The sequence below is a fragment of the Bactrocera dorsalis genome, chromosome 4 (genome assembly GCF_023373825.1).
Source record: "Bactrocera dorsalis isolate Fly_Bdor chromosome 4, ASM2337382v1, whole genome shotgun sequence".
Lineage (NCBI taxonomy): Eukaryota > Metazoa > Arthropoda > Insecta > Diptera > Tephritidae > Bactrocera > Bactrocera dorsalis.
In genome coordinates this window covers 11,255,027-11,308,239 of record NC_064306.1, presented here as the reverse complement: position 1 = coordinate 11,308,239, position 53,213 = coordinate 11,255,027, and the positions used below count along the sequence as shown (strand labels likewise).

General features: G+C 34.2%; 2 protein-coding genes and 1 long non-coding RNA gene across 3 annotated transcripts; 2 read left to right on the top strand and 1 right to left on the bottom strand.

Moving 5' to 3' along the window:
• Nucleotides 1–1,645: 1,645 nt before the first annotated feature.
• On the bottom strand, nucleotides 1,646–13,726 carry LOC105223567 (probable multidrug resistance-associated protein lethal(2)03659). Its single transcript, XM_011201314.4, has 7 exons — nucleotides 13,423–13,726; nucleotides 6,103–6,333; nucleotides 4,129–6,030; nucleotides 3,413–3,728; nucleotides 3,203–3,353; nucleotides 2,193–3,144; nucleotides 1,646–2,125 (listed from the first exon to the last, which is right to left on the bottom strand). Exons 1-7 carry the CDS (start codon nucleotides 13,500–13,502, stop codon nucleotides 1,852–1,854), a joined length of 3,906 nt encoding a protein of 1,301 aa, XP_011199616.3. The 5' UTR covers nucleotides 13,503–13,726; the 3' UTR covers nucleotides 1,646–1,851.
• A 7,472-nt stretch (nucleotides 13,727–21,198) lies between these two features.
• Nucleotides 21,199–23,015, top strand: LOC115065942 (uncharacterized). The gene is made up of 4 exons (XM_029549188.2): nucleotides 21,199–22,504; nucleotides 22,562–22,642; nucleotides 22,703–22,802; nucleotides 22,896–23,015. The coding sequence occupies exons 1-4, from the start codon at nucleotides 22,445–22,447 to the stop codon at nucleotides 22,958–22,960; spliced, it is 306 nt and encodes a 101-aa protein (XP_029405048.2). The 5' UTR covers nucleotides 21,199–22,444; the 3' UTR covers nucleotides 22,961–23,015.
• An 8,120-nt stretch (nucleotides 23,016–31,135) lies between these two features.
• On the top strand, nucleotides 31,136–31,623 carry LOC125778262 (uncharacterized). The gene is made up of 2 exons (XR_007422590.1): nucleotides 31,136–31,240; nucleotides 31,336–31,623. It is a non-coding gene; the product is annotated as an uncharacterized LOC125778262 (long non-coding RNA).
• Nucleotides 31,624–53,213: the final 21,590 nt, after the last annotated feature.

The window sequence follows — 53,213 nt, the reverse complement described above, 5'->3', positions numbered from 1 at the left end:
TGTACCCGAACTTAGTCTTTCTTACTTGTTTTTTTATCGCTAAATCTTTGGTTATATTATATATCTAGTTGGTTTTGTCTTTGGAACAAAATTTCTCAAGTTGAAAACTGCCTAAAGCTGATTTATGGGATAGTTTGGACTATTTGGTGTACATTATCCTGCCTACATTGAGGGACAGTAGCACTGTTGAAAGCGTTATGACTCTTTGTGGTTGTGCGGCTAAGATCTGATTAGTTGCTTGCCCTGTTCTTAAATTATAAATATATTTGAAATCTCTTAAAAGCAGATTTGTATTTTAGTGTCTGAGTTTGCATACCAATATACCTAACATATATGTGTACATATTTCTAAGAAAGCTAAGATTTTCAGAGATTTCAATGGAAACCCGCAGCTAAGCTCACGTGTAACTATTTGTTTACCTTTAAAAATGCTTTATTTTCTTTATTCATAGTAAAAAATAAATCATAGAAAAATTAATTTGCAATTTCGTCACAATTTTAAATTTAAAACTGAGAGAACCCACTCGCGTGTACGTCAATTATTTAATAATACGAGTAGAAGCCATTTTGACAATTGTTTTGGTGCTCAATTTGTGAATGCAGATTTATCGAGAAACTCGCTTACTCGTTGCTGGATTTTGTAGTGCTTTCGCTTTGCTGAGTAAGAGTTTATAAAAGGTGCTCCATTTCGAGATTTACTACTTTCTTAAAGAAAAAAACACAGAAACATCAAATTTAATGGGGAATGTTTATTATCATTCGAAAAAGCATGCTTTGTCATTTATTTATTTTTAGGATTATCCCTTTCAAATGTTGATCGCGGCTACGTCTCAGATGGTTCATCCGTCCAATTTTCGATGACTCATTCGAACGTTTCTACTCGTAACTGACACGCGAGATGTTTTGCTCCAAAACCTGAATCGAAGCGGGCTTGTCCGCATAGGCTTTAGATTTTACATATCCTCATAGGAAAATGTCTTTCGTTGTGATATCACGCGATCTTGATGGCCAATCAACCAGGTCAAAATGTGAAATTATCTGCTCACCGAAGTGTTCTCTCAATAAATCCGTTGATTGATGTGAAGTGTGTGGTGTCGTCTTGTTGAAACCAAATGTCGCCGAGATCACGAGCTTCAATTTCAGGCATCAAATAGTCGATTATCATGGCTACGGTCGCTAATGATGGTTTCGTTCACACCGGTATCATTTTTACAGAAATATTGACCGTTGATTCCACCAGCCTACAAAGCATACCAAATCCCTGTTTTTCGGGATAAAATCCCTTGAATCCCTTCAGGTTGCCCTTTGTTCCAAATGTAGCAATTCTGCTTATTTACATACCTATTTTGCTCGAAAACATCAAATCTTCTTTGAATTTTTCAAGAGCCCATAGAGCGAAGCAATGTGGCTTGGGAAGGTCGAGCAGCATCAGTACTTGCATAAGCTATATTATGTACGCTTTCAATTTAAGATCCCGAAGCAAAATGCTCTAAGTCGTTCCATACGTCACTACGAATTTCTGCGACCGCGCCGAATCGACTCTCTACGCTTTTCTTTTTCGCGTACACTCTCAGCTATGGCCGTTTATATGAACAGTCCACCCTTCAACTTCACTACACCTCATCCATCAATCAAACAACTAAAACTACTCGAAAGTCGTATTTTATTTTTTTCTTTGTAGAAATTCAATTACAAAAATTCGCAATTCTTAAATCTAAGTTTTTCCGCTTACTACCAAATATGAATATTATTGCATAAATAATTAAAAGTTAAAATAAATTCAAAGCTTCGTAAGCTCTTTACCGTCGCAAAGCTTAGACGCTTCAAACACCCCCTATCACTCTGGTTACGTTTACTCGCTTTTACCCACGCGCTTTATATAGCTTTTCTCTGCCACACGATGCAGAATTTCCGCCGAGAGTCTACCGGTATTCTGCACCAGTTTGTAGAGAAAACCATTTGTATCACGTAATAAATCGTATGGATGACCGAATTCGACCAAGTGACCGGCATCAATGACCATCACTTTATCATTATCCATAACGGTATTAAGACGATGAGCTATAGTTAGGACCGTACAGTGTTCGAAATTTGTGTGAATCGTCTCCTGTATGAGCATATCAGTTCTGTGAAAGAGATTAAGAAAGTGTATTAGTAAGACTGCTAAGAGCTTCTTTAAGCTCGCGAACTTACTCTGGATCCACATTGGCTGTCGCTTCGTCCATGATCAGTAATTTGTTATGCCTCAGTATGGCTCTCGCCATGCAGACCAGCTGCCTTTGACCCATACTAAAGTTCGAACCACCATCATGCAGCCGACAATTTAAGCCACCCTCCAAAGTTGACACATAATCCTTCAGTTTGACGTCTTCCAAGGCGCGCCATAACTCTGCGTCCGCCTTCTCCTCCAGCGGATCGAGATTGTAACGCAGTGTGCCGGAGAAAAGTACCGGATCTTGCGGTATAATCGACACACGACTGCGCAAATCGTGCAAACCCAAGACGCCGATGTCAACACCATCAATAGTTATGGCGCCTTCATTCAGCGCTAAGCGAAAGATGGCTTGTATAATGGAGGATTTACCAGCGCCGGTGCGACCCACAATGCCGATCTTTTCCATTGAATTGATGGAAAAGTTCAGTCCCTTAAGTACTGGCTCGCTTTGTTCCGTGTAGCGCAAGTAAAGATCTTTAAATTGTATTGCACCACTGCTCGGCCATGTTTCAGGCAAGGCTATGACTTTCGTATCGGTCTTTAAAGCGGGCTCAGGCGGTAGCTCAGCATACTCGATCACACGCTCTACGCTCGTCATATTATTCTCCATTTCGGCTGTTTGACGCATACCCCACTGACACATGATTATCAGTGTCATGGACTGGGTAATCGCGAGACCGACGTCACCGCTGTAGAAGTCGCTATTGATTACCAAAAAGCTGAAAGTAACCGCGAGTATATAAAGCACGCAAATGAGATCGGTCCAAAAGGCGAAAGCGCGATTAACGCTGACATAGAGAAATAATGCTGAAGTGTTGGTGTTCTGATGATTGTGGTACTCCTGATCCAAATTGTTGGTGCCATTGAGTGCGCGTATTGTAGTGAGACCCTGGAAGGTCTGGTTTGTGTGCGAATATACGGGACTGCGCGCTGTAAAGTAGAAAAAATGTGAGATCTTAAGCAAACCCAAGACTTTATTTGAACTTACTCAAGCTCTCAATGCGTTTGAGACTGCGACTTGCGTTGATGTAGAGTGCTCGACAGAGAAACAGCAACGCGATCATTACGAACGCTGGTACAAGCAGCCAATAATTGGCGAAGGCCACGATCGCCAAAACCGCAATCGTGTTTATATAAAACTGTAAGAATTTATTAAAGATAACGAACTTATTTACAAACTAAGCTGAGTTGTGCTCACCGAGTACGAGTCCAGCATGGCCTGCGGCAGTGCTATATCAATGTTACTAATATCACTCGAGAAGCGATTGAGTATGCGACCCGAGGCATTTGTGTTGAAGAAACGCATGCGCGCTCGTATAATACCGTTGAAGAGATAATCGTGCAGGCGTAATGATATTGCCAGACAAATGTAGAAGAAACCGAAGGTGCGTACAACGTATAGCAGAAGTGTTGCCAACATGAGTATCGAATAGATGATTACGATTTCCATGCGCTTCGAAGTGAACTCATCATTTGTTTCGTGAAGCTGTGGTTGAGATTCCTCCCAGGTGGCCCTGAAGAATGAAGAGAGTTAAATTATTGTTTGGATAAAATTATTGAGTTCTTAAAGGACTAATTGTGTATAAGTATGAGGCATGAAAGCTGGCTTCTTGAGTCACCGTCAACTAAACTGCTAACTAAGTGATGGAAGGAAGACTGTTTTCTTGAGATCCTGTCGCATAAAAATAATCTTGTCTTGTGTTCTTCAAGTTTTGCCACTTAATTTTCAATTTATCGGGCGCAATAAAGTCCTTGTGAGATGATATTGAGCTCAATTCAATACATCCCAAATTTAGAGTTCCCGTGACTAAAAAAGGAGAGTCAATATCAGGTTTAAAGGTTTCAGTGTAAGAGTCCTTACCATCGTGGGTTAAAATGTACATGAAATCTTATCAGAATTATCACTTTACTCACCATCTCGCTATGAACACATCCATGCCGGCTTGACAAGCCCGCGCTGAGATGAACAACATAAATATCACAACTATTAGCCAAGGCATGCGGAGTGCATAGAAGTACGCCACATATGTGTGAAATCGCACCGAACCTTTCATTTGTTGTTCCTTGCGTTCCGAACCTGTGTCGCTAGGCAATTGGACGCTCTCCTGTTTTTCCTCCGTCGGCTTCACCAACATGCTCTCGGCATGCAACAACTTCGGACGGTTATCCACTTGTTCTTGCGTTAAGCTTAAGCGCTTGCTGATTTTCTGCTCAAGCACTTCATAGGTACCTTGCACTTCGATAACACCCGCTTCCATTAGTATAACCCAATCGGCCTCCTTGAGGTTATGCACACGATGTGTAACCATTAGACGTATTTTGGTACTCAGGTATTGTTGGAAGCAATTGCGTAGTAGACGTTTAGCTACCTGTGCATCGACCGCGGAGAGCGGATCGTCGAATACGTAGATATCGGCTTGGCGGTAGACAGCGCGGGCCAAGCTAATACGAGCCTTCTGACCGCCACTCAGACTGATACCACGTTCGCCGACTATCGTGGAATCGCCGTACGGTAGCAGCTGCAGGTCGCGCTCGAGTTCGCAGGCATGTATGACATCCTTGTAACGCTGTGCGTCGTAAGGTTCCACAAAACAGATGTTATCGCGTATGCTAGCTTCGAAGATCCACGCCGCTTGTGGCGCGTAACTGACGCGTCCATTTATTTCGACATTGCCTTTGATGATCTCCAGCTCACCGATTATGGCATTCAGCAGTGTGGTCTTACCTGCGCCAACATTGCCAACAATACCGACGAATTGCCCGGGACGTATGTTGAAACTGATGTCGGAAATGTGATGTTTACGCTTCTCAAGTTTCGGCGAGTCCCAACTGACGGTTAGATTGTGCGCCAATACACATTTTTCAATTGCGCGTGGGTTATGTATACGTCCCGAGAAGTTGCCTTTTTCTTCCTTATCCACATCGGCGCCAAAGTTTTCAACGCCACCATCCGCAGGATTTTCATTTTGCATTAAGAATTTGACTATGCGACGCGCACACACAAAGGTCTCCGCCCAGGTGGTGACAGACAGTGGCCAGAAGTGCAGCAGCGAGTCGTTGAGTGCATCGTAATACGAAGAAATTATGAAAACCTTACGCGCCGAGATGAAATCGCCGGTGTATACGTAAGCCACGAGACTGACAAAGAGCGCAAACTTCGAGATCATGTTCGTGCATTGCATGCCCGCATAAATATTCATCGAACCCTTTATGGCACGTATTTCCTTTTTGCGCGTGTTTGCTATCAGCTTTGCGAAGGACTTCTCCCATGCATACATCTTGATCACCTGGATCGCCGTGATTATCTCGTTCATCAATTTCACGCGATCATCACCGAACTCAGCGAAACGATGCCGATACTTGGCGGCCGCCTTTGCTGCCCAGGCTTGTAACGGTATGAATATCGCAATCGCCGCAATACCCACAATAGCCGGCCAGCCGATCTCCCTGTACATTATATAACCGAAAACAATCGCTTCGAACGGTCCCTTCCATAGATCGTGAAAGAAGTAGAAAGTCGTATCAAACTGCGGCAGATCTGTGGAGAGCACTGATATCGCAAAACCGCTCATACCGCCATTGTCCGCCGTCAACGAAGAACGCAGGCATTTACGATAAATAAGACCACCACAAGCAACTCGTATGGCTGTGCCGGTTTTGAAGAGATAGAACATAAACGGATGAAAGCATAATGAGGCGATGAGTGCGCATAGCACAATACCGGTGGCGGAAAGATAAGCTTGCTTCTTGGTAATGTCAGTTTGACCGTCAGCGAAGTAGGCAACGAGCTCGCCAAGAAAGAGTGGCTGGAAGGTGCTGTGGATTGCAAGGAAGCACAGTTAAATATTGATAGTTTAAGTAGTTTATTATGTCTATATTTTTACTCACTGCAATGTGATTTCCAATAACGAATACACGATGCACATCGGCACGAAACGCCAGCCGTATGCTCTGAAGATCATATGTAAGAGACTGGGCTTCTTTCGACGCACCTCCTCTTCCCAGTATTTGACAAGTGAGCTTGTTAACAGTTTGCTATCTAAATAAGGCACATGGTCGTAGATATCATCTTGTCCCAACTTTTCCTGGTAGCCTTTCTTGAAGACACCGCGTGTCCAACTGCAAAGAGAATGAGAGAGAAATAAAAAATTGGTAGAAAGCTATATGTTGGCTATATCAAAAACCTGCTTTGTGTGTGGTCAATTGAGAATCACAAACCAGTGTTCTCGAAGAAAGGGTTTGAAGAATGGATACTAATTTTGGGTGTTTAAGGGTTCCAATATAGGTAATGTACACAAGTTTAGATACAAAGGCTGGGTTTAATATTGATTCTTCTTCTTCTTTATTGTAGACACCACTTAGGCGGTTATAGTTATATTTCTCACAGGTCTTATAAAATTTTTTGTTAAATTTGCGATATTGTCTGAATCCAATATTGGTGAGCTTGGAACCAAAATTTGTAAGTATAGCTTACTGTTAACTCCCGAAAATTACCATTAAACTCAAGTTTGTGTCAGAAAGTTAAAAACACCATTTTCGGTCAACTCGTGTTGGTGTCAGGAAGATAGGAACACCATTTTTGCTACGAAACTGAGTTGTACTACCTTCATACACTCGAAATAAATAGGGTTTAGGGTGAGCTTATTTTTTGTACTGTTGACTCAATAGTTATGAGTAGTGTTTATTGTTAAACACCGAAAATTATCTTTAAACTCGAGTTTATGGAATGTAGCAATAGTGCGACTATATCAGTTATGATTCAATTAGGTTGGTCGAGAAGGGGGGCGTTGTGTACTCATAACACGTGAATAACATAAAAGTTGAAGCGCTTTGGGCCACCCTGTATATCTAAGTAGATTAAAACTCGCGTCTTCTTAAGTGTTCTTTAGCTTATGAGAAATATTTTTAAATCACACAACACATTTAAGTGCCTCTTATATTATATAAATAGAACAAGACGCATATACTATATATTACATATACTTGTATATAAGTATATATACATACTATATATGTTTAACCTCTTAGTGCTTGATTTTGAAAAATGCTTAGCGCAGTCAATTTTTAAGCACTTATACTCCAACTAAATACTTAAATATAGCATGGATATTATTCTTCAGCACAAATAATCTTAATTGCTGTTTAAACAGCTATAAAAGCTCATTTGATTTTGTATTGAAAGCTCGATTAAATATACTTAATTCACAATAATCAGTAATAACTATAATAATTATTTATTATCTATTAATATTTTTTTATATTTTCAATTTTATCAGTAAAAAAAAGTGTTATATATAATCACCCAAACAAATACAAAAAGCTCTAACACTTTACTATGTAAATAACTATAGACTATAGGTAAATTAATATACTTGTATACGTATAGAAGCCAAGATAAATATGCGTTAATATATCAGTCCACAAAAATACGAGCACCACGCATAGTTGTGAGCATTAGGGTGGTACTAAAAAGAGGGATAAAACTTCAAGAACAATTTCTGACATTACTAAAATGTGTAATAAAGCTTCTATAACAAATTCTGACCACAAAAATACGATAACACGCACAACCGTGAGTATTAGGATGGTACTTAAATGTGAAAAAAGTTGCTATAACAAATTTTGACCACAAAAATCGAGTACCACGCATAATTGTGCGCATGAGGATGGTACTTAAATGTGAAAAAAGTTGCTATAACAAATATTTTAGCTACTAGCGTTTATTTTAATGCTAGTAGAGACCTAGATATTATATACAAATGGTGAAAATCATTTGAATGGTTGTTTAAGACTTGTCTTAATCTATTAAATTTAAACTTTCTTGTACTAAAAATTTCATTGACATAAAATGCTGTTGCTCAAAAATCGTCGAAGTTGCGAAAAAAATAAAATTAAAGAAATTCTAGCCTCAATAAGGTCATCGGAATATAAACCTCTTATGATATACACCCTAATACTCACCAATTGACAACAAAATGTATAAATATGTACACACATAAATGTTAATTTCGACCATTATTTTACTGCAGTGCGGCGAAAAATTTAAGATATTTTTTTATTAAATGTTTTGAAGACCACCCTAATACGTTTTCTATTTTTTGGAGTGTTTTTGAAAAATAAAGTCAAAAATTACTTTTTCGAACACTTTAATTACTAGCCTAATATCCAAATAAATTTTTTGAAGACCACCCTAATAAATTTTTTTATTTTGGAGTGATTTTGAAAAATAAAGTTAAAAATTACTTTTTCGAACACTTTAATTATCAGCCTAATATCTAAATAATTTTTTTGTAAACCACGCTAATACGCTTTACATTTTTCGGAGTGATTTTTAAAAATAAAGTTAAAAATTACTTTTTCGAACACTTTAATTATCAGCCTAATATCTAAATAAATGTTTTGAAGACCACCCTAATACGTTTTCTATTTTTTGGAGTGTTTTTGAAAAATAAAGTTAAATTTTTTTTTTAATTTTAAATACCACCCTAATATATTTTTTGCAGTAATTTTAAAAAATAATGTTGAGAATTAGCTTCTCGAAAATATCTAAATAAATTTTTGAAGACTACCCTAATACGTTTTTTTGAATTAGGGTGATAATTAAAATTCACGAAAAACTAATTTTCAACTTTATTTTCAAAATGAAATTTTCTGAAGAACACGCTAATATGCTTTATATATATTTTTTTGTGGGAGAATCATTTTGAAAAAAAAATAAAAAAAAATATGGAAATTTTTTTAAATTTTTAAGTACCACCCCAATATACTACTAGTATAAACATTTTATTTAGAATAACTGAGAGTCAACTGAGCAAAACGTCATCAATTGACAACATTTTTTTTATATTTGTGATATCTTCGATCATTATATTACGGTAACGTAGTTCTTAGAAGAAGCCTAATGCACATATTACTTTGTAAAAAAATCAATGAGTACTTCCCGAAGTAACCTATCATAAATAAAAAGTTTATTTTAAACTACTATAGTATATTACTGCCGATAGACATTTAAAATTCCCTTCAAAAATGTTCAATCCCTTCAAATAAATTGAGTTGTGACAGCTGACAGTTTGAGACAATAAGCCAACTGTCGAATAAATTCTATGACATAGCAGAGTTGTTATCACTTTGTCACTACAAACTTGGTAATAACCAGTTAATTTGTTTACAGTATTTAATATGATGAAATTATAGGGAAGCACATGAAAGGAATTTTGTTAAAAATTTTGGTATTTCAATATCGGTTTCAAACTCAAGAATTTAAAGATAACTAGATGTTTGAGCTTACACCTCTAGAATTAGTCTGAGAGAGCTAACCATACTAATTTAATATTACTCGTAAATACTCGCTCATAATTGAGAGTTCCAGACTGCCTTTCAATGGCTCATGATCAACAAACTGGACAAGATTTCACGGCTTTTCATCTAGCAGCTCGCACAATTCACTGCTAGTGGTATTATTTAGATGACTAGCAAAAAATTGCGGTAAATACCTCAAAAGGAGTAAATTTTCTTAAAAAAAAAAAATAAAAAAGAAAAAAGGAAATGCAGTTCAAACTTGGAAAATAGGATACACAGCTCTTTCTAAAGTGAAATAATCCCTGACCCTAAGTATGGCTAAGTGTGCGAAGCTTATCTTAAGATCTGAGTATGACAGGAGGGAAGGAAATAGAAGTTTTCAATAATTAATCACCGATATAAACATATTCTCAGTAACCGGTGTCTAGTAACCGTCTTCTTCATGCTTCATACTCCTTATTCTCATAAACTTCCGTTCCTACGGCCTTCGATTTTACATAAATGAAAAGTACTCAAATTCTTTACCGACTAAGAACTTTCAACAATTTAATATAAGTTCATTTATGGAGTATTTTATGCCGCCCCATAAAAAAATCTCATAAATTCATATATTGAGTATTTCTGAACCTACAAAATATACGATATAAATCCATAATCTTCATTAACGACCGAAAGTACCAAAGAACTGATCAGTCTGCTATAAAAGATCACAAGGAAAGAAGAATACTCAGAAGGAGCGAATATTAATCCTAGCCTGCTGTTGTAGTAACATAAAACATTTCTCAATTTTTTTTTGGAACTTCGTTGAGATAAAGGTCTCTCAGGTCTTGAAAGGATGGGACTGCTTCGGCAATATATTTCTGCCTACGACACCGTTCATATCAACCAAACTTAGGTAGGAATTCAAACGCTCTGATTTGAACCGTATGTGAGCAAGTTCGTTCCCTTAGAACATCCAGAATGTCCGATCGGCCACTACAGTAGGTAACTAGTTGAAATTCTATGAATTTGGCTTCACAAGGTAACTGCTGTTGAGAAGATTGTGCAAAACCAAGACAATTTGTAAAGTTTTTAAAGGTGCCTACAAAGAAGAAAGAAGCATGAAGTTTGAGGGCGATTATGAGCCAGCTATCGAAAAGTTAAAGAGGTACATGCGTTATATCTGAAGCCGCTTGGTATTGAATAAGACTACTTAACAGACGCTTATATTTCAAGTGATAACAGTTAGTCTCTTCAGAAAATCTTTAAATTTTACAATTCCTCTAAAATTATCGTAAACTTAAACTCAAGATTCATGCACAAGTGGCTACTTATGTTTAAGTCGTCTCTGGTTTAAAGCCAATGTTTACATACGCACTCAGAGCATTCGATAGTGGCACTTACCGGTGTCTATAAGCTAATTATGCAATAAAAGAGAGCGGTAAATATAGATAATGCAGTGTAACTTTGTATTAAACTAAAGTGCGTGCTTTGTTTACCATTTCTGATTCATGCCACTTGAGGCTTCTATAGAATTTTTATTACCTACGAGTAAGTATAAAATAGCTCACTGCACCACAAAAATTTGGTCAATAAAGTTTGTGACGTATTACTCGTATCAAGGCGTAATTTTCCTTATCGGCATTCTTCAATCTCATTACTGATTTCGCAAGTATAGTATGTCTACGTGAAGGTTATTATCGCTGCTGTTGAGTCTTTGTGACTTAGTTCTTTAACAAATTCGCGCATGTATCACGTATATTTACCTAAGAATTTCCAACTTCGACATTAGAAGCTTATTGCATTCTTTCGGGATGTTTTGTGGCAATGAAAAATGCAATTTTGATTTATTTTGTTTTAAAGCGACACTTTTAGATAAAGAATGTGATAAATTCGATTGGGGTTATAAATTTTAAACAATCTTTATTGAGTCCACAGGTGGATATAAGTGTAGAAATCGAAGAAGCATTTGCTGGTCTAAAGCGTTTGGGGTAAGAGCTTTGCAGTTTAAGTAAACCATTAAATTAGTTCGATTTTGCGAAAAACTACGCCAAATATGTTTGTGGTTTGGATCTACTAACTACTTTCGGTTCAAATAAGTACTTCAAAGCGCAAAATAATAAAAAAAATTTTCGAAATGTCGGAAATCTGTAAAAACTATATGTATCTGGCTTCTTAGAGACGTCTAAAGAGGACCTACAAAGCTCTAAGCGAGTTGCCCAGCTATATATCTGATATCCTTCATATTGGGCGAGCGGAAAGAAGCTCTTGATGCAGCACCTGATTCCAGTCACATGAAGCAAACTAACCGCCAAAGCTTTTGCCGCTGTAATTTTCAAAACATTGAAACAACTGGAACATTGGGTGGACGGGGCTAAGATAATGTGAGTAATACGAGCGGTAAATATGAAGAAGCAGTTATTTTTCTCTATGGTGGTCACACGCTTAAGTTGGCTAGAGTCGACTCTAATACCGGGTGGCCTGCCAGAATCGATGCCGTCAAGCTATTTGCGAAAAATCTTCCCGAGAAATGAAGTTAGAAAATCCAACCTTACGACAGAAACTCGTCGGGACTTTGATGGAATATTGAAACATATGAGCAACTTTGAGTCCATTTTGAGCCCCAGATGAATATTGCAGTAAGGATGAAATTTAATTCATAAGAAATACTTTCTACCTCATACTTGACAGATTTATCAATGGAATGCAGAGAAGATTCACTGCAGTGAGTGATATAAAGGTATCGTTTTCATTTCTATGACAAGCGAACCCAACGCAGCTGCAAAAAACTTTACAAGAAAGTGTTCCGTTGATGTTTCTGATAAGTTTTTCAATGAAGCTTTCCATCTCCATCTCACCCGTTTACGATTCAAATTTTGAAACCAGTCTTACTTCATACAACATATTGAATGCCATCAAGCTCGAAACCTAGCAAAACTTTTTCCAAATATTTGCATCGCTTTAAGAATATTTTGCACTTTACCCGTTTCTGTCTCAGAACGTTCGTTTCAGTGCTTCAACAAGTATCAAAATTTCGTATCGTTTATGCTTGCCACAGTGCAGGAGAGCTCGACATCTCTCGCATGTCCGTTCGCATGATTTTGGTGGATGTTTTAGGTATAAAACGCCTTTCGACTCGTCCCGATAAAGCTGATTTTTTTTTTAAAGAGCTTGCTTTGATCATGCGAATTCCTATCCCACATTCATGGAGAGCGTTATAACAGACAAGTCAACAGTACTCAGAATGAAGGGAAGAAACGAGCCGAAACCAAAAAAAGCCACGGCAAAGCCACTCAAAAAGCAAGGACATGGCCATTGTTTTTTCGTTATTCTTGGTTTGGTGCATCATGAATTCGTCCGGAGAGACAAACGGTCTATAAAGAGTTCTTTTTGCCGTTATTGAGGCGTTTTCGTGAGAACATCCCAAAAAGTGCTCATGAAAAGTGTTTCGAAGACTTGAAAAATCGTTGTCATAAGTATATTACAACTGGTGGGTATTACTTTGAAGGCGACAAAGAAAATATTGTTGAATAATTCAATATTTTGCGTTTTATTTGCAATTTCCGGGCTTCCTTATTTGTCACAATGTACTAGATGTATTACCATAGACATACTTCTAGCAACGCGTGGCCGGAACTACTAGCATTTATATATATATATGTATGTATATGTAAAAACCAGAGCAGCAAATCAAATTGATAATTTCATTAATATTATATGTATATGTACCGTTATAATGCATAATTGTTATAACAGTATTGACCGAACGCTTTTAGTTCATTATTGGTGACCGTGCGCCTACTAGGGTGATATTTATTGTTGCTTCTGCTAGTATATATAGTAATATATATATTTTTTTTACATATTCACTGCATGTATTATTGCAATTTGTAATTATTTGTATCACACTTTTTTCATAAAAATACTCACATAAAAAACCATTTCGTTAGAAAATTCGATGAAAGTATAGGATTCGGTTTGCGTTTCACACTCTCTTTGGATGAATTCATGGTACAAATCGTCAGCACATGCGCATGCTATATTTAAGGCGATGCCAATTTTTTATATATATTTTTTTGATTTTACAAAAATACTGTCTTTTTGCTTCGGTTTGATTTTTTTGTTTTAATTATTTGTAGTGTTTTGAATTATCACCAATCTTTTACAAATAATAATCGAAATTTGTTTCGAGAATTGTGTTGAATTGTTCAGAAAATATTATTTTATATATTATATATTATATTTTTTTAATTTTTAATTTGTTTGAATATTTAAAAAAATTTTTTTTTTGAATTTTTTTTTTATTTTTTTTTTTGAAATTTTTTCAATTTTTTTTTTTTGGAATTTTTTTAAAAATTTTTTTAGAATCAATTTTTGCGATTTTTAGAATATTCTAAATTTTCAAAATTTTTTCTTGTATATCCTTGCAATATATTTTTTGTAATTGCACATAACACTGTTAATTTTTCGAGTAAACTGCGCACGTTGACCACTTTAGCCGAATCGTACTGCCCGTTATGACTAGCGCCCACTAAATGTTCTTTTATACATTTTCAATACGCGTCTTAAATTGAACTGAATGGGTTTTTACATGCTATCGAATTTATAGTACTAGACAAAAACTTCATATGAAGTACCGTTATAAGTATATACATACAAGTGCATACCCGATATTCCTCTTGATATGATACCATGGCACTCGTATAACATATTTTATCTAAATCCTTGTTGACAGCTACGCGTCAAGCGGTTAGACAAGCAAGCGAGTGCTAAAATATAACAAAATAGAAAATTTATCAAAAATAAATAAACGACGTGTACAAAATGCTAATAATATTAATAAATAAACAAATAATTATCTTAATATATTTATTTCTTGAACTTTCATTGTATAATTTCACCATTTTCATACACAAATGCGCTCAGCATCGTCTACTTGCTCCCACTATCTCTCTCACTCTCTGGCTCATTGTGGCTCACATAATTCAACACTGTTTTTGTAATTCACAGTTATTAAAAAAAAATTTAAATTTAAAAAATTACTTGATTTATCCTTTGCCATGTATGTATTAGCGCGCTCTTAACCGCCATTCCTCACCGGTCAAATTCGCTTCTTTGCCAGAACTGTTCGGGCCATGCGCAAAATATAGTAAGCATTTACGTGTTGATGAATTTGTTTAGTAGCAGTTGATAGCGCGCTGATAGGAGTATCTTATCGCAGGCTCTCTATGATTATAATTAAAATAATTCGAACGAGTTTGTTTTACACGCATTACCTGGTCGCTTACTATGGTAGCGTATACTTATAGTATATACTTATATATGTATACATATATTATCAGGAGAAATTGTCAATAGAAACCTATCTACTTACCATTTATACATAATATATGTCAATATGTAAGTGATTCTTTCAAATTGCCGTTCAATATTAATACAAAAACATATTATGAATGAACTCGCGGTTGAAGAAATGCCCAGTAGGAAAATCGTCAGGTAATAAACAAAACGTTTACTGGCGTATTGCTCTACTTACAGCAGACATTGCCTGTTTGAACAATCTATTGTGGCAGAAATATTTAATTATTCATTAATATTAGGAAGCAAAGTTGTAGACCTAATATTTATTTTATCGCCTTCAAAGTAATTCTCACCAGTAGTAATATATTTATCGCAATGATTTTTCCTGGTAAAATTTTTCATGAACGCTTTTTGAGACGACCATCAGCTTCTTCAGCGAATTTTGTTTTATCTCTTCGATCGACTGAAATCGGGTTCCATGGAGCGGCAATTTCAGTTTGGGGAACAAGAAAGAAGCACTCGGCGCCAAACCCGGTGGTTGAGCAATGGTATTCATTGCGTTTTTGGCTTTACCTTCGGTCACAATCGTTGCTCGATGCGATCTATAATTGCATTATCATCGTGTAAAATCCATAAATTGTTCTTCCACAATTCCGGTTGTTCCCGACGGATGTTCTCACGCAAATACTTCAATATGGCCAAATAGCAATCCCTATTGACCGTCTGTATCTCCTTAACAAACTCATGATGCACCAATCACGATTATCAAATAAAACAATGAGCATTATCTTGATTTTCGAACGGCTTTGAGGTGTTTTTAGGTTTCGGCTAGTTTTTTCCTCCATTCCGTTGATCGGATTCATAAACCCATGTCTTATTCGCAGTTATGATGCTCTCCATGAATGTGGGATCGGAATTCACAAGATCAGGTATGTCGAAAGAGACCTTTTTAGGTACTCTCTTTGAAAAAAAGTCGTCTTGTTCGGAACAAGTCGAACAAGTACGCGTTTCATACCCAAAATATCTACCAACATCATTCGAACGGACTCGCGAGAGGTGTCCAGCTCACTGTATTAGTATGACGATTTTCAAATACCATATCCTTCACTTTTTTAACATTTTCATTAGTTAAACAGGTCGGACGTCGTCGATACATATTTCAACAACGTCTTCAGCGATCTCTCGACCGTCTTTGAAGGCTTTGTACCCCTCTAATGCTTGTGTTTTTGATAAAACTGAATCGCCGGAGGCCTTTCTCAACATTCGTAAAGATTCTGCACATTAAATTTTATTAGAAATACAAAATTTCAGACAAATTCTTTGGTGAGGTGTACCGATAATGGTATAGACTAGAGCAGGAACCTCTGAAAATAGCAAAAAGTGGAAGAAAGTCATAATAGGTTAAAACATATGAGACAAAAGAAGATAAGCTTACACCAAATTTCGTGAGAAATGTGTAAAAAATTTTGTACAAGATAAAAATAAAAACTCCATTTGAGTCGAAAAGATGTTGACACAAAATTGTAGTTCTTTTAATTACCTACAACTTTGCAATATAACTTTTTCCTATGGAGTTGCGAGAATGGAGGAGTCTCTTTGCCGGAAATTGATTTAAACCGCCTTTAAGCCTTAAAAATTCATTTCATCTTCGTTATTTTATCTTTCGTTTCCAAAGGGTGTCATCCTAATATGTTTTTTGTTTTGCTTTTAAAAATATTCTAATAATGTATGAACCGAAAAAATCGGCAGACAACGTCACCCTACGTGAGACTTCGGCCTTTCAAGTCGAAAATTTTGAGAGAAATTCGTTAAATTATGCATGAAATATATAGAACTTAGCTAAATCTCTCTTTTCTTGGAAAAAATTGAAGTAGTGATATTAATAAATACCATCTCTAATATCGGTACTTTCCGAATTAAGCAGGACATGGTATATTCTCCGGAAGAACTCGTCTTCCTCTCTTTCTCAATATACTCGTATAATACCTCCCGTTAATATAATATTTAAGCACAGTAGAGCAATAATTCTCACTCTTTCTAGCTGTCTTTCTCTTTCCCTAACTATCTCTTTTGATGTTTTTTCGTCCTTATCGCTATCCCTGTTGTTGTTGACAGTCCGAGTTAACAGTCCTTGGACGTATAAAAAATCCGGGTCCGTTCCAGTTACGTAGATCCGACCGTCGTGTCTTTTTCTAGGCATATTTCAATAGTCTATGTATAATTACCGTAGAGCACCTCTAAGAAAGAGAAATATATGGGAAGTACACAACAAATCATTATCATTATTTGTAATACCTTTTTCTGATATTTTTAGACCAAATTTCGTGGTCTTCCTGGGTCATGTCACCAAAATAGTTGAGTGAGACATATTTTACGAAAATTCTACGTCTCTTCGAAATAGAATACTGTGCTAGCTTGAAAGCAAAAACAGAGAAAGTACACTTAAGGGAATAATCTTGCATATAATAACTGAATTTCTGAGGCTTTGATTGCCGATCACGGCAGCCGAAAATTGTGAGCGAATTCCGAGCCCAACGATAGTATATGTATACTCAAATCCAAAATTTGATTATTTTGAGTAGGTTAGAGATGTGGGGTCTCTGGAACTATGAGTGTTTGTGGAGTTTTGTTTTAAATCCTAAAATAACTGAGATATAATAGAAAAAGTTTTGAAATTAAAAAAAAAATGCTGGAAAATTTTGAAACAATTCGATAAAGATGTTATAAAATTATAAAAAGAAGCTGCAATGGAGTACTCAAATTCACAGCTTAAAATCCCAGATAAACTCCATTGCGGGATAAAGCACCCAACTATTATCATTTAATTACTATTAATACCATTAAGTACTAATATTTCAAGTTTAATTTATATACTGCTTGCCAATATTAACTAAGTATCTGATCTCTTTCGGAGCTGTCTCCTATCTACAACCGATTCATTTCCAAATCAAATAAATTACATATACCAAACAATTTTGTTAATGCCACAAATCGTTCTGTATTATAATAAATAACTGATTTGTAATTACTTGTTGGTGACATTATATTCACTTAACTGTGATTAATGGGGTCTTAGCAGGTGTTATATCAACCGTTGTTGCGACATGAGTGAGCGCTTTTTTATTGTTTGATAGATTGAGTATTTTCTTTAGAAGTGAGTTAAGATCACCTTTGGTTTAGCATAATTTTAGGCTTACAATAGAAAGCGATAATGCCAGATGCCAGTTATTTCAACATAATCATATTCAGTAGAGGAAAATAACTTTTTAATATTTAAATAAATTGAATAGCTAAGCAAAGTTTGGTGTAAAAACAGGAATGATGAAAAGTATAGAGTACGCTTTTATAGAAAGAAGTTACGAAACAAATTTGTTCGTCATTATTTAGGGACACGTCAACGATGCAAACAGTCTTCCTCCATACAACTTATTGAACGCCATCAGTGATCGAAAATTATGAAAACTTTTCATTATTTATGGAGTTCGTTGATATCCATGTTGGGATTCACAGTATTTGGTACCTCGTAACACAGCTTTTCAAGAATATGGACAAAGTTGTTATATTTACCTAACTGACTGGCTTACGCTATATAGAGTTGGTTTAAGTGGTCATCCAAAGAGATGGTTAATGTCAAGTTATCATCGTGTACTGTACTTATGCTTTGGGTTAGTCCACTTTGTAAAGTGTACTAATGCTAATAATTTCAGAAAAAATCACATTTGGCATTTGTCGATAATTTTGAAGTTCCATGTGAAGTTCCTCTACTTCGTTCACCAGTTATAATGCGTTTTCTGTTTTGCTGTTACACGATCTTGAAATTCCTTTATAAAATTTAAAAGTAGATCTCGATTTTTTTATATTCAAAATTTATTTAAATTTTTTCATTTTAATAGAAAATTTTTTAAATTTATTATTTTCCCGGAATACACAAATAACTATTGGCTCTTAGATAGTAGAGAGGTAAAACGATCGTTTTCAGTTTTTTTAAATGTACAGTTTGATAGACACTGTACTTCTCTTAAGTAGTTGAGTAGCATATTTTTAGACTGCTTTTAAAATGTATCGCGCTTTTAACAAGATAAAGATACTTTTACACCCTTTATGATATACAAAATTAAACTGTGAAGGGTATTATATCTTCTTATTTATTTTTTCTTGTTTCTAAACATGTTTTTGTATTATATATATGTATATTGAAATACAGTAGGGACTGCACAAAAGTGCCATGAGCCACTCAATTCGCTTTTGAGCACCTAAAATAGGGCAACTCATCGCAGTTGGCTGTGTATATGTGCAAATATACTTAAATCATACAAACATATGTATATGTATTTATGTATATTACGTGTATATATGTACATAAATGTGTACATATATGGACATATAATCGCTCAAGTCTAAGTGCCTGCAATACTTCAGCAATAGTCGAAGCATAAAATGAGCAATGAATCGCTGGGGCTGCACTTGTGGCAGGTGCAAAGTGCACTGCTTGTTGCACATACAACGCCATCGGAGGTGACAAATCAAAAATTACACTTTTGCAATATGTTGCAAAGGAATAACTGTACATATTAAACCTATATATATATATAATGAGCGCGTGAGTTATGTAGCAGAGCAAATTAATTACTTTCGGTATGTTGCGTTTTCAAGGAATGCATGCAGCTTTTCGAGTGATTTTCATTTAGTATTTCAAAGAAAAATATAATAACGGCGTATGTACATGTATGCATGTATATACATTTATATAAATATATTTTTATATAAGCTGGCGGTAGAATTCATTGCAAAACTGAAGTACGCTCATTAATTTCTGAAAAATTTTTGCCCTTATACATATGTATATGTATATGTCAATATATTTGAATAAGCTTATTATTTTACTAAACATATTTTTTTTCTGATATTTTTTTCAGAAATTTTTATTTTTTATAAAAGCTCAAAGCGATTTTATTCATAGCATATTAAGCGTTTGTTTATATATTTGTAGACTAAGGCATATAAATAAGTGCATATGCGAGAGTATATATGTGTATGTGTATATAATTAAATGCAAATATATTGCTACGATTTCTAGTTTACTTACGCATATATATATAAACATATATATAAAACACACATAGTTTCTTCCACATAAAAACTCCCTACCATGTAGCTCCACAGCTTCGAGTGCACTGAGCTAACTTAACAGTTGGGCAGGCACTGTAGTACCTTCAAGAATGCACACATTAACTGCTATGTGCTTGCATAACCAGTTATATATATATGAATGTTAAAATAACCATTAATATTCAGCAAATATTCAAACATTCCAACACATTCTCAAATGCTGCACTTAGCTGGTGTTAAAGCGTTCATTAGGGTGGGCCAAATAAGGGTCTCAAACGTTGTTGGTGAAGGTGTTAGAGAAGGATTAACGCTGATTTATGTCCCGGTGAAAAAAGTTTAACTATTTCAAGGAAGTTAGAGACTATGTAGAGCAAAAACGTATAGAAAATCTTAAATAGAGTGAGAGAGGAGCGCTATATAGTTTGTATAGAATTAAGCTTCTGTTCGAAAATTGTATTTTTGGCATTCATAACTATCGCATCGAAATCATATGTTCTTTTTACATATTTATTGCAATAGCTAAAGTCAAAGCTAAATCAGCTGAGGGAGTATATTTTTTTTGCCTGGTTATGTCCATCGCTTACTCAAAAGAAATCTCTTTCTATTAATTTTCTAGAGTTTCCTTATCTTTCTCTTCTTTTATCAAGTAGACAGCGCTTACTAGGTTATGGCCGAGTTTACGACAGCACGCTCGTCGTTCTTTTTGTTCGTCGAGAGAGGACTTTAATTTTTAATTGCCTACTCAGTCCGAAGTAGCAGCTGTTGGCAAGAGTTATTCTGCGTTGGATTTCTATTCAGATCAACCTCTTTAGCTCGCCTTCAAGGGGATGTTTTTTTGCTACCTAGAGGATACTTGATGTAGGACCAAAAGTCGTGAGTACTCCAGCAATATGTAAGAGAATCGTTTCAGGCCACTTCCAAGTGAATGGGAGTGGAGTTCTTCACTTGCGTGAGCTTCTATACATGGCTCCATCCGTCATTTTTTAGTCTCAATATAGATCATCTTTACTTACTTTTCCTCAGAAACTTTTCTTGTTTATGTTATACTAAGCACGATCGGATCTAGTCAGACACTTTCCAGTCAATGTATTGATAACGAATTCTAAATAGCTTACCATAAGGTGTACCAAATTTTTTATATCAGCAATAGAAGTTTTGGTAAAAATGTAGGAAATGATCGACAGAAAAGTCGGATCCGAAAATAAAAAATTATGCAAAACTTGAGACTATAAGAATATGCAAATTTTTTATGTATTTTGAAACATAGGGTCTGATCCCCTCAAAAGTCAACCCAACCTTCACATGCTATCCACTATTTATTACCGAGAAAACACCTATGCCTTTGTTAGCTTAGATACCATACCGAGAGCTCCGAATTCGTATAAAGGGGGCCAACCACCGATCCGTCTTAAATTTTCTGAAAACCGAAATCGAAATAAACAAACTAGGTATTAAAATGAATTTAACGGTTCCGATTAGTAAAATTTCAAGTGAAGTCCTCCCGAAGCATATTCTGCTTGTCAGTAAAACAATCAAGTAAAATATTATCGCAATTTCTACACTTCTTGGTCGGAAAACTTTATCCGAACCTTTATTTGAATATTTGAAGGTTAGAACAACAGATATTTTGATTGCATACACTCGCCAGAAAAAGTTTGCATATATGGGTATGTTTGTAAATTATATTTTCTTGCTGAAAATGGGTCAGTCAAAAAATGACATTATTTTTCTAACGAAAAATATCTAGTATCCCCATATTTTCCTGTTTCATTTTGATCATGAGCTGATTCTTCGTCTGTGAGTGATTCTCGAACACGCGAGTAGCAGTCATTTTAACCAGAAGTTTCAGTTTGCAGTATGCTGTGCTGAAAGACAAAGAGAGAGAGCAAACTAACAGCTGTCGATCTGATTGGAAGAGAGTTGTACCTGCGACTTCAACTTCGATACCCGCTTGTAAATATAATATTACTGTTTATCCTCTCTTAACTAAGTGACGTGATAGCTAAAATTGGTGGAAGGAACACATTTTGAGTCGATTCCGGACATCCAGGCAGCCGTGACGAGGGTACTCGCGGACATCCCAGTCGAAGCGTTCCAGAAATGTTACGAAGCACGGAAAATGAGCTGGAATCGCTGTATAGCTGCCCAAGGTGATTACTTTGAAGGGGATGGCAGAGTTGTAGAATAATTTTCAAATATACAGTTTTTATCAGTCTCATTACTTAATTGTCACACCTCGTATGTATCTATAATCGTAAAACAAATCGCGTGAAACTGTTTAGCCTTGGACCGGAAACGACAGCGCTGAAACCTGTTAAATGAGCTGTGAAATAGCATAAAGTATATTAACAAGAGTTATATTTTTTCGATGATTACAGTTAATATTCTGGCTAATAATATTTTAATGCCCCGCCGATATAAAATAAAACAACAAAATTGTACCAAAATTCGCTGACTATTTAAGGAAAACATGTTTAGGTTTTTTTTACAGTAAGTAACAGCTGCTGTTTTTATATTTAACTAATTTTCGGGGCATACAAAAATGTGGAAGGATTATAAAATTGTCATTTGTTTCGCAATGTTTGCACTTTTTGGAGTTACAGTTAAGTGTGAAAATGTTGGAAAATTGTGAACTCCTAAAATATAATTTTTTTAACAGTTAGCGTGCTCGGGCCCACAGATTCAAGCAAAATTCATTGAGCTGCAAGAAACGATGAGAGAATTGACTACTGCAGTTACAGTTAAGTGTGAAAATGTTGGAAAATTGTGGACTCCTAAAATATAATTTTTTTTTTAACAGTCCGCGTGCTCGGGCCCACAGATTCAAGCAATATTCATTGAGCTGCAAGAAACAATGAGAGAATTGACTACTTCTATACTGAAACTGAACCCGAATGGCGGTGAGTGGGTTGTTACTAGGCTTTTCCTTTTAATACAAAATAAAATATTAAATCAAATATTAACTTTCCATTAAAATGTTCTTTCGTTTACAGAAAATTCATCAGGGAATGATAATAAAAATCCCCTTGAAGACTTTAAACCTATAATACCTTTCTAAAATTTAAAATCAGAGTAAAAACTTTTTGATAATGTAAAGATATTTATAAAAAAAAATAGTTTGGAATAAAAGTCAATGTAAATAAAATGTTTTTTTGCTAGAAACTGCCTTTTAGTCAATTCAGCAACCAAAAATGACCATAAATTCTAGCTGAATAACAACCACTACATTAAATTGTATTACATTTGACATAAAAAAGCAATACTATTTATTTTTTCTTAGCTGAATTGTATTCAGCACATTAAATATTCTTTACAATAAACTTAGATATGCTTGGAACTGTTTAAGAATTTCATATAGATTGCTTAGAACTGTCTTATTGTTTGGCCGAATAATAAATTTAGAACATGTTTTTATTTATTTTTTATTTGATAAACGCTACATATACATGAAATTTAATGAAATTAATACTTTCATTAGCTGAATTCTATTCAGCAAACAAAAATGTCAATAAATTTTAGCTGAATTATAGCCAGCATATTTAATAGTCTTTACAATTTACATAAATAAGCAAAACGATTTATTTTTTCTTAGCTGAATTGTATTCAGCACGTTAAATAACCCGCACATTAAATGTAAATAAGCAAACCATTATTACTGTTATAATTGAATTTAATTCAGCGCTTTAAATACTATATTAATTTTATATTAATTTATAAATAATATCTTATAGTTTAGCTGAATGGTATTCAGCACAAGAAATGGTTTCCAAATCTTAATTAAATATGCATTTTAACAATATTTCTTATAAATCGAAAATTGTATTTTATTCGGCGCGATAAATAGCCTCCACATTTAACGTAAATAGGCCAAGCAGTAGTGTTAAGGTAGCTGAATTTTATTCAGCGCGCTAAATAGTACATATATTTCACAACGTAAGTAAATAATGAACTTTGTTTAAGCTGAATGGTGTTCAGCACATTAAAATGGTCTCAAATTTTACATGAATAAGTAACTGCTGTGTTATTATTGCATGTTGATTTAATATTAAAATAACAAATGCTGTATGGACCAATTCAGTAGTGACTAATTGATGTTTTCTTAGAAATTGTAAATGTTTTAAATGAAATATGGCTATTGCAATCCATTTTTCAAATCACAAAAAAAGTGCTTTTAATTTTAATTACCTACTATTATTTTTATATTCAGCGCAGATTAATTATAACAGTCGCATTTGTAAATAATAATAACTATATTACACACCCGCTACCAAGCACAGCTTTAAAATATATTGACTGTATTCACTATTGTTATAAACACAGTTGCTGAATTGCTTTCAGCACACGCGTGAAATCAAAATGATACTTTTAAGTACCTACAAATGCACAATAAATCACTCTATAGTAAAAACAAAAGTAGTAATATGCACAATTTCGCTGCTGAGTTCTATTCAGCTAGCATCAAAATTTTAAAGAATTGGAAACCATAATAATATTTAATCCTCTAAATATTTGTTTTTGCTTATATCGCTATGTAGTTATATTTTTCTTTACTGACCCAAATTTCCATATCAATTTCTCTAAGTAAAATTGTTTTCAGCGCTTATAAGCAGCTTTCTAATAGCAATATTTAGTTCATATAATGTTTTTAATACGCTAACTTTATACTTGTAGTCAGCTGAATTCTATTCAGCAAGGAAAAAATTAACGATTTCACTTTTACAAAACACCAATTTGTAACAATGTTCGTTATTGCATATATTTAGCTGTTTTTTTTAGAGAAATGCGATACAGATAATTTATATATCTATATCGTATATATTTCTCTTTTCCGGCTCATATTTTTATATGTAATATTTAAATTTTCCAAGGTAAATTGTATTCAGCGCTTATAAGCAGCTTGCTGATAGCAATGTTTATTTCAAATTACGTTTTTAGTATGGTTAGTTTATATATATAGTGAGCTGAATTCTATTCAGCACGTAAATAGTTAACGATTTCACTTTTACAAAACACCAGTTTGTAACAACCTTCGTTATTGCATATATTTAGCTATGTTTTTAGAGAAACGTGGTATAGAGTTTTTATCAAATGTAATTTTCCTATTTCTCTTTGTAAAATTATACTCAGCGCTTGTAAGCAACTTGCTGATAGCAATATTTAGTTTAATTTAAGTTTTAAGTATGCTTAATTTGTATATATAGTGAGCTGAATTCGATTCAGCACCTAAAAAATTGACGATTTCAATTTTACAAAACTCCAATTTGTCACAATGATCATTATTTCATATATTAACATAGCTGTTTTTTAGAGGTACGTAATAACGATGATTTAATTCTAATGTAACACAATATCATACTTGCCAAAAGTAATTTAAAGAGCAAACAAAACTAGTTATTTATTAGTTTGCCATTATATGAGTCGATGTATAAGTTCACATACATATGTACAATTTTTTGAGTGCAAAAAAACCCATTGAATATAGAACAACACTGCTTTGAAGTTATTAGTTTTTAGCATTTTATTATACCTAACACCTCTGGGCTCAATTCTTTATAAATGCGGTACTGCGACATGAGATCACATACGAAATTTTGAATTAATTGCAGTGGTAACCAGCAAAAGTCGGAAAATGTCGCGTTCCATAGTTTTCGGTTTGCTCATTTGTGTGAGTCTGCATTTGGTGGTGAGTTGCTTCAAGAAACAATAATAATTCGACTACTAATCACTAATTTATTTATTTTTTCCTTCAAAAATTTGTTCAATATTTGCAAATCAGCTCTCTGGTACCGTTGGCTCTTCAGCTGCATTAAATTCAGCGCTTAAAACCTCCAGCTCATCTCAGCTTTCCAGTGACGCCACAGGCGTAAAGAATGCTAATTGTATAGGATATAGTATTCAAATTGGTACTCCACCACCAAGCACCACCACAACAGTTGCCCCTGCAGGATAAATCTGAATAGGGAATTCAATTATTAAATAGTGAAAAATGTATTTTAGAAAATTATTAAATATATGATGTGTTAAAATATTTGATAAATATCATTAGAAAACTCTGAACTAAATCCTAAAGTATGTTAATAACAATGTCACGCGAGTATTAATGAAATTTAGCGTCCGATTATATTTCTAAAATCCGGTATACTATATTTCAAAACATTATACGACGAATAATAAAAATAGCAAATAAATTGGCGGTGAAAAGCTAGAAGAGTTTTACATAGTTATCATTGAACTACTAAGACTTGCATGCAAATTTTTTCGATGATTATGGAATTACTAAGTTTCTTATGAAAATTCTAAAGGGACTACGGAAATTTTTTTCAAACAAATTAACCCCAATCAGTAAGATTGCACGTTAATGCGCTTGTCTTTCAACAACACCAGCTTTCTAATCAAATCTTACGGGGTTACATGTGTAACCTTGGATAAAAACCTATCTTTCTTCAAAAATTTGTGCCTCATATAAAAAATACTCATACAATATTTTATTAAAATTTTTTATTGTCACAAATATGCACTATTAACAAAGAAATTCTGAAATTTTTGGAAAAAAATATTTTAAGCTCGGCCTTGTGACGCCATTTCCTCTGCCCCGTCGGAAAAAAATGTACCCGCGTTGGCAGGATAACTTCTTACAGGATCATCTAAAGTGAAAAAATTCGTGCTTTCGTTAAAACCTCAACTTAGAACTTGGACGAAGGAATAAAATAAAAATTTGATCTTTGGCAGACATTTTTACAAAAAAATAAAATATCGCGACATTTTGTTTGTCAAATACTTGTAATCAAAAAAATTCTTCGTCCAAGTCTTTAAGAATTGTATCTCGAAGACAACCGACTTCAAAAACACATTTTCGAGAAAAACACGTTTAAAAACGCGGCAAATTCTCAAGGTTGTATCTCCGAAACTTTTACTCGGATCAACCTGAAAATTTTGGACAATATTTCAGAGGTGTTCTAAAATTTAATAAGACCAAAATCGATGTAATGATAACGTTCCGCCAATTTTGATGTCAAAGATGCTGCACGCCCTGGAAGATCATTTATTGAAAATATAGGAAACACAAGAAGAAACGTTCTCATCGGTGAACCGAAGTTCTTCACAAATACAACTTCTTCCTTACATAAACTTTGATCGGTAGTTTGTCTGACAGTGACTCGATTTGAGCAATTTCTTTGGAAATTTCTTCGTGTCCTTGGACTATAAACAATGTTAAATTTGGTGTAGTGTTCTATTCAGTCGAATAAGCTATCCATTTGAGCACTTTATTCCCATCGTTCAGTTCAAATGAGTAGCTTTTTGTGGGGAAAAGTACGGATGCTAAATTACAGATTAATATGTGAGAGCTGAGGAACTGAAGGCCTAGTTTGCATATATGCAGACAGACGGATGGACATCAGAAGGACAGCCGGTTAAAAACATTGTGGCAAACTTAATATATCCTCTTCATGTTCAGGGTATAAGCTGATAATCTTCATGGACCGAATTTCCATAGCAAAATCGATAAATTTCCGAAGCGGATAGTTACTGCGTCACGTGCTACTACGTAAATCGAAAATGGTTGTAGCCAAATGTGGTGAGACGGCGCAACCTACGGTTAAGTAAGATTGCCTATCATGAAAGTTTCTCCATGTGTTTGATAAAATTGGCAGGATATAATTTAATATGAGCTGCTCTCCTATCGCCAAACTCTTAATTCGAACCTGTACTGTCAATAATTTGACCGTTTGAAAAAAGCAATCGTTTTGGCGAGTTGGAGAATCCGTCAGAACAATGTCAGGCCACACATTTGCCCTGTCTGTGATTATGAAAAGCGACTAATCCAATTCGTTATTTAAATACATGAGAGTTTCTATGAGACAGGTTTCATGAAACTATGTTCAAAAAGTAAAAAAAAAAAATCGAATAAATCAGTGCATACTAGACCAGCATCGAATAGTTCTAAGCATGGCAAATAAAATCTTCAATGGGGATTTACATCGCTATATCGTGTATACGAGTATTTTTTCTTTTCTGGCTCACATTTTTATATGTAATATTTCAATTTTTCTAGGTAAACTGTATTCAGCGCTTGTAAGCAGGTTATAACAACGTTCGTTATTGCATATATTTAGCATTTTTTTTTAGAGAAACGCGATACCGATGGTTTATATCGCTATATGTATATATTTCTCTTTTCTGGCTCACATTTTTATATGTAATATTTAAATTTTCCTAGGTAAACTGTATTCAGCGCTTGTAAGCAACTTTCTAATGGCAATATTTAGTTTATTTACTGTCTTTACTACACTTAGTTTATACTTGCAATGAGCTGAATTTTATTCAGCACGTAAAAAGTTAACGATTTCACTTTTACAAAACACCAATTTGTAACAACATTTGCTATTGCATATATTGAGGTGATTTTTTTAGAGAAACGCGACACAGAGTTCTTATCAAAACTAATTTTCCTATTTCTCTTTGTAAAATTATACTCAGCGCTTGTAAGCAACTTGCTGATAGCAATATTTATTTAAATTTATGTTTTTAGTATGGTTAATTTATATATATAGTGAGCTGAATTTTATTTAGCACGGAAAAAATTGATGATTTCAATTTTACAAAACACCAGTTTGTCACAATGCTCATTATTTCATATATTTAGCTGTTTTCTAGCGGTGCGTAATATCGATGATTTAATTCTAATGTGACACAATATGATACTTGGCAAGAAGTAATTTAATGAGCAAACAAAACTAGTTATTTATTAGTTTGCCATTATATGAGCCCATGTATAAGTTTATTTATTTATGTACAATTATGAGCGCAAAAAACCCCATTGAATATAGAACAACACGCTTCACTGCTTTGAAATTATTAGTTTTTAGCACTTGATTATAAATAACACCTCTGCGCTCACTTCGTTATAAATGTCGTACTGTGACATTAGATCGCATTTTTACTTTGAATTGCAGTTGTAGCTAGCAGAAGTCGGAAAATGTTGCGTTCCATAGTTTTCGGTTTGCTCATTTGTCTGAGTCTGCATTTGGTGGTGAGTTCTTCCAAGAAATAATAATATTTAGTTCGACTACTAATATTTATTTTTTTAATTTTTCTTAAAAATATTTCATAAATTTGAGCAATTTTTGCAATTCAGCTCTCTGGTACAGTTGGCTCTTCAGTTGCCTTAAACTCAGCGCTTAAAACCTCCAGCTCATCTCAGCTTTCTAGTGACGCCACAGGCGTTAAGAATGCTAATTGTATAAGATATGTTCAAATTCGTACTACAACACCAAGCACGACCACGACCACGACCACAACAGTTGTGCCTGCAGGATGAATCTGAATGGCGGAAATCAATTATTAAATAGTGAAAAATGTATTTTAAAAAATTATTAAATATATGATGTGTTAAAATATAAGACGAATAATAAAAATAGCAAATAAATTGCCTGTGAAAAGCTAAAAGAGTTTTACATTGTTATCATTGAACTACTAAAATTTGCAGGCACATTTTTTCGATGATTATGGAATTATTAAGTTTCTTATGATAATTCTAAAGGGGCTCTCGATTTTTTTTTTTCAAACAAAGTATTCCCTAAGATTGCACATTAATGCCTGTACCTTCTATCAAAACTACACACATATTTTCGAGAAAAAACACATTAAAGACGACGTACTTAGCCTAACTAGCCTCGAGCCCACAAGTTCTCAAGGCTGTATCTCCGGAACCATTACTCGGATCAACTTAAAAATTTACAAAAATATTCCAGAGGTATTGCAGAATTTAATTGGATAATAAAAAGAAATCGATATAGCCCTTAAAGTAATGCATTATTCAAATTCTGTTTTTTGCTGTCTAAAATGCTCCACCTAGGTGTGTTCGTTTGTATCTTTGCTCCCAAGGCTTATAGTTGATATTATACATACTCGACAGGTTTCATGAAACTATCTACAAAAAGATAAAAAAATATCGAATAAAACGGTGCATATTAAACCTGCATCGAATAGTTCTAACCATGCCAAATAAAACCTTCAATTTAATGAAAAAATAATGGATTACTTCTTGCTGGACTTTGCGACGCAATTCTCTTCGTATAATAATTGCAGTATTTGTTTCTATTTCTTTTTACTATATAGGTAAATTGCTCTTTTTTAGCTTAAAATTTTATAAGCAGTATTTTAATTCCGCTGTGTAAATGTGTATTCAGCGCTTGTAAGCAGTATTCTGATAGCAATATATTTACCATATTTGCCACTTTTTTAACAAATTACAGTTGCTGAATGGCATTCAGCACATGTATGAAAGTAAAATAGTATTTTAGGTTGCAACCAATCCAAAACAAACTTCTCTCTGCTAAAATTAAAAACAGTAGTATGCGCAATTTAGCTGCTGAATTATATTTAGTTTTTTATGTAATATTTGAAATCAGCCAAGTAAAATGTATTCAGCGCTTGTAAGCAGCTTTCTGATAGCAATATATTTACCATATTAGCCACTTTTTTAACAAATTACAGTTGCTGAATGGCATTCAGCACATGTATGAAAGTAAAATTGTACTTTAAGTTGCAACCAATCCACAACAGACTATCTGTGCAAATTGAAAGCAGTATTATGCGCGATTCGGCTGCTGAAATTTAATTTAGATTGCATCATAATATTAAGAAATTTGCAGTCATGCTTCTGTTGATTTATACTTTTGAGTATTTGTTTTTGGTTCTATCTCTATATATATTTTTTTTACTGGCTCACAATTTTTTATGTAATATTTGAAATCAGCCAAGTAAAATGTATTCAGCGCTTGTAAGCAGCTTTCTGCTTATAATATTTTGTTTAGCTAACATATAAAGTACTCATAAGTTGCTTATAAAGTAAGCTGAATTCTATTCAGCAGCAAAAGAACTAACGATATTCGTTTTACATAGCTCCTTGTTGTCACTTAAATCCACATTGAGCTTTTTCTTTAGTAAAAATTGATTTAGGAATCTAATTCTAGTGTCACATGCAATATGCCGTTATCTCTGTACAATTCAATCTTTTGGCAAAAAGTAATTTACCAAACAAACAGCAACAGTTTTTTATTAATTCGCCATTATAGTAATGAACCGATTAGACATTTTTTTAATAATAAAAAACGCCATTGGTTGTAAAACTCTACGCTTCACTGCTTCGAAATTATTTGTTTTTCGCACTTAATTATACTTAATAACTCTGCGCTCAATCCGTTATAAAAGTGGTGCTGCAACGGCAGATCGCATTTGAAAATGTGAAATTGCTGTAGTTCTGGCTGGAAGTTTCAGGAAAATGTTGCGTTCCATAGTTTTCGGTCTGCTCATCTGTGTGAGCCTACATTTGGTGGTTAGTTTTTCAGAGAGAAATATAAGTTGTCGAATAAGTAATAATGTTTTTCTTAATTTTTTTTTCCTAAAATTTGTGCAATATTTTCTATTTAGCTGGCTGATAATGTTGGCACTTCAGCTGCAGTGAATCCAGCGCTCCAATCCGCAAGCTCTTTTTTGCTTTCCGGCAAAACTGTTGGGCATGTAAAACATGGGCATGGTCAAAGGCGCAATGCTACAACAACCACCACCACAACAGCTGCTCCAACGACATAGATCTGAATAGAGAAATTCAATAATCAAATAGTGATAAATAAGAAAAATTTACTTTAGAAAATTATTTAAATTATTATGTGTCAAAATATTTGATAAATGTCAATATAAATTCTGTGCTAATGACAATGAAGAGTTAACGAAAATGACATGCGGGCTCCTTGAGTGAAATTCAAACTTCAATGCTGTTATTTTGTAGTGCAGAAGTTTTCAACATCTTTTAGGTGTTACAGTTTTTCAAAGGAAAATATAGCTAGTAAATTTCCGTCGAACCACAGAGGCAGTTTTAAATGATCATTAAACTACAAAGGGTTTCACGAAGCACTCAAAGGGACCTTAGAATTTTATTTGGAGAATTTTTCTTATAATTCAAAGCAAAGTAAGGCCTTTCAGTACGATTGGGTGTTAATGTGCCTTACTTTCTATCTGCTTGACTCATGCATTTGCTGTAAAAAAACTTATAGATCGAATTTCCGAATGTATGTTATATCTGAAGTGGTTGATTATTGGTGATGAAAAGTGAAACCTTGTCCACAACGTCAAAATAAAACGGTGCTTGGTGAATAGCTGAGAGCCAACGCAAATAATTACCATTCCAGGATTGACGATCACGAATGTTTTGCTATGTGGGATTGGTTAGAAATTATCTACTATAAGCTGATCATCTGCGGCAAAACTCTTAATTATGCTCTGTAATTTCAACTATTGGACCATCTGACTGAAGCAATGGTTCAGAAGAGATGCGTTTTGGTTAACAGGAGAGAAACTGGGTTCTGTCAGAACAATGCCAGGCCACACACAAAGATGGTGACTCGGCAGAAACCCCGGAAACTTCGTTGGAAGGTTCTTAAGCATCTAATTTACTATATAGTAAGGACCTAGCATCAAGTTATTACTAGTTGTTCCTGTCTATTACGATTGATTGATTTTGACCGAGATCACGATCTATAATACAAAGGCGCTTTGACAGTTCTGAAATTGTTGGATGACTTTCTTATTATGTATTTGTGTAAGTACATCCCCAACAGCCTTTATAATCTCTTCATTTGGTGAAAAACGCTTTCCACGGAAGTCACTGGGGCCGAAATCTGGTGAATACGGTGGATGCTCCAACAATTCGGACTTTAATTCATGGATTTTAGCATTGTCAAAATGCTCTTGTGACACGACACATTGTCCTGATGAATAAGAATTTTCTCTTCTGCAAACCTTTCCTTCAACTGGTCCAAAAGGTTGCAATAATATTCAGAAATAATTGTTTTACCAGTTTTCAAGTAATCCAAAAACAAAATTCCTCTCTCTGTCTCTGTTCGAAGCCGAACAATTAGGTTCACACCACTCTTTAGCCTCTTGTTTTGATTCAGGATCATGGTGATAGAACCAAATCTCATCCATAATGATGAATCTGTCGCACAAGATCCATTTTATCTTTTTTAAAAGAGTGTACCAACAAAACAGAAAAGAATTTTGGGCTAGTAGCAGCGCCCCCACTTATCGAAGACAAAACTTTTTGAACCACCTGGTATTTGACTCGTGTTTACTACTGCCAACAGTAAGCAACGCGGTATCATCTGCAAATGTGGCTGTTGTCATTGGCAGGTCATGGGTGAATAGCATGTAAAAAAGAGGACCCAACACACTACCTTGTGGAAGTCCTGTGGCGAAAGTAGCGATCTAATAAATATGATTTTATGATATCATAATGCTGTTTCGGTAAAATCAGTTTTAGTTTCGAAAGCAGTCCCTTGTGACAAACTTTCTCGCACCCTTTTGTAACATCCAAAAACAATACGGTTGAACAGATTTTTTTCCTTAAAGGCTTTTTCAATAATGAAGTACAATTCTTTGGATTTTTTTCAATCGAATGGGTAGCACGAAACCCAAATTTATGCGCTGGAAATATTTTTTTTCAATGACTTTATTGAGACGTTTTATGAGAATTTTGTTAAAATATTTCCATATTATCGGTAGAAGTGATATGATTCTGTAAGAAGATACATCAATCTTGGTTTGCCTGAATCTTGATAACTGCAGCAATTTTCCAAAAGTTGGCATGTGTTAATAATGTTGGTAATTTTTACTTTGCTTATTGGAGAACGCTATTTTAGAACCTCGGTAGAAACCAAGTCGTTACCGGGCATTTTTTTGGTTTTTCAGATTTTTGATTTCCTCACTTAGCTTACCGCTTTTGCAACTTCAGATTACTTCGCTTTCGCTTACATTTAGTTATTTCTCTTATTTCATTGGGATATTAAGAGTTTACAACAATTTTCTTACTTCGGGTGTACTTTTTTAAGCTGCTGTTGTAAAATGTAAATTTCAGCTTTCAATTGGTCTGTTTTCAATAAAGAGTCATATTTGCTTTCATAATCTGTCTAAAGTATTCGCAATTTGTACGTTTATTGCGTAAGCTGCTGGTTTGTCTTTAAAGCTGACGGTTTCACTATAGGTTAAATATATTGGAGAATGATCTGAGTTAAAGCCATAACCCTGAATGATCGACAAATAAGTAGTTCCGAAATATTTTGCCGACAATGAAAAAATCTATCAAGTCTGGAATCTTTTGACTATCTGATGACTAATATGATGGTAAGCTCGCCGAGAATGCATACGTCCAGTTAACTGCAGTGCTTTAAAGAGTTCGCTCCCCTTTGAAGTCATAAGTCGGTCGATGGCTGCCCGGTTTATAAGAAATATTTGAAGTTGTTCGATGGTGAGATCGAAATCAAGTTCTGCGTACCTCTAAAAACTACTCAAAGTGTTCGCTGTGACTTTAATTAGTATTGTAATTGAAGACCTTTATATACATATACTACAAACATACATACACTAAATAGTAAGAAGTTCATTCACCAACTAATAGGATTAGTAGAGTCCTACCTCGAAATGACGCCAGCCAAAGTCTGATAGTGCCGGCAGATGACCATTACTTTTAAAAATGACAGTCATATTTTGACAGCTTACAGAAGTACTCACATACAAGTATATATATGTGTATATGTCATAGGGCGTTATAAATTAGACTTTATCAAACGCTAGCGAGCGCCGAGGCGCAAATTCATAAATGTGCCTATAATATAGGGTGTGATCTGCCAGCCAGGAGCGCACCCAATAAAAAATGGAAAATGCATGTTGAAAAAAATGATATAATTGAATTAACTGTAAAACAACAAAAGTCATAGCGGGTGTAAGCTTTAGCAATTTGTGGTTGAAGGGTGGGGAAATGCGTGTTTTTTTCTGAAGACGCACCAAAATGTAGGCGCAAAGGATAATTAGCTGGTGTCACAATAATTGAGCGCTATGACACGCATCGTTTGCTGTCATTGAAGCGTCATATGCTTGGCGGCATGCATAAGCAAACGAACATAAGTTATGATATATATGAATGTGTAGTTGTGTGTGTCCTTTTGTAGGTGTGTGTGTGTCCTTTTGCATGTGTGTGTGTATAGTAGTAAATTAGTTGAGGATTAATTGTTGGCGCGCACGCATCTTTTCGAATTTCAAGGAAAAGGACGAGAGAAAAAAATGTACAACAACAACAACAATTTGTGTCTTGTTGTTGCTTTCGTGCGACATTTTGCTGTGAGCTTGCTCGTTAATCGCTGATCGCGCCTGTTTTTTCATTATAGTTGTTGTTATATCTTATTTTTTTGTTGTTGTTGTTGGTGTTATGCGTGCAGATGTCATTTAGTGTTTACCTTTTTAATCGGATAAAATTCATAATTATTGTTATTAGTGTCATTTGTTTAGTTTTTTTTTCATTTTTGCCCTGCATTGCACCCACTACACATTTATAGAGTGTTATGTGCATGTGTGTGCGCACGCTTTGACTCCCACTCAATCATTCGCGTGCGTTTTTCTATTACGATGGCCTATCTGCTCTATCTACTTTTGCGCTTACGTTGATTTCCGACGCAGTTAGTTCATAATAATTACACATACACACATATACACATACATGTAAACACGCACACACGCATATAGTAAAACATAAGCACTCGATTTCTGTTGACTTTTCGCTTAATTTCATAATTTCCTTATAATTCAGCTTTACCTGCGCATTGCATACACTACAATAACAACAATTGCAACAACATATTATGCCATTAGCCTTGTTGTTGCGCTGGCACTCATCAAATTATGTAATTAAAATTCCACACCTTAATTTTGGCTATTTATTATGATGGCGTTGATAAGCGCCTGAAATTATGCACGTCAGCCCACCAAATGTATTAGTCAGTTAGTTAGTTAGTTAGCGTTTTTTTCCTGCACCGCTTAAGGCGTTGCATTGTGTGCTCGCTCATGTGTCGGCGGTTAATTGAAAGCATAATTGATTGTTCGAATGCATCATTAACGTGGGCGTAGTGGCATTCGAGGAATGCGCCGACGAATTAAAAGATAAGTGGGGAGTTGGAAAAGTGGCTTTTAGGTTAAACACTCCCGGTTGAAGAAAAAATCACTCGAAGGGCGCTGAAAATTCCAACTCTGATTACGTAACTCTTCAAACCATAATACTTTTTTTAAATATAATTGAACGACTGCTGATTGCTGTATCGTAGTTCAGCTGTGCCAAAGTTTTCGTAGCTTTTTCGATATAAAGGCGAGTTATCGAAGAAAAGTTGGTTTAAGACAAAAAGAGTCTACGCAAATGACTACCGGGGCTAGGATTAACGATGAAGAAGGTTTTGATATGTGTTTAGTGGGATTGGTTCGAAATCATCTACGATGAGCTAATAACCTACGGCGAAACTCTTAATTCTGATCTTTAGTTTTCACAATTGGACCGTCTCAGGGCAGCAATGTTCAGAAAAGTTGAGCTTTGGCTAATAGAAGAGAAATTCTGTTCTCTCTAGTGACGTTATGGAAACTCTGGCAGCTTGGTTGGGAGATTCTTAAGCATCTATCTTATATTGAGGACCTAACAACTTGGCGCCATGCCGTCTTCATAAGCTTACACTGTCCATTGAGCAGTAATTGAAACTGAATGACCGTTAAGTGTTCGCAAGTTCGGTGAATAAGATCAAAACGACATAACCACCGATGCCGATTTTCTCAAGAAAATTTTTTTCAACGATTAATCTCACTATTAGCTGAAGGCGCACGGCAATAGAAAAAAATAGTCGCATTTGAAGTGATGCCAATCCAAAAGCCATTATACTTGTATACTCAAAAAGACAATGCTTGCTTTGTACTAAGGGCAAAGAGAATCAGTGGTCCATAAATCTACAAAAATTAACCCTGACATAACGTTACAGCCAATGGTGTGGGGAACGCCATAGAGCCATGATTAATGGATGTTTCGTGCCCGAATTAGAGCATGTTGATGTGGATGATCTTTGGTTCCAACAAGACCACGGTACATGTCTTAAAACCAACTAAACAAACAGTTCATTGAAGGAAACTTTTGGTGGGCAGATTATCTTGTATTGTGCGCCTATAAACTGGCCTCCAAAATTGTGCGATTTAAAAACGATGGACTATTTTATGTAGTATTGTGCAAAGTCGCTTATCTACGCAGATAAGCTCCAGACTACGGACCTTAGATTCTACTCTAAGTGAAGTACTTGACCATAATAGTAAATTATATATGTTCATTTCTTCTTGAAACCGATATGCCTCAAATAACAGCTTTCATATGCATACTAGTCTCATTGTGGGAGTGTTTTTGTAAAGTTGATGTTACATCTCTCCTAATTTCTGGGTTCGAGATTTTCAATTGCTTTTTGAGATATGCCATTTTCCTTACAAACAAACAGGGTTATTAAATTTTAAAGCCACCTGTGAATGGCTGATGGAATCATTGAGCATCCCATACATAACTAAAACACACCTGATTGTCTGAAATTGCCTAATGAGACGCATATTTGGTTTAAAAAAAGTTTTATGACATAAATCGCAATTGTGGAATTTGTGCCAAAAAATTCACGCATGGTTTGGAAGCTTTTAATAATTGTTCTATGGTATTATTTCGCCGATCCAATATTTTTTTTCAATATCAACAAAATATATAATAAAAAGCATGGGTTTGTTTAACTTCTTGAATTCTCTAGATATGCTATTTTGCTGCACACGACTTCAGCCTTTTTTCGCCTTATTTAGAATTTCGAAATTGTGTGAAACGACGCAGCGGCTGTCGTGTTATGTGGCAATAAAAATATAGAAAAGTTATGATTTCATTAAAAAGAGAACTATTGTTAGTTAATCTCGAACAAGCTTCTAATTTAGTAGCTAATTGAAAGGCGCGTCCAAGGAGGAACTCATTAAATAAATATGTCAATTAATATTATTTTTACAATCAAATTAAGCGTATATATCTGTTATTGTGTGTTATAATACTAACGGGAGATCAAGAAAATACCTCTTTCTTGAGTGGTGAGGTCCATGTCTGGCTCAATGGGTTTGTAAACAGTCAAAATTGCCGCATTTGGAAAAAAGAGCAACCTGAGGAGATTCAAGAGCTGCTATTTCCTCCAGAAAAAACGACAGTTTGGTGTGGTTTGAGGGCCGGTGGGATCGTCAGTCCATATTTCTTCAAAAATGATGTCGGTGATAACGTAACCGTCAATGCGATCGCTTTTGCGTCATGATAACCGACTATTTTATGTCTGAAATTGAAGCTCTTGATCTCGGCGAAATTTGGTTTCAACAAGAGGACGCCACTTCCCACAGATAGCAGCAATAAATGGATTTATTAAGAGAATTCTTCAGTGGGGAGATAATTTCACGTTATATGCCGGTTGATTGGCCACCAACATCGTGTGATATCACCGTTAGACCACTTTCAGTGGCGATGTGTAAAGTCTAAAGTCTATGCTGACAAGCCCGCTTCGATTCAGGCTTTGGAGCAAAACATTACAAGTGTCATTCGCCATTTACCAGTCGAAATGCTCGAACGAGTGATCGGAAATTAGACTCAACGGCAGTTGACCATATGAAACGTAGCGGCCAACTTGTGAAGGAGACAGTCTGGAAAAAATAAATGCCAAAGAATGTTCTTTCGAATGATAATAAATATTACCCATTTGATTTGAACTTTCAGTGTTTTTTCTTTAAAAAAGTAGGGAACCTCGAACGGGATCACTCTTTACTTTGTTCTTAAACAGGATTGCCATTTTATTAATAGATTAAAATAATTTTAGGAAAAACCTGGAACATTGAGTGATTTAGGCATTCCAACCCGGAAGAGATTATAAGTATATTCCAAAATATATTATATTTTAAAGAAAAAATTATAATTTGTGGTTACAAATATATAATGAATGGCTTTGACTCTAAGGAAACCTTTTACCCTTGGTAGTATTATTCTTAGTATGTTATTTATCTTAATATTATATTTTGTTGACTAATTATAATATAAATCTGTTGTAGATATTATAAAATCAAAATATGTTAAGCTAGGGTTGCCAGCTAACAAAATTAAGTAAATATATTTTGTTTTAAATGAATTCACTCAATTAATTTTTTTTCCCAGTTAGCTAATAGTTATATTGGATTCGTTTAATATTCTCAATTCCACAAAATTGTATGCAGGGTCGCCATGTATCAAAATTTTATCACCTAATTTTTTTTTTAACTTATTTAATTTATTATAAATAAATAGGTCATCGATTGAAAATTATTTAATTGCCTTTATTTGATATTATTACTTAAGATATTCAACAATTTCACGGTAACCAATTTCAAAACAAGTTTAGATAGGGTTGCCAACTAACGAATTAGAAAACAAAACAATTTTTTTTAAATCATTTTATTTTTTTTATTGGCTAATTAATATTATAATTTCTACACAAGATCAGTAGGGTTGCCAGCTATTCAAATTTAAGCAACTTTGCCTTTTAAGAAATTAATTTAATTCATTTAATTTATTTTTATTGTTTTTATTTTTTATAATAAATTCTGTATTTTTGCTTTGCTGAAATTAGTTTTAATTTCAATAACGGTTTATGTGGTATTGCAAGCTGAAAAAAATATATTTCCTGAATAAAATCGTTTAATTTTTTAATGTTTTTTTTTTTTATTATAAATGTTATTTTTGTTTTTTAATAATATTTTATTCATACTAATTGTTTTTTTAGGGTTACCAGCTCAAATATACAAATGTTACATATTTTAAAGTAAATTTCATTATATATATATAAATGATATAGATTAGAGAGAAAAGAGTGTTTGATTAATAAAATTGTCACCTAAATGTACTTCGGGTTGCCAGCTTAAATATTGTGAAATATAACTTTTGTCTTAAAGCACTTTTGTTAATTGTGTTTTGTTATTAATATAAAATTTTTTTATGTTTTACATTTTTTTGAAAATTTGTTTGAAAAGGGTTGCCAACATTTTATTTTCAATTTTTTGTTTCTATAATTTTTTAAAATATTTTTATAAAATTTCTTGTCTTAAAACAATTTTGTTAATTGTGTTTTGTTAAAAATTTAACATTTTGAAAATTTGTTTGAAAAGGGTTGCCAATTTTTTTTGTTTCAAAATTTTTTAAATTTTTTTTATAAAATTTCTTGTTTCAAAGTAATTTAGTTAATTGTATTTGATATAAAATTTTTTTGAAAATTTATTTCAGAAGAGTTGCCAGTTTTTAATTTTTTATTTTGTGATTTACATTTTTTCTTAAGTAATTTTGTTTATCTGTTATTTATATACAACCTTTGATGTTTGTTAACACCTTTTTTTGGAAATTTGTTTGAGAAGGGTTGCCAATGCTTAATTTTTTATTTTATTTTTATTTTTTATTTTTTTCTAAATTTAGTGTTTGTGTGATGTACTATTGTTTTCGTATGCTAACACCTTTTTTTGACAAAGTTTGTTGAATAGGGTTGCCAATGATTTATAATTTTAATTTTATTTAATTAGTAAATTAATAAAAGATCAATATTTATAGTATGCATGAGAATTACTACTATTTAGTGAAATTAATTTAAGATTCCAACTAAGAAATATTTTTTTATATTATTTTTGGATTTTTTTTAATAAATTACATTGATTAGCATTTAATATTAGTAACAGATTTACAATATATTCTATATGTGACTAAAATTGCTTTCAATGCGTTTTGATGACTTCTAAAGTAAAACTAAATTCACTCCAATTTTCATTTTTTAAGCTCTCTATATTCATTAAATTTAGTTAAGCCTACTTTTAGGCGCTCTACAATAAACTTGGTGCTCTTTGTATGCAAATTTCAGAAATCTCACTTAGTCATTAATCAACTTCAAATCAATTACGGCAATTTGTTGCCGATATGCAAGCGCATGAAGGAGTTAAGACTGCAACAACAACAACACACATGCATACAATGTAGATTTCTCCTGCATTAAATGCAATGCGGTCCAAATAGAGGCCACAAATCTGCAGCTGTCAAAAAGTATCGGTGACAGTCGAAGTGCAAATCCAGCCAAACAATTCAATAAATCACTTAACCCAACACATTCACACAGCAAAGAGCGCAGGAGAGGCTTTAAAGCAACAGTAGTAGTATCGGCAAGCATGTGTGTGTGTTTATGTGTGCGTTGACTTGCATACAATGGCTGATAGCTGGTCATAATTCAAAATTGAAAATTGCAACAATCAATTGCTTGCTATGTGTGTGTGTGTGTGTGTGAGTAGGACATATGGCCTGTGATGGCACTTCGCCTTCAATTTGGCGCACACAGCTAATCTGTAATCTGTGATTTTGGCAATTGTGCAGACAAGTGTCATAAATCAATAATAGACCAATAACACATGCAACAAACAAAGGCCCCCAAGGGGACAATGAAGATGGTCAGCATACACACAGGCGCAGCATGCATACATACATGCAAAGAAACAAACAAACGGTGAGGCGAAGCAGATAAAGCGCACACAGCTACTCATGCTACAACAACACAAAACACAAAATGTTGTTGTTGTTGTTGCTGTTATTGTAGCAAATGCAAATTTCGTAGAAAGTCTGCGCCTACGCAAGGAAAGTGGACCACAGCACCGCTCGAATTAAAGGCTAAACTGCAATAAGTGCATTGCTACAGTTGTTGTTATTGTGCTTCTTGTGCTGGTGATGCAAGTGTGAGAAAAGCCAACGGATATCCGTGTGTATGGGCAAAATGCAACGTTGACGGAAGCGCAAAGCCTTATCGACTAGAAGACAAATGATTGACCGTTTAAAGCGCCGTGTGTTGTTGTAAAGTGGGCGGGGTAAGCACCGTTGTAAGACTGCATGTTGCATTTTGTGCCACAAAATGTTGCAAGCACTGAGCAATATAAGTTTACAATATGCTACTGACTCAGACTCTTTTGAATGCTGGACACATTTGGTATTCGTAAAGCTCTGGCTCAGTAATTACTCGAAGTAGTGTTCGATTAGAGGCTTAGGTCAGTCGGAGGGACCAGTAGGAAAGTTTCAAAAGTTAAGGGAACAAAAAAAGTAAATGTAGCAGTTTAGGATGAAATTAACTCTGGTTGCTTCTCTTGGGTGACTCTTTGTGGTGCTTAATACAAATACGGGATCGGTAGGAAGAGGAGAAGATAGCTTGTGTGAGAATTTTACGAGTGTCATAGATTCTTAATAAAACTTGCGGAAGCTCTAATGGTGCACAATAAAGAATCAGAAACTCTTCGATGAAAATTATATGCAAATTTTCCTGTAGAAGAATAACTGATAAATGTTACACAATAGAGCTTAAGTGCAGCCAAATGTTCCCAGTACTATTTCTAGTTCTAATAAATTAGAAACTTATAATAGAAAAGGAAGCTTCAACGCTTCAACGAACTATAGTTCGAGTTTTCCAATTCAAGAAGTGTTTTTGTTACTCGAAAGACATAATAAACATTCCCCAAACATTTTTTAGAAATGCTGCCGTTTGACAGCCCCTAGTCGGGTAAAAATTTATGTATGCTATGGTGACATAAGCCCTATTACCGTCGGAAGGATCAAATTACTCTTCGTGATCTTTAGTGCTCCACGTAACTAGTATATATCTGAGCTCATATAGTTTTTTTCGGATGAGGAAGTGGAAAATGCCTTCCGCATTATCAGAGCTGTCGTCACACCAACGGTATGTGCCACTTGCAGGTCTCCAAAACCCCGCTCTAAGCAACCGATGCCCACCCTGGAACCACATTTGTATTACTTCAGAGTGGCGTTCCATTTTTCTCATTCAGAGATTTTCATCTGCATGCAGGTCTCGCTTTTTTCGGCGTTGCAAAATTGTTGCGTCTTTTCGCTCTCCAGCATGACGTCGACCTCTCATAAGTTTAACCTCTTATACTTATAAGTCTAGCCGACCATCTGCTGTGATTCTCATTCTCTCATCTTCGTTGCCATACGAGTATCATGTCTGTTTTTATTCGGTCGACAGAGTTCTTGATATTTTCATCCGTTGGCTCATTGTTGACCTTAAGAGCTTTCTCTTTTCTTGTCTGGGCCCATTTGATCATTAGTCTGCTAAGATAGGATGTGATATGCGATGTTTTTCCTGCGGCGTGCTGGATTAGTACCTAGAAGGTTAATCTGGGGCCCAGTTTTACATCTAGGTAATTCACAGCTTTGTCCTTAAGATATCCATAGTCGTTTGCATGCTTATTACGAGAGGAAGGTGCTTGTTCGTCGGCAGTAGTAATACTGTTTTTCCTGTAACGAGCTGAAGGTTATGTAAGCGAAGCCATGTTTCCGTCCGACCTTTAACTTATTCATCTTTCTTCGGGCTTCTTTAGTGGCTTGAGCTGTGATTACTGCTGTTATGTTATCCGAGCTCATTTAGTCGGGAATTTAGCATAACTCTCCTTTACCTTCATAGCAGTAAATCTCTCTCTCTCTTTTAAATTTAGTTTCTCAAAAGCAGTATAGGAAAAAGAACCGAGATAATTTTACATACCTCACCATTCCATGGACAGAGAACAGTCAGATTCAACAGGGAACGGGCTATTCACTGAGAGTAAAAACTACTCATAAATCTTAGACGTTTCAGAGCGGAACAGAAGAAGTTTCTTATGACAAAAGTGCCGGGAATTACGCAGGGCTTGATGAGCTTACGTGGTGCTTATCCTACGACAAGGAATAACTCGAGGTTGGCATTTTTTGTTAGACAAGGGAAGTCCTATTCACTCATAATTTGGTAATAATGATACCAGACCGCCTTAATCCATACAACTTAGAACTTCTAGCTATTTGTCCGGTACTTAAATGGGTCGCAGTTTTTCTTCCTCCAGCATCTCCAACAGAAAGAGTTATGATCTAAGAATGGGAATTTGGTGTGTTATGATCTAAGAATGGGAGAACTTCAAACTTTTCAAGATGGAATTAATTAAAATATATTATAGATCGTTTGGTTTCTATAACTTTATGAAGTATAGAATTGCCTCTGCTTAGAATCAGAGCTCGGTCCCCGTACAGGGAAAATTTAAAAATAAGCCGTTAAGCCTTAAGGGCTCAGCTTATTATTGTGCTACTGCTATCCAGTCAGACTAAAAGTCTCAGAATGAACCAAAAATATACTTTAAGCCTGTGTAAAAGAGACAGATATAGCATGTAAACCAGCATTTGGCGAAGATAGACGAAATTATCTACGACTTCGAAGTTAAGTCGGGAATGCGACGACTGTTTGTTGGATGATGCCTTGTCCTCACTCACTACTAGGGAGATGTTGATATATATAGAGTTAAGGTGAAGTTGAGCATGCAAAGTAGATATCCCTCAAGTGCCCCTTTTAAAATAGAAATTGTGAAGCTTTTCCTACTGGGTCGCTTAAAAACCAATTTCAAATTGCAATTGGTGAGCTAAATCAATCAGATTGGAAGGCAAATAACTTTGAGCCTTGAGAAATGGAACTGTGGCAAATTGAATGCAATTGCAGACGCACACACCCACACAACCATAAACACATACACATGTAGTGCTATCTAGTCTCCAAGCAAGGCAAAGCAAAAGGAAGCGCCCATATGCGCCGAGATTAAATTCGGGCCAGGCAGCAAACATGAAAGCAAAACACTTGAAAGCGCATTGTCAAAGGATATATGACAGGATGTTGCATTAAGTAAGACACAAATCATCATAACAACAATACCGAAATTGCCGCAATAAAAACAACAACAGCAGCGATGATTTGTATGTATTTGTGTGAGACAATAATAGCTGGAATTTATAGCTAACGGTAAGCAATAGAAATAGGAAAATATATGCGTTGGCATGCATTTGAATCGAAGGACTCAAGGATGTGCCAACAAACACACATATAAATTGAAACTAATACACGCACATATACAAATACATGTGTATACATAAAGGAGCTACGGAAATGCGAGATTTTCGAAAATTTGAATTCAATTGAATTGATACCGTTGCAGCAATGCAAGCATTGGAGGCGACAAATGCACGAGTGTAGGTGTGTATGTCTGTATGTATGTGTGTGAAGATTTATAAATAAATAAATCATATTTGGGTAAATAAACTTGGCAATGTGTGTGGGCGCACGGATGTTCCTGAGTGCAGTTTAAGTTGTAGGAGCCTTAGTGCCAAGATAGTGAGAGCGTGTGTGAGAGAGAGTTTGGAGAGAGATGAGAGGTAAGAAAGGAGTATCGAAACGGCAATTGTCCCGCTGCATAAACTTAGCCATATTTTCCTTTAGGCAAATAAATAATGATAAATACGTTGACAAATGATAAACACAAACAACAATGGACCAAATAATGCCTAAATTCGGAAGCATACAGATGAAACAACAATAACAGCAAGAGATTATATGCAAGTTTTGAGAGTTTCAAGAGGCGGACCTGCAATGGGCAACACAAGAATGCTTAACGGTAACAAATAATAACTATAACAACAACAATAATAACAACAACAACAACAACAACAACAAATAATCACAACAACAATAGAAAATACAATAACAACAAAACCAGCAGTAAGAACAATAACAACAACAAATAATAATTACAACAACAACGGCAACAACAATAATTAAAGCAAAAACAACAAAGGCAATATCAGACAAAGTAACAACAGCAACACATGAACGCTTAACAACAATAACACATAAAAATTACAACAACGACAACAAAAACGGCAGTAAAACAAACTAAAAATTCGAAAAAAAGTAACAACAATAACAGCAAAACCAGTGCTGGAAATACAATAACAATAACATAACTATTTCTAGTTGAAGTTACAAAATATCCAAACCAGCAACATCAACAGCAACCAACAACTACAACGAAAGTAACAATAACAACATATCCACGCTTTACAACAACAATAATAACACATAAAAATTACAACAACAATTACACGAAAACCAAAAACATTCTAAATGAAATAACAGCAACAAAAACAGTGGTGGAAAACAAAAACAACAACAACAAAACTATTTCTATAAAATTCGAAATTACAAACTATTCAAAACAACAACATCATCATCAACAACAAGCAGCAACTATATACAATAAAAGCAACAATACCAACAAAACCAATTCTTCCATAGCGCCAGCCAATAGCTTTGTTCTGCAGTAAAATATGAAAATTTATGCACATCCAGCATTGGCAAATAAATTTATAAATCATATTGGCCAGAAAATTTGTAAACACTCAAGGATATCCGTTATTTGTAGGTACGTTTTCGTTAAACAACGGTAAATCGAATAGAGTTTGCAACAAGAATTCCATATGTCTTCTGAATGATCTTCATTGCAGCTTTTGCAAGCGACAAAAGGCCACACCGAACTCGCAATGTGGTTGTATGTCGAGCAAAATTTATGTCCTGCTACCTTTTGTATATTTTCGTAATTGAAATTTGCCACAAATATTTATTGAATTGCGGAAATATGCAAATTAGAGTAGATCTCATAAACCAAAGCTCGATTTACAGGTTAAACTTACGTGAGAAATACTCTAACTAAAATTGGAAGGAAATTTAAATTACGAATCCACTTCAATTATATGTGTTTTTTATATAAACAAAGGCTGAGTTAAAGCACAACTAGATATTTAGAGTCTATTTTCGGCATCCAGTCGTTAGAAATGAAAGCTTCGTTGAAGAATCCTATAGCTGAAGCTCCTGAATGACATTTAAGGCGAGTTAAAAGAATTATTTGTGTGGTAAACGACATATTTTTGTTTACCCTGAGTGCGTATAACACCAATAAACTCGAGTTTGCAGTGCAAGATTTTTGTGTTGAAGAAAATTTTATGTGTACTGATAACTTACTTGAAACTAATAAACTCGAGTTTATGCTTTTATATTTTAGAGCTTAAAGAAGTTTTGGTTTTGTTTGGTAAGCTAGGCATACTATTAACTCACTTTAAACTCGAGCTTATAGTTATGAAATTTTAGAGTTTAAAGATATTTTGTTTTCGTGTGGTAAGCTACAAGCTTATAACCAATAAACTCGAGTTTTTAGTTGTAAGACTTTAGAGTTAAATAAAATCTTGGGTTTGAATTGCGAGTTTTGAGTTTGAGTTTGTACTCTTAACTTACTTTAAACCAATAAACTCGAGTTTTTGGTTTTGGGATTGTAGAGTTTAAGGAAATTTTGAGTTTAAATAGTGAGTTTTGAGTTTGTATTTACTGTGAACTTACTTGAAACAAATAAACTCGAGTTCAATAAAATCTTGGGTGTATAATCTTGAGTTATAAATTTGTATGTACTGTTAACTTACTTGAAATCAATAAACTCGAGTTTTTGGTTTTGCATTAAGGAGTTTAAGGAAGTTTGGGATTTAAATTGTGAGTTTTGAGTGTGTGTGTTCTTTTAACTAGATAGACCAATAAACTCGTGTTTATAACTTTAAGATTTTAGAGTTAAATAGAGTTTTTTACTTAAATAGTAAGTTTGAGTTTATGTGTGTTGTTAGCTACTTGAAATCAGAGCTGTTAAAAAGGGATTAAAATTAATAATCAATTGAATTAATATATTTTTTTAATTAATTCGATTATTAATTTTTTTCGAAATTCGTTGATTAATTAATGATTGACAATTAATTTAATCAAAATTTAATCATGATTAAAGGGAATTAATTTAGTTTGAAAAATTTATTTACAGATTAAAAAAATTTAATCAAAAACTTAGTTAGATTAAAAATTTTGATTAATTTGGATTAAAGTGGATTAAATGGCAATTAATATTCCATTAATTTTTAAATTTATTGTTTTTTATAAATCATATGGTGAATTTAATAATACAATAAATAAATAAATAATAACAAAATATAGTCATTACAATAATTCAACAAAAATTTAAACAAACAAATTTAACATTATTTCAATAATTTCAACCATAAAGATAAAAAAGATTCAATTATTTGCTTTTAACAATACTAATTTTTCAAATGAAAAATCGTTCAAAGCATTTCTTCTGGCGCTATTGATAATTCCTGCGAAAGAGAACAATCTCTCCACAGGCGCTGAGGATGTCAGAGGCGTATTAAAATAGAGCGAAGCTTGTTTTAACAAGTCATACTTCTGCCATACTGCGCAATTTTTTATTGGGTCCGCAAGATATGAGTACAACTGCTCCCTGATAATGCTTTCAAGCTCTACTTTACTATAGCCCAAGCTCTGTGAAGTTGTCGTTTCCTCGTCTGCATCTATAATAATAGAAACTAGTAATTTTTAACGAAAGTAACTAATTTATATAAATTTACTAATCTCTTCCAAATCAAAAACACACGTGTATAAATAAGCAATATCCATTGGCGAACATATGTTTACTACTAGTAAACAAACAACAGTAGAGTTGCTAAATATTATTAATATTGCTTAGACTCATAATATAAGATATAATAACACATGAAATAATTTAATAAACTATTATTTTTTAATTAATGCAATATTAATTGGCATTTAATCCACTTTAATCCAAATTAATCAAAATTTTTAATCCAACTAAATTTTTGATTAAATTTTTTTAATCTGTAAAATAATTCTTAAAACTAAATTAATTCCCTTTAATCATGATTAAATTTTGATTAAATTTAATTTTAATCATTAATTAAAAAGGAAATAGCATTTAATCTTAATTTAATCAGTTAATCAAGTTATGAAAATACTTTAATCAAATTATTAATGATTAAGATTATTAATCGATTATTAACAGCTCTGCTTGAAATCAATAAACTCGAGTTTGTAGTTGTGCGATTTTAGAGTTTAAGGACATTTTTTTTGTTCTATAAATAGCTACCTGTTTGAATGTTTAGGTACTTAAAATCAATAAACTCAAGTTTTTAGTTTTAAGATCTTAGAGTTTAATAAAATGTTGAGCGTAAATTGGGAGTTATAAATTTGTATGTACTGTTAACTTACTTGAAAACAATAAACTCGTATTTAAAACTTTAAGATTTTAGAGTTAAATACAATTTTCTGCTTAAATAGTAAGCTGTACTTGAAATCAATAAACTCGAGTTTGTACTTTTGTGTTTTTAGAGTTTAAAGAAATTTTGTTTTTCTATGTGTATATACATATCTACCAGTTTGAATATTATGTTTAGGTACCTAAATCCATTAAACTCGAGTTTATAGTATTCAGATTTTAGAGTTAAGGAAAATAATCAAATATATTTTTGGCTTTGTGTATATTGTTAATTTACTTAACACCAATAAACTCGAGTTTAAAGTGCGGTGTTTTTTGGGTTTAAAGAAATTTTGCTTTTGTATGGTAAGTCGGACATTTAGGGGCATAATTAACTCAATTAAAATCAATAAACTTGTGTTTATGGTTTTGGATTAAAGAGTTTAAACGAATTTTTTGTTCTTATATTTACCTACCAGCTTGTAAATACTGTGAACTTAGTCAAAACCAGTAAACTCGTGTTTTTTTAGTAACACGATATGTTCATAAAGTTATTATAGAGTTCTTAATTAATTTCCTCTCAAATACTTTTTGAGTTTATTTTCTTGTAACTACTTCCTTCTTTCAGTATATCGGTAACCTCTTAGTTAAGCAAGTAATTAAAGCCTATCTGCTGGTGTAAAAAATAATACAAAAACAATTCAGCGAACTGTCACTGCGGCATATCCTGTCATATTTCTACCCTTTCTACGTAATTTTACATGGTTTCAGTGGTCGCAGACAAATTGCTTGCATACATTTAAGGCAGCTAAAAAATGGCATACAGATGTGGTAGATATTTATTTGTATGTACATATATACATGCATATTAACATATGTACTCACACTTTTTTAAGCTCTGGCCGCAAAACTTTTTGATTTCTTTACTTTGGCGGAAACCATTAGAGTAATTGTAGGGATTCTGACAACATAACCCTGTAAAAGATTGAAATGGCTAAATGTTGTATGAAATATATCCGTTTAAATTCATTGTAGTTTGATCCGGTGAGATCCATTGTGGTACTCACTACCTGTACTAAATATTATTTTTTTCATAATGTACAGCAGACACGGGGTCAGACTCGACTGAACGCCAACTACTCCTTTTCTAACTCATTTCAAAGTAGTGGAATTGTAAATCAGGCTCATCATAAAACTATTCGACTTACTGTTCTTCCTCGACGCTGCCACACACCCAGCGTTACACACATGCATATATAATACAATTAGCAGCACTTGACAGCCGTCCAGTCAGCTTGTTGGCTGCTGCGTTGCGTGCATATTACAATAATTTTTAATTACCGGCGTAAATGTAATTATGAATTTTTATTTCGCTCATTTTTTCCCAGCGAACTAGCCTTTTTTTCGACCACAAGCCTCATTTTTTATTTTTTAATACTTTTTCTTGCAGCGCTGCTGTGTATATATGGCGCTGACATGCATAAAAAGCGGTCAGATTTTTTCTTTGTTTCTTGGATTTTGCTTTGGCTTCTACATTTACTGATACTGCCACGAAGCGTGTTGTCAACCACATGCGAGCTGCCAACGTTGCCAGATTTGTTAGGTACCAGCTTGCGGAGTTTGTAGTTTTGCTATTGTTTTTCATAATAAAGTCAAGTGGTTGTAATGTATAAACCGCACTAGTTAAAAAATTATCGCTACTCGGTACGGTCCCGGATTGTATCTGGTCAATAACCCGGTAGCATTTCTCAATATTTTATGGAAAATATTTTACGCCGCACAACGGCCGTCATCAGTATACCGAGCATAGTAAGATCGGCCTTTCGCTGACTGCATTCGGTCGGAATAAGTGCAAATCTCAAGAAAATGAAGCTACGAAGCCTAACTCAGGCATACCACTAATCTTTTTTATAATATTTCAATATAATTTATAAAATCTTTACCAACTAAGTTGGTTCGGTAACTATATTTACTGTCTTGAGGTTTCCTGTATTTACTTTGGCTCATTTTTTCTTTGTGAAATCGTCAATTACTTAGTCCAGTATCCTATAAGGCTCTCATGAGTTTTTAACTTGCCTTATTTTTATTATTGACATTTGATGTTTATGTTATATGTAAATATGTCTCTAATATGCTTCACATTTAAGGATTTTTTCGAACGATTTTTAACAAAGTTTTGTCTCTGTGATGCTAAATGGTTCGACTGATTCATAACATTTCAACGAGTGCTTTAATTTCATATTACTAGCACAGCATTTAGAGTTAGTGATATTTTTCAGAAAGAACACAGGAGCTGTCTATGCTTCGATGGTCTTTAAGGGGCTGTGCCAGTGTATCCCATTATTATTGTTTTTAAGGTAAAAAAGTGGTCGTTTTTTTATGCCAAATTGAAAATTTTCAATCAATCAAAAAGATCGTAGGTCATTATACTTATAGTAAATGTGTTTATTCAACAATACTCAGATTCAATTTGAAGTGGATGGGCTCAATTTCTCATAGAGTTATGATGTCAGCAATTTTGAGGAATGTCGTTTCGAAAAAACCGGAGTTAAAGCTTTCTTTAGAACGCTTCCATGCAAGATACGACCTTACCGATTTCACAGGATATTTTTGAAAAGATAAACTATCGAAAAAGCGGAAAAAATCGATTTTTTAAAGTGTCATATTGTCATAGCGCCTTAATCACAGAGCTTTGAAACTTTCATTTTCGGAGATTTCAGAAACCTCAATACCCTATCGCGTATCCAGATTTCGCCATATTTGCGTCAATGTATCAAGTTAAGTAAGATTAAGTCTTTTATATCATTCCTTTTCAACTGATCTTCCAATTCGATTAGCCTTTTCGGTACCTCTACGTAAAGTTTAGAATATATGGACTTACCAGACCTTAATTTATGCCAAGTAGGTTCCGAATTCTAAATTGATGTTAGTCTGTGGCAGAGTGTCAAGGAAAGCTTAAAATATAAAATATTGAGAGGGGTTATAATGGGTGTTGTTTAGACGCGTGGTTTCTAATTAGGCCGTACTTTTTTCGGTAGAGTTGGTAATTCGCGTAATCATGCATGGGGTTCCCACCACCTTTACTCTATGGAATAATGCACATCCTCAGGTATGATGTACAGTTCGTACTGTCATGACTGTCGATTGGACTCCAGTGGGAAATGATGGAGCTATGTTTCTATCACTGACGAAAAATTTCGGCTTTATTGCGATTAGAGAGCACTTAAACACTTCTAAGAATCAGTTATTCGTTGTTTTTGTTGGATTATGAACTTGCGAGGCACCTACATACTTTGCTCATTTCGCCTGTTTCCAGGTTAGCAAATATCTTTTCAACGGTGGATTTCCCTGAGCCCAAATTCAACAGTATTTCCCCCAAAAAGCCAAATGTTTTATTAACACACGAAATGCTTTATGATCCATTTTTTTGTAAACTAACACAAGTTGCTTCACAAAATAGTATATCTCATTAACTAATAGTTATAATCCAACTAATAGAAATCATATAGATAGTAGTAGTATTCTCTATGTATCAGCCACAGTGAAGCGTGGACGGGTCCTCTAGTATTATTACATATGGAAAATTCTTTACAGTAGATATCAAGCATCATTTCTTCTTCCATGGAAAACTTCATACAAATTTTAATGAATATTCTGTGTCGAATACTCTCAGAGCTGGTGGGTTTTCACGCCTACTCAGTACAAAGTAGCATCTGTTGGCAAGAATTACTCTGCGTTGGATTTCGAGGCTTACTGGTTCCAAGATAGGCGAAAGCACAACTAACATCGGGGTTGTTGACTACTACTGCAACAGATGTACACTCTTACAGAAGATGGTAACTGAAATTATTTTTTCCAAGAGTAGATTCAGAAGTCGTACGAAAGGGAGTCGTCTTGTTTGAAGCCTTGTTTGGTATCGAACAGCTCGGAGAGGTCCTTCCCGATGCTGACAGAGCTTTTGTATTGCTGACTAACATTTACTTAGAAATACTAGTTTCGCGGGGATAATAAATTCAGACAAAGCGGCGTGAATTCATCGCCATCACACTATGTAAAAAACTAAAAAATAATTTACGTTTAGTTCCTAAAATCAAGTAAGACGTCTGTTGAAAGTAATACACTAATAAAGAATGCAAAACAAATCCTGTCCTCATACATATAACCACCCTAAGTTATGTCGAGTTTTTGTTATCTTCGAACATTACACTGTGTAACATAGGAAATAATGATTTTTACATAAACATTTTATTTAATTTTTGAAGAAGACATTAAGAGTTGTTCTTGAACTACGATTTTATTACTAAATAAAAAAAATATACAACCATCATCCTCATCACCAAAATCACTTAGAACACCACTCCCCCTTAATGCGCTGCATTACGATTTGAAAATTGTCAATTGCATGCCAAAAGTACTTAGATATCCGGCGCGCATTAATATTTGATTAATGA

Bases quoted from the DNA above. Each gene is read 5' to 3' on its own strand.
- LOC105223567 (XM_011201314.4), bottom strand. From the start codon at position 13,502: ATGAATTCATCCAAAGAGAGTGTGAAACGCAAACCGAATCCTATACTT. The intron at 6,334-13,422 runs GTGAGTATTTTT...TTCTCTTTGCAG, and splicing joins CTAACGAAATGGTTTTTTAT to TTGGACACGCGGTGTCTTCA. The intron at 2,126-2,192 runs GTAAGTTCGCGA...TCTCTTTCACAG, and splicing joins ACAGCCAATGTGGATCCAGA to AACTGATATGCTCATACAGG.
- LOC115065942 (XM_029549188.2), top strand. From the start codon at position 22,445: ATGTGGAAGGATTATAAAATTGTCATTTGTTTCGCAATGTTTGCACTT. The intron at 22,505-22,561 runs GTTAAGTGTGAA...TTTTTTTAACAG, and splicing joins TTGCACTTTTTGGAGTTACA to TTAGCGTGCTCGGGCCCACA. The intron at 22,803-22,895 runs GTGAGTGGGTTG...TTTCGTTTACAG, and splicing joins GAAACTGAACCCGAATGGCG to AAAATTCATCAGGGAATGAT.